Source organism: Lathyrus oleraceus, chromosome 5 (assembly GCF_024323335.1).
Source record: "Lathyrus oleraceus cultivar Zhongwan6 chromosome 5, CAAS_Psat_ZW6_1.0, whole genome shotgun sequence".
Classification (NCBI taxonomy): Eukaryota; Viridiplantae; Streptophyta; class Magnoliopsida; order Fabales; family Fabaceae; genus Lathyrus; species Lathyrus oleraceus.
In genome coordinates, this window is record NC_066583.1 from 631,342,616 (window position 1) to 631,414,704 (window position 72,089).

Sequence of the window (72,089 nt, forward strand, 5' to 3'; positions counted from 1 at the left end):
TTTTGGCGAAGGCGATTTCTCGTCTCTTTTATCTTTATTTCTTCCCTCTTTCACAATCCCTTCTAACTCCTCATTTCTTTCTACTTTTTATTCTTCTACTTTCTTCTGCTACTGAGTTGTTGATGTCATGGATGTATGCGAATGTAGGAGAAAATGTTTGTAAAGCTTCATGACGATGAATGATGTAATGAAATTTCTTAACATCCTCTTTTGGTTTCTTTTTCACGTGTGATTCAAACCATATGGCTATGGTGCATGATCTATGTAATTGTATAACGAATGAATGAAACTTCTATTCCTTTTGTGACTTTTTTGTCTTATGTAAAAAATGAACAAATGATATATGGTAGCATGTATGCATGGTGGAATGATATAAAATGAAAGTTACTTTAGTTCTTTTGTACTTTCTTTTTTGACTTATTATTAGCAATATAAAAATGCAAAAATGAGATAAGATGATGCATATGATAACGAAAAATGAAAAATTCTTTTTATATTTTTTTTTTGAATTTTCATAAACAAAATGCTTATAATGAAAATATAAAAACAAACATGTGATATTTTAAATAAAAAATGAAAAGGTTCAAAAATAAAAATAAGGAGGTTATTTTTGTACTAATGCGAAAATGAGATGAATTGTCCTAGGTGGACACTAGATGCAAACGTGGTTAATGCTCAGATGAGATGAAAAAAGTCCAGACAAAATTCGGGTATGACAGTAGGTGCTCCATGATTTCCTTAAGTGAACTATGCAGGTTATGCTCTGGATCCGTGACATAGTTGTGGGATAGGTGAGAAAGTTCTGCCCTGATGCCATAATTTCGGAAGAGGCATTAAATTCATTTCAGTCTATTATCGGGGTGACTTAAAAGGGTGATCTTAGTACTTTGACTCCAGGAGCTTTGACTTGATTTTATTTTTCCTTGTATTATTTATTTTGTTTTCTTGTAAGGCTTCCCAAGTTTTGTGCCTAGTTATAACAATTATCAACATTTATGAAAATGTTTTACTTCAATGATTTGAATATTGTTAAGGTTGGACCTTTCCATTTAGCTTCATTTTATTGATATTGATATGCAACATTTTTTGTTATTTTTTATCCTATATAGTAAAGCTTGTTTGCTTAGGTAGGATCGTCGATGTCTATTGGCTGCGAAAGTATACTTGTTTTGGGTGTGAGAACCCCGACTGCTTGCTTTACGAGGGAATCGTGCGTTTTATTGAAATAAAGTTGTAAATATGCCTCTTGAATTTTTATACTTTTGTAATTTGAGACTTAAAGTGTTGAATGATGTTAATTATCATTTTTGGTTGTGACGTTTGTTCATTGTTTGCCTCGATAGTATACTTATTTGTGTAGCATTCCTTAGATGAGAAGTCACGTGAGGGATGCGTCTAAGTCGTAACATAATCATAGAAAGGCGTTAAGTCTATATCGGATACACATTCAGGCACGAATTACATTTGAGTCGTATCAAAATTGCAGAAATGTGTTAAGTCTGTATCGGATACGCAATCATGCAAGGAATTTGTTGAAGTCATATCATAATTGCATAAATACGTTAAGTGTGTATCAAATACACAATCATGCAAGGAATGCACTTAAGTTATATCAAAATCACAAAAATGCTTTAAGTCTATATTGAATACGCAATTAGGCATGGAATGCGTTTAAACCATATCAGAATCATAGAAATGTATTAATCATGTATCAAATACGCACCCATGCATTTCATCCTCATTATCCATGTCCTGAGAATTCTAGAAGAAAGAGAGACAAAGAAGAAAACAACAGAGTAAGAATGGTAATATGTATATAAATTTATATTAATAATGAATTAAATTCGTTACAAAAAAGAAATGAAATGATTATATAGATAGATCTTCAAAAATGACTCTATTATGAACGGACGTCATCTTGAGTCTTTGGTCATTTTCCTTCCCCAGGGCCACAAAGGGGGTGCCTATATCTTATTTAAGGCATCTCATATGGTTGGACAAGGCGTCAAAGTACCCCGCTTTATATCTAATCGTTAGCGTGTCATTGAGTGGTCAGTTTCACCGAGTTTTTAGCTTAAGGACGACTATTGAAGCCTTAGGACCCCGAATTTGTTTTTATTGAATGCTCTAGTGGAATGATCCTTGATCATCGGGATAGATTCCATCGGCTCTTTCTTTGCTCCCAAGTGGACCTCAAGTGGTCGGTAGGTGGATGACAATCTGCTTATGGGCGATCCGACCTTGTGGTTGGCTTCCACGAACCCGGGAAGAAGTTCAAATGGGTACGATGTTCCTTGAGAGACTTGTTTCCTCAATATCTAGTTAAGGCTCATAAAGATATTCTTGTATAGTCTTTCCTTTGGAACGACAAAGATATGTATCTAGGATCCTTTCTTCTTATTCTTCTTCTTCTTTCAGCAATCTGGCGAATGATCTCTGAAATGATAAACACCGGGATCAAATGCGACAGATCTCCATATTTGGTTTTGAATGCACTCGATTCGATAACTTGAGGAGGTTACAGACTGATAAATTGGATATTGGAATCTGAAATCGTAAGAATTTAGATCTAGAAGTTTTTTGTCCACATGATGAAATTGGAAAATAAATGTGAATTCATAGAAATCGTAGGAATTATAAGTCGCTTCCTGTAGGCATTGCTACTATTTCGTTTAGGAACCATAAATGGATGTAATTGGATAACTGATGATCATGAACGGTGATTCAGATATCCTTTATGGTGGTGTGGGATAAACATGCATGGTTAGCACTTAAAGTTAGTTCAAGATTCAAGATGAGTGTAGTGAAAGTGGAGATCAGAGAATATACCTTCCTCTTCTTGTGTGAACTGTTTTTATACTTTGGATCAAATGTAGTGGATTTGAGATGAATTGAGCCTTAATTATTTGAGACTTTGGCCGGTCTAGAATATATTCTTAAAACACAACATTATTAAAAGTAAAGATATTTCTAGCATGTAAATAAAAAAGGAAAATAGATACTTTGGCGGCTAACTTGTATCTTAGAAAAATCATTTTCAAATCCTAGGATCATGTTTGGCTCTACCATTAGTTAAGGTAGAAAGGCAACAAACATCTTTAAACACTTTGAGATCATGAAAAGTATGTGATTGTTTGTATACCATTTTAAAAGAGTTTTTATGGTGTAAAATAAAAGTGTAAATTCTATTAATAAGGAAAATAACATGTTGTATGACATATAAAAAAAACATTTTGGTATATGGGAATGAAAAAGTAAGACCCTAATTACACTGGATAAGTGTATATACTTCCTATCAACCATATAATTTTTTATAAGTGTTTTTACACAAAATGTTTGATGGATGAATTCTAATAATTTGTAAAAGAAAGTAACGAGGAATTCAACTATGTTGTCACTTCTAATAAATTTTATTGGAGTGGAGAATTGTGTAAATACATAAGTGATAAACTTATGAATGATCACTCTAGTTTCAAATTTGTTTTTCATGAGGAAAATCCAAACACACATATATATATATATATATATATATATATATATATATATATATATATATATATTGAAACAATTTTTCTAAATTCTAACTAGAAAGACCTAAAAATGAAAATTGCAAACCCATTATAGAAAAGAAGAACTAAGAACGCAAAGTGCAAACCCATTGCCCTAAAACACTGCAAATCATATTTAAAAAATTCATGCAGCTATATAACAAAGATGAAGTGCAACCAATGCATGTTATGGTTGCTTGCTTGATAGTTTCTACGTGGTTATCTATCATCACAGATGACTACAACAATACTCTTTGATGCCACATGTTATGCATACTTGCTTGCAATGCAATTATTGAGTTGAATATACTAGCATATGGATTTGGTTTGTGAACAAAATCTCATATTGTTTTGTTTGCAAATAAAATGATTCTTTATAAATTTTAGGAACACATGGGCTATTGTATTCTTGTATATTGGACCAGTGTTAAAAGAAAATGGGATCAAGGCCCAATATAATTGTTTTAAGTTTTTTAATTAATTAATCTCTTAAAAAATTCAATAAAAGTTGTTCATAATTAATTAATTTCTAAAAATGAATTAAAAATATTAATTTTGTTCTATAAAAATATTAAATAATAAATTATCCAGACATCAATTACATGTCATTAAAAATAATTTTTTATTTTAATCACTAGTGTCACATATGCAAAAGTGGAGGGATACCAATAAAATCCAAAGTGAAGTAAAGTTGAGGGATCAAAAAGAAGCATTTTGTAATAGGTGAATCAAAAAGTTAAAAACACTTAAATATGAATGTGAGAAAAACACAAGAAGGTGGTTGAATTGTGTTGAATTTTTCTCCTTTAAGTTTTTTCTTTTTTTACTTTTGGTTTATCTTAATTAGATTCTAAACACTTAGTTCAGAGTTTGAATCAGAGTCACCCAGAGTCTGAACTCTTGAATATCTTTATCAAATTCTACAACGAAATCTGACTTAGAGGTAAACAAATGATATATAGCAGCAGAATATAGTTCAGAAGCAAGTAAAGTAAAGCAAGAGACATGAGCAGTTATCCTGGTTCCTCTCACAACTTAAGAGTAGTTCAGTCCCCTTGTACTTCTAAAGGACTTCCAATATAACCAAACTGATTACAAATACTCAAGCACACAAGCAAGAGACTTTCTTTGCTCAAACATACAAGTAAGACTCTTCCAATTCTCAAGCACACAAGCAAGAGACTTCCTTTGCTCAAATACACAAGTAAAAGACTTTCAATGCTCAAGCACAGAAGCAAGAGACTTCAAATGCTTAAGCATTAAAGCAAGAGACTTATGACTCTATAATAAAATTTTAAAAGATTTGGGTAACAACTACACTTGATATACAATTATATGTATGGACAAAATACAACTTAGAAAGATTCTAAGACTTAAGAACTTTTAAAATATACAAGTGTTAAGAGATTTTAAGCCTAGCAAATTTGACAGAGTAACTTCTCTTTGAATGTCAATGTTGAGAGTCTTGTAATGCAGTGTATTATTCTTGTTTTTCCGATCTTCAACTCCGTATATATAGAGGGAGAAAAGAGACACTGAAGACTTTCACCAAAAGGTTGGTTAACCTTTGTACTTGATTAGACACATCAAGAAATCACCTTTCTGCAAGAGAAATTATCCGTTGAAGCTCAGACAACCAAGAAGTGATTTTTCATTAAGTCTTCATGTGATCAAAAGGTCTTTGAGTCTGTCAGAGCTGCCTCGATTAAAGAGACTCTGCTTCAGATGTTGTCTTTCTTCAGACTTCACTCTTCAAAGGCCGATCCTTTTAAAGTTTGCTCATTGGCTTATGAAGCTTTAGAGTCTGAGTCACTTGAGGCTGGATTTCTTTAGAGTTGACTTCTACATAATCTGGATCTTCCATCAAAGCCAAAGTCTTCAGAAGTGATTTTCAGAGCCAGAGTCTGATCTTTAGATGGATAATCCTCAAGTTTCTCTTCATATGTTCTCAATCATATAATCCTGCATACTTGAACAAATGTTAGAATAACCATTTTGTGTTTTAAATAATTTGTTATCATCAAACATCCAAGGGATATAGTATTAACAAATTTTGTTCCAATAATTTCTCCCTTTTTGATAATGACAAACATAAATATTTAGGAACAATGGTTGCTAATTAATTAACATGTTAACTTCAGGGTCTGAGGTTTGTAAGCTTCCAATGAGTCTGATAGTCTAAAGGGTGAGGTTTGTAAGCCCCCCTAAGTCCTATCCGGGTTAATTAAATTCCTTTAAAGAAGCATAATATCATTAAACTTCAAAACTTAAGCAGCAAAATAATAATCATCAAATTTAGGTGCTTAAATACTTTTTATCTCTACCCCTTTTGTCATCAATAAAAAGATAAATAAAAGGACAAAAAAGACACTGAAGAAAAGTTTCCATTAAACTATAAAAAAACATAGCATAAGTTCAGAAAAGATAAAATAAGGGGTGGCTAAGGTTTCTGCTTTAGAAGCTCCATAACTACTTTCAAATCAGGACCCATGACATCTTGTCTGGCATCCATAGCCTTCATCTGATCATTCATGTCCCTTTTCTTAGTATCCATAGCTTCCTGATTAGCAGCAACAAAAGCTAGCTTTCCTTCCAAAAAAAATTGCCTCTGACTGGAAGAAACAACAAACTTCGAGGAGATGTACTTAAGATTCTTAAGAATCGATACCATAGTGGTTGCGAGAGAATCCCATTTGGTAGCATAAGCTACCAGGTTAGAGGTTGATATTCTCTCAGCAACAAGATTATACAATCTATCAAAGAAAATAGTTTTGTATTCTTCCATTTGGGCTTGCAAATAGGGTGGAAGAGGTTGAATGTCTGTTTGTGGATTGTCAGTTGTTAAGGGAATGGATAAGATTGTTGTTCTGACACAATATTTGTTCTTTTTGGAGAGGAATGATAGTCAAATGGTTGGTTTTCTTGAAAATTTTGGTGAAGGTTGGTTTCAGGTGGAGGTTGGTCCAAAGAAACTTGTTCAGTTTCAATCTGAGGTTCATATGTAACTTGAACTTAAGATTGAGTCTGAATAGGACTAGGTTCTGGTTGAGGTGTAGATTTAGGTTAGGGTTGGGTTGTAGGTTTAGGTGAGGCTTGGGGTGTAGGTTGTGTTGCAGGTTAGGGTTTAGGTAAAGGTACATGTTTTGGTTGATCTTGGGTTATATGTTCAGCTTCAAATTGAACAGATAAGTTATTATATTCAGAAGTTGTCTCAGCAGAACATGCTTGGTCATTTTGTAGGGTGAAGATTTGAAGAGGGATAACTTGGATTGGTTTGATAAAAACAGGTTTGAGAGTACATATTTAAGACCAAGAGCAACAATAGGATCGGAATATGACTCTGAGTTATAACATGGTGAAGCTTTCCCATTATAAACATATATGAGAGGGTCCAAACATGGTGTTTAAAAGTGGAGGTTGTTCAGAGTCAGAAAAAGTATGTCAGTTGTTTCTGATCATCAATGGTTTCACCAGCACAATGTTCATAATCAACCAAATTCATAACATTCTCTAGAATATGTATGATATATGTTGGGTTAGGGGAATCCATCACAGATTGTGATTTTTGAATAGATGATTAAATGTGTTTTGGAGATGGTTTGAGTGATAGTTTGGGTAAGGGTGTTGGTCATATATGGTTTAATGTGGAATGATAAAAATAATCCTCAAAGATAGAGTTCATATTGCTACCTATCATATCAGTCTCCATAGCATCTGGAGAAACTTGCTCCTATTCACCAATAGCTTTAAAAGCAAGGTTGGTAGCAGTTTCTGATACAACTTCTTCTGGTACACCAGAAGCTTCAGCTTCAGAGGAACTCTCAGCAGACTTTAACCTAACTATAGCTTCAGCAGCTTGGACTTCAGCAGTCTTTAAAACCTCTTATCAGCAACAACTTCTCCAATTTGAGCTTCAAAAGTTGCAGGTAGTTCCTTTGCATGATCCAACAAAGCATAGACAATCAATTGCACTCCCTTCTGAATGGCTCATTCTACAACCTTATGAGCTCCAACATCTGTAACCTTTGTCCTCCTGATAAAATGTATCTCAGTTTCCTTTTCTTCCTTTTCCTCTTTAATTTCAGCAGGAAAAATCATCTTTCTTAACTTCCTCTTCTTCACAGGTGCATCAGATGTGACAGAAGATGAAGATGTCTTAACTTAATCTCATTCTTTATTAACTTCTTGTCTTAGTGGCCATTAAGATAGTGGAGAAGACTACCTCTTCAATCTCATTCTCAATCTCCTTTTGTTGTACAACCTTCTTTTTAGTAGGCTTCTGAATAATCTTTTGAGCATCAGAAACCACATATTTTCTCTTCTTAAAAGGTTTATATGCATCAATAGGTTCTTCTGGTAAGTATTCATATCCCAAAACCACACAAGTTCTTCTTTTTCCATCTCAATGTACATCCTAATTACCCTAGGATTGTCATGCTTGGTAATTACCTGATAATTCTTAAGATAGTCAATTTTTACACTTCTAACTCTGAGAGGATCTTTTGATAACACCACTTCATTCTTGTTCAGAAGCTTCATGTTGTCCGGAAATGAAGCAGAAAGAATGTTCCCATGAATCTCCTCCAGATCATCATGAGCAGAGGAAGATTTCAGATAGTCAATTAGACGGCCCTGATGAAACAATTCATATAGCTTCTAACATAGGGTACATTCTTCTTTTTAAGCTTCTTGATATCCTTGATATATTCACATAGATGATTGAAGATGTAACCAGGGAGATTGATGTTCTCTTCATTAACTAAATATCATATGAAATGTCTATGGTCCCGAGAAAATTGATCAGTGCTACCTTCTATAGGTATTAGACAGGCAACGAGGATCTTGAACACAAGCTTGTGAGTAGTCTTCATGTTCTTAACCTTTACAAAGTCTGAGGAGGATCATGTATCTTCAGAAAGCTCAAACAACCTTGTTTTGATAACATCAGCTTCATGACTGCTTTCCTTGGTGTTCATAATGAATCTTCATATATTTGACACACCAAGAAGCTTGTAAATAATCTTTTGTGTGATGGTGACATCAACTCCTATCATAGTTGAGCTAATCTCCACTTCATCAAACTTTTTCATACCCATTTCCTTTATACTCTTCCCTCTCAATGAGTTGTCTTTCAGCACCTTCTAATTTTCTTCCATAGAAGCAACAAACTCATCATATACTTTAGCTCTTACCTCTAAATCCTTGACCATATGGGGATAAGTTAGATCATTCAACATATCAAAGAATGAAGACCATTCTTGCTCTCTGAAGAAACTCTAGAGGGATTAACCATTCAGGTTGAAGGAATCAAAATCCACAATGAGCTTCAGATCTTCCTTCTTGATATCAATAGTTATGGGTTTTATATGCAGACTTCTACTAGATTTGACATTCATGGGTGCTTGTTGAGAAGATGATGATGCCATTGTAAAAGGGGCTTAGGGTTCTTAGGGTTTCTTTTGAAATGGGTAATTTTTCAAAGAAAGCTTGAGAATAAAAGTGAGGGAAGTGAGAGAGAGAGAGAGAAGTGTGTGAGTGTGATTAAGTAATGTGTTTTGAGTGAAAATGAATTTTTGATCAAAACAAAACTTAAATACAAAGGAGGCTATATGCACAGTTTCTAAGATAAATCATCATGATCTAAAGGGTTTTTACCCAACAGTTAAAATCCATGTGTCATAAGACGTTTCATATTCATGACACGTAAGTGGACAATTGTCAAATCTCTTTTTGTGAAGCTTATGATATGCTAATAAGATTATTCTTAATAAACCACTTTATTCCAACAATGCTCTTCTAATAACCATCACGAGCCTTCTTAGAGGCTATATTAGTTGGATGATATTCAAATATTGGTTCAGAATCTGAAGCATCAGCTCCTGATTAACCAACTTCAGTCTTCCTAGTACCAGTTATCTCTCCTTGCTGGTTTCTTCCAAATTCCACATTCTCTTCCTCCTTCTGAGTTGGGATTTGGAACACAGGCTTTCCTTTTGTTATAAGTCGTAAGCAACCATTGTCATGGAACTAAGATTGTTGGCTTGTTCTTCCTTTTCATCATACATGCAGCAAAGATAGACTCGTTATTTGGTACCCATACTCTTATGGGTCCTTTGAGGTTAGTTTTAATGGGATTCCTCTTATTTTGATCCTTAGATTTGTAATAAGGTTTTGGATTATTCAAGACTTTAGATTTAAAAGGTTATTGTCTTGAATGAATCTTATCCTTAGGTTTTGGACCTTTCATAACCTTGTAACTTCTTCAGAACCTTTGACTTTGAGGTCTCAGGTTCTGATTCTTTTATAACCTTTGACTTAAGAATAATTGGTTTTGATTTCTTTAGATCTTTTGACCCTGAGGTCCCAGGTTCTAATTTCTTCAAAACCTATGACTCCATAGTTACAAGTTCTGATTGTTTTAGAACCTTAGCATTAGTAGCAGGCACAAACTGAGAGTACAACCCTTTTTGAGCAGAGGTTGAAGAAGAAGGATCTCATGGTTTAATTAAGGTTTCAGTCCTTTTATTAAAAGTTTTTTTGATGATAACCAATACATTCTCCTTTGCTTCTACGTACACCATAGATCATGGATGCAAGTTTGGTTATGTTAAAGCTAGTTATGACAAACTCTTGAAGACCCAAATCATACTCATTAAGAGGTTTTCCAGACATATATTTTACTAAAGCAATCTGATCTCTTTCTAGTTTTTTAATCTTATTTTTGAGATATTTAATTCATCTTTCATAAGACCATATTGATTTTGTATGATTTTCCTATGTTTAGATTTCTCCTGACATCTATTTTTAAGATCTTGACATAAAGTAATTAAATCAAATTTAGAAATTTTAGAGAATACCTCATATGCATCCTCTTAATCTGAGTCAGAACCAACTTCTGATTCTGAGTATGAGAATATTCAAGCCACCAAAGCTAGATTATATTCTTATTCATTCTTGTTAACTTATTTTTCATCATCAACTTCATCCCATGTTTCCATGACACTTTTCTTGAACTTTCTCCTGAAGTTGTTCTCCTAGAATCTTCCCTTTCCGAAGTTTTAAAAAACCGCAATGAAATGATCAGGCTTCTGACAGTTGAAACAACCTTTTTGATCATCTTTGTTATCTCTGGATCTTGTTCCTCTGAAGCCAAATCTTCTGCCAGAGAACCTCATGTTCTTGTTAGAAAGATACTGAAATCTTTTTATGATGAAATCCATTTCATCATCATCTGAATCTTCATCATATGCTTCAATATGAGTGGCTTCTTTTTCCTCCCAAGTCTGAAAATATTTACTCAGAACTCCCAAAAGATTTCAAAGCTATAGAATTTGATTTCTTGATTGGTTCTTCATCTCCATTGAGTTCTAATTCATGGATTTGGATATTATTGATTAGACTTTCAAGACTAATATTGTTCAGATCTTTAACTTCATGAATAGCTGCCACCTTTAGTTTGTATCTGACAGGACGACTCCTAAGAATCTTCTTGACATGATAACATGTGGTGTAACTCTTGTTCAAGACTTGAAGTCTAGATACAAGAACTTTAAACCTTGAGAACATGGTTTCAATGTTTTCATTTTCTTTCATTATGAACAACTCATATTGTTAAACCAGAAGATTTGCTTTGGCTTCTTTAACTTGTTGGTTTCCTTCATAAGTAGCACATAAAGATTCAAAAATGGTTTTGGTAGTAGACTTGTCAATGATCTTTATGTACTAAAAATGAGTAAAATCATCTACCAGAATGCCTCTCACTCTGTGGTGTTTTATGTAAATCTTCTTTAAAGCATGTGTGAGAGTTTTTCTATCAGTTACCATTCCTATTCCATTCACAGGAATATCAATGTCATATTTAAGAATGTCCTACAATTCATCATCAAGACCTATGATATGAGTGTACATCTTATTTTTCCACCATTCAAATTCAGTAGAATCTCCATTGAATGTTGGAAGTCTAGCGATATAATTGTTCTTTTCAGATGTATTATAACATGATTAACATTACCAGGAGGAATAGGTTGTGGGCTAGGACCACCATCACCAGAGTGATATGATTTAGTTTCAGAATCACTCATGATAAAACAAAAGTTTTATTCTCAGAATCTTTTATGTGTCGTTGTTAAGTGTTCATCGCATAATTAGAAGTGGGATTGAATTGTGTTGGATTTTTCTCCTTTAAGATTTTTCTTCTTCAACTTCTGATTAATCTTAATCAAATTCTAAACACTCAGTTTAGAGTCTGAATTAGAGTTACTCAGAGTTTGAACTCTTGAACATCTTTATCAGATTCTACAACAAAATTTGACTCAGAGGTGAACAAATGATAACAGCAAAATATAGTTCAGAAGAAAGTAAAGTAAAGCAAGAGACACAAGCAGTTATCTCGGTTCCTCTCACAAATTGAGATTAGTTAAGTCCCCTTTTACTTCCAAGGGATTTCTAATATAACTAAATTGATTACAAATGCTCAAGCATACAAGCAATAGACTTCATTTGCTCAAACACACAAGTAAGAGGCTTCCAATGCTCAAGCACACAAGCAAGATACTTCAAGTGCTCAAGCACTAAAGTAAAATACTTATGACTCTAAAATAAACTATTAAGAGATTTGGGTAACAACTATATTTGATATATAATCATATGTGTATATAAAATACAACTTAAAAAGACTCTAAGACTTAAGAACTTCTAAAATATACAAGTGTTAAGAGGTTCTAAGTCTAAATTTTTTGACAGAGTAGCTTCTATTTGAAATGACAATATTGAGAGTCTTGTGATGTCGTGTATCGGTCTCCTTCTTCTGATCTTCAACTCCTTATATAGAAAGGGAGAAAAGAGACGTTGAAGACTTTCACCAAAAGGTTGGTTAACCTTTTTACTTGATTAGACACATAAAGAAATCACATTTCTTCAAGAGGAATTATCTGTTGAAGCTCTTAAAACCAAGAAGAGATTTTTCCTTAAGTCTTCATGTGATCAAAAGGTCTCTAAGTTTTTCAGAGTTGCCACAATTGAAGAGACTTTGCTTCAGAGGTTAACTTTCTTTAGACATCACTTTTCAGAGGCTGATCCATTTAGAGTATGCTTTTTAGCTTCTGAAGCTTTAAAGTATGAGTCACCAGAGGATGACTTTCTTCAGAGTTGACTTCTTCAGAGTCCGGATCTTCGATCAGAGTCAGAGTCTTCAGAAGTGATCATCAGAGTCAGAGTTTGATCTTCAGATACAACATCCTTAAGCTTCTCTTCATTTGTTCTCAATCTTATAATCCTGCATACTTGAACATATGTTAGAATATCCAATTGTTCTTTAAATACTTTGTTATCATCAAAACCCAAGGGATATGATATTAACCAATTTTATTCCAACAAAATAGGGGAACCAAAAGAAGGGTGTTAAAACACATAAATAGAGGGATCAAAAGGCTGATGAGTACAAATTTGAAAAGAAAAAGAAGGGAGTTGAAATATCAACAAACTTAAAAAGAAGAAGAATAAATAATAACAATGTAGTGAAAGAAAAGTTGAAAATCAACTAGAAAAGAAATAAGTAACGACAAAGTAAAAAAAAGTTGGAAAAATTCAATGAAGCCAAAGAGAACTCAGTTGAAAGAAATATCCCACACAAATTTTAATTAGACGTTGTCAATGAGAATAATACTACTTACTCAAAGTTTTAACCTAATATCAAAATATATCCTACCAGAACCCTAGCCCCATTACAACCTCAAAGACCTTTAAAAAGTATGGGTATCATTGCATCTTATTGTATGATTACAATTTATTCAAGTATACTACTCTAACCTGATCTATAAATAAAAAAGACAAATTTGACGCTTATTATGAAACATAGTTAAATGCATTTAATTTTCTTGATTTCATGCAAGAGAAATAATACAATTATTAGTATACACTCAATTAAATTGTCATCCACTAATAATAAAGTAATTAATGCATGGATAATTTTGGAATAAAGACATTAAATGCACATAGATTTGTTGACATTTGTTTATATTTAAGGCCAACAAATTTAAAAGACTTTTGCTTATAAATAGGGTTGAAGGGAGTATGGTATAATATTGCACACTATGAATTTAGAGTGAATAAATACATAAGAGTTTGAGAGATTTTGTGAGGATGCATAGAGAGATGCCAGGTGAACCAGTACCATCATGTGAGAACGTGGAAGATCAGCCGACCTTGGTAAACATGTGAAGCTCAAGGTAATAGTAAGAAAAGATCACAAAGGATCCAAGAGGTATAATACTTTTAACTATTGACTTTATTTGAGTTGGTATGCTAAAAAAATTGTTTCAAAAATTTGCTTGAGGACAAGAACCAAACTAAGTTTAGGGTTGTGATTAGTCATTATTTTACTATATTTTTATCATTGTTTAAGTAGTAGATTTGATGCTCTGTTAGTGCTTGCATATCAAATTTAGATGATTTTATAGACTTTATATATGATAAGATGATTTCAATGTTTAAGAATGTTTCGTTCGTCATATGATCTTTTGTGAAAGGATTAACATGTTTTATAGGTTGGAGAAACTCAAAGAAATTGCCAGAAAAGGAACATGACAAATTTTCAGAAGGATTCATGAAGTCTATTTTCAGCACGTTTTACATCATGATATAAGTTTGGTATTTTATCATATCAAAAGCTCTGTAACTCATATTGGCGTGGGACCAATAGAAAATGAAATCTAACACCAAGGGCTACAACTCTTATGATGATACCAAAGGTTAATTCAATGTTTTTACCCTCTAGCAATATGCGTCCTAGATGTCCATACCTACCCTAAAAAGTCCAAAATATGAATTTAAATGGAGGAAACCTACTTTTCTTGATCTATCTTGCATTTGGATGGAAAAAGATCATCTGGAGCAAGACAAACACGATAGGAACAACGAGAAGCACCAAATTCAATAGATTCCTTTATTGAAGTTTCCTTCTTTGTGACCATCGTGTAATGTTTATCACTCTTATTATGTATTTTATTATTGTTATTATGGGTAGCTAAATCCCTTAATGTTAGGAATGAGTCACTGTTATTAATTGAGCTTGATTTTATAAATTGAACTTTGTAATGACTGATATTTTATTTCTACGTGATTTATTTCTTTTCGTGCTTAATGCTTCCTCTTTCTGAAAAATTAAGAATGATTTATGGTTAGCTTTTAGGAAGGACTTTCAATAGTAACACTTGATTGAAATATTTTATATTAGATATCACCTAGGACTAGGGATACCATATAGAAACTATTATGTTCTTGATAATTACATGATTTAATTCATCTATAATTGACTATGGCCATATGAATTGATTTGAATACTCAAAGGTTTACTCACCAAGAACTTATGAATAAATACCCTCAAGAACCAGTAATCTGTAGGGATAAAATAAGTTGTTACAAGGTCAATTTAGGATATCAAATGAGATAAAGTTCAAACTCTCCTTCCTAGCATATTTTCTCATTTTACTTTCTACTCTATTAAATTTGCTTTAATTTTACCATTTTCAACAAAACAAACTCAAAACCCCTAAATACTTTTTTGATTAACTAAAATCCAAATTGAACTCTACAATATAATGCAGTCCTTGAGACCAATAATCTAGTAACTACCAGAATTACTACTTTGGCATATTAGTACACTTGCTAATTTACCGATCAACGTGTCCCACTATAATAAATTGAAAGAGGGAGTTAATGAGGATAACCACCTTATCTATAATCCCAGGAAGGGCAAGTCAATTACTCTTCACGTCTATGGTAACGAAATTGAGATAACCGCTCTCTAGCCCAACCCCAATGAGCCTCTATAAATACCCCAGTCTTAGAACTGAGGGGGATCTCAAATTTTCCCCCAAAACACAGACACATAGCTTCTCGCCACTCTATATGAGCTAGTCTTAAACACTTTCTAAACACGCTAAACAACACTGACAACCATACTAACACAGGGCTACCCCTTAATTGTACTTTTTAGCAAGTACAATTGGCTCCTAATGTGGGGCCCTATAAAACTAACCTAAGCCACAATCATAACCAACAACCACTTGGAAACCCTCTTGAAACATCATTTCCAATGGTTTGATTAGGTGAACCACCACTTCAGTTGACATTAGCTTCGATGACAACCATGAAGCCATAGTAGAAATGTGCATTACTATAAAAGACTCACGTCGTCACAATCATGCTTCAGAAGATAACACCCACTTCATCCAATAGCTAATAGGAGGTTGAGCCCATAAAGGAGACATAAATCTTGGATCTTTAACCTTTCTCTAGTGAGATTTAGGGAGTCCTCGTACCAGAGAACTTCAAATTGCCATTGCTCACAAAGTTCGATGGTAGGAGTGACCCATATGTGTATGTAGCTTCTATCAACTCACAAATGACAATCATCAGAGCTTTAGATTATTTGAAATGTAAACTTCTCTCAAGCACTTTCAAGGACACCATCTTAAGATGGTATATGAACCTATCACATATGTCAATAACTAGCTATTAAGATCTCGTGAAGAATCTAGTCAATCAATTCTTGGCAAGCAAGCACATGAAGATGTGCACCCCCAGTATGTTCAACGTTCGCCAAGGGTCATTAATCTCTTTAAGGGAATACCTCATTTGTTTTAATTAGGCGAGTATTAAAGTTATCCACCCGAACCAAGAGATGTTCGTGGTACCATGACTCTCATTTTTGATCCAAGAATTTCCATCTCAAGTCAAGAAAAATCTGAATGATTAAACCCCAGATACAACCAAAGGTTTATAGTATCCCTACAATCACGAACATAATGAATGAATGACTCCTCTTCTAGGCCACATGTCAAGCATATAGCCAAGGGGATCATGTTGTGATGATGAATTAAAGAGAGAGTAAGAACAAAGTTGTGACTGACAAGCCAAAAGAGGAACTTGATCTTTTACAGAAGGCGGATTTTCCAAATCGAATCCATGGTTGAGGTTCTGAACTATGATCATGTAAATCTTATTTATTACAAATGATCCAAGTGTGACCACTTTAAGTAGTGTAGGTTCCACTTATGTGATTAGATCAAACGAAGACATATGATGTATTGAAATTGAAGCTAAGAGTTTTGATGGTTATCTCAATGATGATATTCAGAGGAAGATGATTATACAAGTGATGAATGTAGAATGATATCGTAGAGTATAAATGTTTAACTGATAAATTAATGTCATAGATGTGAACATACTTAATAAGAGTAACCGATGAACCAAGAGAAGTATAATGGCTATACTAGAAAGACTAAGAGTCTGACCCATGTATCTAGTCAAAACCAACTTTTAGCACATTCTTCATTTTGGCAATAAAGTTTTAGGTTGAGAAACCTGTTGAAAATAAGAGTAATTAGACACCATATGAATACTTTTGAGATATGAGACGTATATACTGGCATACCCCAAAATTTTCCCTCCCATTTTCATTTTTCATCTAACTTATGACTTAAGATTCATTTGTACTCATTCATGCCTCATTCATATGCATCATTCACTCATGATAATACTTGCTAATAAGCATCATAGACTCAAAGTCGGTGGATAATAAAAACTAGGATTTTGCTTGAGGATTATGATATTGCTCATCATATAAGGGAAACCCTAATTTCATGCCCTCTTGGATCTTGATTCAAGGTCACAACATAATATTCATCTGTGCATTCATAACCCTAACTCTTGACTTTGCCAATCATTAACCTCATGAGCTTTCATCTATGCATCTAAACCCTAATTGTAGGCCCATGTGTTGGTAGATTAACTGTGGAGCTTCATGCTTAGTTTGAAGACCTTAGGTGGGGGATGTGCATCATGAAACCCTAATAAAGGATTCCTCATCTTGTGTTCCATTTTAAGTTGAATTTTGACCATGGGATTGACTAAAACCTTAGCTCATTGGTAAGAGACTCTTGACCATCTTGTCATGCATCATCAACCATTAAACTTGCTTTGTGCATAAAATTCATTCATCTAACCTACATGTCCACTTGTTTGGGATTGCATTTGGTTCAAGGTTTATTCATTCATCCATTCATATGGTGATTTCAAGACCTTAAGTTTTGATTCATGATTATTGCATCCATTCAAATGGTGTTTTCAAGATCAAGCTCATAAGTTTTGATCATTAGTCCTTGGTCATTGGTCCTTGGATTCATGCTTGTATCAGTGCATTGGTCTTTTGGGTCATTGACTTGTTTTTGATTCATTGAGATTCTTAAGGAATTATAGGTCACTCAGTAGTAGTTCATCTAAGCATTTTAGTCCATTTGATCAGACTCATTCATATTGCCTAGTGTTTGAACATAAATCATTGTTTCTGTCAACCCTAAAATTTACCCTCCTCTTTTCACCTTTTTTCACTCAACCCTTGACTTGAGATTCATCTGCACACATTCATATTTCATTCACGTGCATCATTCATTTATTGATACTTGATAGTTGATCACTATAGATTCAATGTTCTATAACTTGCAAATCTAGGGTTTGTGTGTTGGTCAAACCTTTAAGGTATGACTTGGTTATTCATTTGATCATAAGGGAAGTGAAACCCTAATTGCTTGGTCTTTGAGGCATGGATTCAAGAAAACCATATCATGACACTCCTCAGGGCATTCAAACCCTAATTTCTTAATGATATGGTTATGGGGCCTTGTGGATACTCTTTGGTACTGTATTGGCTACCTAAACCGTAATTGAGGGCTCATACATTGGAGATTTTCTTGTGAAGCATCTTGATTGATGCAAAGACCTTGATTGAATTGTATGCCTCATGGAAACCCTAATTAGGGGAGATGTGGTCCTAATGCCCTTTATGTGACCTCTTAACGCTAATTTCATATGATTTTCCTTCTTTCCATTGGTGATTGATTATGTTGCTTGGTTGGAGTTCATTCAATAAACTTTTGTGCATGGCCATTCATGTTGGTCTCTTGGTTTTGATCCCATTGATTTCATGCTCCCATATGCGCATCTTGTGTTTGTCAATGTCCATTGGTTTGAAGTCAAGGTTTTGGTCCTACCATCTTTATCAGCTTCTATTCATGGCCTTTCATCTAGGTCATCCTCATACCTAGTGTCTAGTTCATAGCTTGCAGGCCCATTTCATCTGGTCAATGCAACTTCATGCCATTGTCATTGCTGGGTGTTTAGTCATGGCCCATTTTTTGTCCTTGTTAAGGCCCAATTGGATTCATTCAAGTGTCCTTGTGTCATTCTTTCATGTTTCATTTGTGAGGTATTTGGTTTACTTTTGTCCAAGTCGTGATCATGGTCAATTCAATTCATGATTAGGGGTTCATTCAAGTCATACATGTTCAAGTTCTAGTTCATTCCCAATCATTGTCTATTTGGTCCATGTTAATACAATCCATTTTAAACATGGTTCATTCAAGGTCATTTGCGATATTATACAATCTTTTCCATACCATGGCTTGATCATTTAATTCAAAGTTTATTCAAGTTTTGATTCATCCATATTTCAATTCAAACATTAATCAAAATAGCAATCTTATTGTCAAAAACATCAATTTCCATTCGTAAATCAGAGTGTCCATTACATGAATATAATACGAAAATTTGGGAATACTGACAAAATGTTGACTTTGGTCAACAATTGACTTTTTGGTCAACTTTGACCAAAGTTAACCCAATTCCCCAAAACCCTCATTTTCCTAACCCTAATCCTATTTCCATCCATAATCTCCATTCTTTGATCATTGACCCTTGAATGCTTGCATTCTGTACATGATAGTCCAAGATCCAATCTTGATGGTACATTATCCAAATGACTTGCATGAGCCAAAGTCAGAACATGGCATGCATGAACCTGAGAAAAATGGAACTCCCTGCAATGCAATGTCAGCATGAGTACATAGGCTGCAGAACCCTGCCAAAACTGACTTGCAACAACAGTATACAATGACGCATCATGCTGCAAACAAAACCAAGGCAATGCATAAACAAAGTCAGACTTGAATGACAAAGAAAATTAGCAAACATGAATCTTGATCACTTGCTGTAGAGAGAACATAGTTAGATTTAAAACATCAATGCCAAGCTTACATCATACCTAGCACAACAATGGATAATGTCATGCCAAAGGGCTATACAGTTACAAATCAGAATCACTTCACAAAATACATAAACCGTGAAATATCAAGAATAATTCCAGTTAGAATTGAACCATGAAGTTATGCTATAGTATGCCTGCATCCAAAATGAAACCAAGTATCACATAATAAAATTCAATTCGAGGTAATTTCCAAGTATAGCATGACAATCCACTAACCCTTTTCTAACTCAGTTCAGTTAACAACAATAAACCTAACATTCCATCCTAAACATAACTCCTTATTTCTAACTATTAACCTAACTCTAGCTATCTTCATAGCATGCTTCAGTTATACTCACAAGGATAGCATTTCAAGCAAGGCATGGCAAGTTTAACCTTCGGCTATTCTACAACATGATGGTCAGTGCAGATTACCATACTTCAATAGCAGGCACCACAATTTAACATGAGTTGCTAACCTAGCATTAGGTTCTGCAATAGTTAGGTGGATGAGCAAGCCTTGATGACATACAACTTCTTGCTCCGACTTCTTGCTCCAGATTCGGCTGTGACAGGAAACAAAACATTCAAATGCACATGGATGCATATCATCTTCACAACCTAGCAAAAACCAATCAAGCATACCATACATTTCTAATAGCACATGACCTAGCACATGACATTACATAACAGAAACAACATCCCAATTATAGTTTACTTAGCATCATAGGCATACTACTAACAAGCATCCATCAATTACACGGGCATGATTTATCAGCATATGCATAGCAAAATTCAGTTCGCATAGCAACATATCACTAACAGAAATTGAGTTTCATTTCACCAACTGAACATATAACAAAATTTTATCAAAGCCTATCATTCATAAACCAGCTAACTCAGAGGTTCCAATTAACTGATTCATTAACTAACTCACTCGAGTTTCACAGCTAACTAACTCACTATTTAACTGCAACTAACTGGGATAACTAACTAACTGGATCCAAACGAAAAAGCTAACAGGAAATTTGTTTCGAATTGTAACCGAATTTTTACTAACTAACAGAAGTTCAGTTCACTAAAACTTCATTTCTTTTACACTTTATTTCAATTTGAAAATTCAACTAACTATTTCATTTATAACTAACTACTGATTTTGAGTGATTTTGAGGGCAATTGCATGAGCATTTCGTAACTGAATTCGAGCTCTATAAATTAAACATCACACACACACATCCAAAGATTCTTCATTCAATTCATCATAACACACAAAATCTCAGAGCTCTCAAAAGTCTCTCTGATTCCTAATTTGATCCTATCTCTCTCTGAACTCACCTTCACTACACGCTCATTTCCATAACTATAGAGCTTCAACGTTGGAAGCTCTCATAGTTGAGCTCGTCCTCCTCCTCATCCCTAATCATAATCACTATCATACGTATTTCGAGCTTGCACACTGGAATATGGCAACCACAGAGAAAGAAGAAAGAAGAATAAGCAGAGGAAAGAAGGGAAGAAAAAGTCAAGTCTTTACTTGAAGATTTCATCGTCAACGCTCGCACATCTGCTCCGATCTCCAATCTTAGTCTCCGGTAGGTAAGTGATGTTTTCTTCACCAGTTGGCATAATTATAGTTACCATAACGAAGAGTAGAAATCAAGGAATCAAATCCCTAACCTTAGGGACTTTTATTCCTCCAATCCAGCATTTAATTTCAAAATCTGTGGCTAGGGTTCTTGCATTGATAAGCTCGATTTGTATGATTTGTTAGGAATCTGAGAAAACTGAGATTGGATATGTGTAGAGGACTTTGAGAGGGAGGGATTCATGATTGAATTTCGGATTTATGGAAAATCTTTACAGCCGAGGGAGCCTCTGGCGCGGTGGAGACAACGACTGGCTGAGGGATAGTGAGAACATGATGGCTTTTCATTTGTTATGTTTCTCTTTATTATATTCTCCATTCACACGTTTTGATGTTGAGCCATTAATCCCCATAACTATTATTCCATGTGCATTTAAAAGTCCCATCCAATTGTATTGACTAACCATTCCCATGCACTTGTTTGAATGCTAGTGATTCATGTTGACTCTCACATTGCCTAACCTTAGCCTTATCTGTTCCATGTGCATTTCTGATGTTGTTTTCCATTTTTGGGCCTTCTCGTGGGCCTTATGCCAATTTGATGAACAACTACCTGCGTTTGGCCAGAATACCCCCCATTATGCACTGATTTCGTTTGGGCCTTTGAGCCAGGGCCCATACGCATTTCCTGCTTAGACACCCTAGGCTTAGGGTCACACCCCTTGCTTAAGCCCATTATTTTCATTTGTTTTTGTTCATTTTTTTAGTTAATTGTTTTAATTTTCTTAATTGTTTGTTAATTAGATTGATTAGAAATTTAATTAGGATTAATTGGAGTAACATGTTAGATTCTTTAGAATTTAATTAGGATTAGGATATTAATTTTTAATTAGAACTAATTGTTCTAATTATAAATATTTAGAATAATTATTTTTTATTATATTTTAATTCTAATTTTAATTCCCTAATGGTTCTCCTAGGTGATTTGACCGTTTTAACCCTATGGTTTAAGTTTAGATTTCATGCTCCCTTAGGTTAGGGTTTGATTTAGGACAAGTGATCATTTTAATGGATTATTCATGTGATATTAAATAGATTGTTAATGTCATCTTAATGTTGCATGATCCATTAGTTAGGATGGGCACATTATTGACCTTTAGATTAGGTTGTACATAATTTTTCAATTTAATTCAATCCCTTTGATTCAAGTTGATCAAAATAAATTTTGATTAACTAAATCCTTTGATTCATGTATAATCCCACAGTCTATTTAAGTGATCAAAAGTCCCTTGATCATTTGATAAGACTATTTATGCAAAGATGTGGATCTCAAGGCCTTAAGTTCAGACATTCATGCAAGGCATCCCAGACAAACCAAATAGTGGATTATACAAGACATATCAAAGGTGTTTCTTCAAGAGCTTGTCAATCAAGATTAAAATTGTGTGACATGAGCCTTAAGAAATAGGGAATGAATGAGAGTGGAGAATTCCATTAACTCGTTCTGAATATCTTTGGGTACAGGACAAATGACTCAGTTGCTCATCGTACTCACCCTTATTCATAAACTTTAACACAATTCAAATCATATGATTTCCAAGTCTCTCTTCACAAAGCAATAGTGCAACAAGGATGTTTCTTCTTTAACACTTATTAGTCATGATAAATATCACATGCCATGACCCTTAAATAATGAAGAATGGTAAAATGAAGTTTCTCCCATCCTTGTCTAGAGTGACTTCGTGTACGGGGCGTAAGCTCTAGCTACTCAAAGCATTCACCTTCATAGACTTTAATGTGATTTATATCAAATGACTGCCAAGTCTTCTTCATATTCTATTATCATATATCATTTCTCTTGCCTCAGTCTCTTGTTGTCTTTGTTCTGGTCCTAGCAGGCTGAACTACAAAATCTCTGACTTTCTCATTGCACTGTGAGAATATGTAGGCACAGGGATTCAGATTCACTGTGAGCTATCTTATTTATTAATTTATCCATTCATAAATCAATACCATCTTTTTTAGATCAAATACATTTTCCTTGGATTCAATGCACATCCTTTTAGGACGAAATAGTCAGAGTCCACCTTGTGAACCAAGAGATGTTTGCCTTGATGTCAAACACTTTATTCTTTATTTTTGGCCAATATGCCTTTTTACTCTTTCGTTCAGAGTATATTCCTTCATGGATCCAATATACCATTCTTCTTTGCTTTCAAATAGTTTGTTCCTTATAGTGATATATTATGCCTTATACCAAACAACATTTTTCTTTGGGCACATACATATCCTTTTAGGACAAAAATAGTCGGAGTCCATTTTATGATTCAAGAGATGTTTGCCTTGATGTCAAACACTTTATTCCTTCTTTTTTGGCCAATATGTTTGTTTACTCTTCGGTTCAAAGTTCATTTGCCTTTATGGGTTCCCATGCTACCATTTTCTTTTGATACCGGTTCTATTGTTCATCACTGTGGTCAACCCTTGAAGTTGTGTTTGTCTTGTCAGTCCTAGTTGCTTAAGCAAACACCTATTCATTTCTTCAGTTTGTTTTCGTGGTTCTACGAACTACGGATGCTCTCACTTTCTCATTATACGATGAGAATCGTAGGCACACGACTTTGAACCCTTGACAAGCACAATACTAATTATTTCTTCCACCTTAGGGCACCATCCATGTCTTTAATGACCCATCATCTACCTTCAAACATAAACCATTTACCCCAGTGACATATTGCCCTTCTTTGGAACCAAACATCATATTTCTTTGGAATTCCATATCTACCATTTTAGGAAACTTGTCCACCTTTGTGCCACAAGATGTTTGATATGGAACCAAATACCTAATTCCTTGTTTTTAGTCATGACAATAAAGTGGTGATACCTCTGACCCCCCACATCTTAGTCTATACCACCTTTACTCTTAGGTTGCAAATATCATTTCTCTTGTGGATTCCAATAACACCCTTACCTTTGGTTCCGAACCATACCCTCCAGTCACTTTTACCAAATCCTTAATTTCTTTGACTTTGGTTACTTTCTCTATCACTTCATTCATCTCCATGGACCATTAATAACTGCATTCATTCAAACCTATTGCCTTCATTCACTTCACATGGTATACTCTTGCTTTGAGCCAAATAAACTATCTCATTGAGCTCGATCTTGTGTCTGCTTGTGAACCAATATATGTTTGTTATAGAACCAAACACTTAATTCTCTTTGTTTTTGGTCGTACCATATAGTGGCGAATTCTTCAGGCTACCTTTACTCTTGGGTTCAGATTTCATCCCTTTTCAGAGTCAAACCATATTATCCTTTGGTTCAGACCATACTTGTTATCATAACTTCTTTTCACCTCCTACCACTAGTTATATGAACTATGAAGCTTTGAATTCTTTATTGAACTATAAGGATACGTAGGCACAAGGGCCCTAATCCTCTCTGAGCACTCTATCTATTTCTTTCCTTTCCTTCATTCTTCCGCGAGTAATCTTTAGATACAACACCCATTAAAGTAAAGAACAATAAAAATGGTTCCCGTTGAGTACAACAGATGTTAAGGGTGCTAATACATTCCCCTTGCATAACCGAATTCCTTACCCAGTATTATCTTTCCCCCGAGTTTTATCAAAGTTTTCCCTTTCCTTTAGGAATAAATAAAGTTTGATGGCGACTCTGTTGTATGTTCGAGCGTGCGATGCGTTCGGGTATATTTTTGTTAGCTTCAGTTGCATGTCATATTCATACAATACCTTACTTACATTATAAGTCTATTACACAAATTCATTTTACATTTGCAAACCATAGTTTAAAATCTACAGTTGACTTTGTGCAGCTGTTTACTTTTTGGTCAACTAGTTGACCAAAGTCAACTGTTGGTTCTAAGTGTTGGCAACAATTTTGGTAAAACAAAGAGTGTTCACAAGATGTTGCATGTGATGTCTTAACTTAAGATATTTATGTACCTGCTGGAGTTTTAAAACATAATTATGCAGGATTGTTTCAGGATGTTATACACGATGTCATAACATCTGATATTATGTACCTGCTGGAAATTATAAATGGAATTATGCAGGATTGTTCCAGGATGTCAGACCCGATGTCATGACATCTTGTACACAGAACATTCAGAGTGAATGTTATGTGTTTTATGATTGCGCATTTAATGGAAATCTATGTATGATTGAAGATCTGATTTGCAAGCGCACTCAATCTTTAATTACAACCTGATTTACTTATTTTCCAAGGAGATCTAACCAGCTATCATGAGAAGATTTAATTGGAAAATAGTTTTAGGGTTTTCAAGATGTCCAAGCCCAGCTGAATGCTTCTATAAATAGGACATAGAAAACCTGATTTGTTACACAACCAATACTGAGCGAAATATTGAGAGAATATAAGGGTTTGTGTCTTGTTTAGTCGTGAGACTTATAAGTCATTCAATTCATCCATAGATGATTGAATTGGTCTGATTTGTGAGTTGTAATTTGTCACTCTAAGCTTTTAAGCATGAGTGTGTGTCTACTTGATTGAAGTTGTTAAGTAAGATCAAGTGTATGTCTACTTGGTTGAAGATCAAGTGTGTGTCTACTTGGTTGAAGACCAAGTGTGTGTCTACTTGATTGAAGATCAAGTGTGTGTAATTGAAGAGTGTCTTCTTTTCAGAGTAATTGTTATTTAAAATCACAGGTGTGATTGAGAGGGAGTGAGTGGGTTCTCATCACTACGCCAAAAAGGTTTTTTAACAGCGCATCTTAGACATCGCTTTTAAAAGAAAGCGCTGTCTAAGGTTAAAATAAAAATAAAACACGGAAAATGTTCTAAAAAAATAATGAAAGCGCTGTCTAAGGGGGGGTCTTAGACAGCGCTTTTAGAAAGCGTTGTCTAAGACCCCCCCTTAGACAGCGCTTTTAGAAAGCGCTTTTAAATATAGACCTTAGTCAGCGCTTTTGAGAAAGCGCTGTTTAAAGTCTTTCAATTAAAAAAAAAATTAAAACCAAAAGCGCTGTCTAAGGTGGGGGTTTAGAAAGCGCTTTTGGAAAGCGCTGTCTAAGGCATATCTTAGAAAGCGCTTTCCACAAAAGCGCTGTCTAAGGTCTAATTAAAATTAAATATTAGAGTATTGCAATATTTTTAAAAATAAACAACATTTTTTCTCTACACAATTTCTTTTCTTTTGAAAAAAGACAATTAATATAAAAAATTATTTTACTTCTTACCTTCTCTCTTTAAAAATTGAATAGGTTACACTACATATCGCTGGTAAGTAGCAGTGGCAGTCGGAAAATGGCGTACTCCAATGCCAGACGCACGTTAGCCTCCACTCTCTCACGAGCTCTTTCTTCATCATCATCTGGAATCGCTTCTCGCAGCCGCACACGTTTCGCTTTTGCGTTATCTTCTCCCAAACAAACCCTACCCGTCCCTCACTCGTTCCCTGTTCGGTTGAAATCATCGGGTTCGGGTTATTCTCCGTTGAACGATCCATCCCCAAATTGGAGCAACCGTCCTCCAAAGGAAACGATTCTTCTTGATGGCTGTGACTACGAGCACTGGCTCATTGTTATGGAGTTTCCTGATAATCCTAAACCCTCTGAAGATGAAATGGTTAATAGCTATGTCAAAACCCTAGCTCAAGTTCTCGGAAGGTTTCGTTGGTTTCACTTTTTCTCATACTTTGTTAGCACTTTTTTTAAATCTGGTTTCTAATTTTTATTGTTTGGATTTTTTTGTAGTAGTGAGGAAGAGGCTAAGAAGAAGATATACTCTGTTTCTACTACTACTTATACAGGTTTTGGTGCTCTTGTTTCGGAAGAGCTTTCTTATAAACTCAAAGGTGATTGTTTTCTTGTTCCTTTTTAGCTGATTCACCAATCTCAATTTAGCTTATGAGTTTTGTAATTAGTGTTTTGTTGTGAATGCTGTTGTGCTAATGTTTGTTTGATTGGAAATTTTATATTGCTTAAAAAAATCTATTAATTAAAAAACAGAAAATGAATAAAGAATAAAAGAACAATTTATATTTTATTTATATTTTTGTAATTTTTTCACTCATTCGCTGTCTCCTTTTTCAAAAGAAGAAACTGAATCCTTCACTCTGTTGAGACTTGGAAGCTTAGTGTAAGTAGCTAGCGAGCGCGTGAAATCAATTTCTAATTCTTTGATTGAGTTTCTCATATAACATTGGATCTGATTTCTATTTCTATCTGCACCATTAACGTCAGAATACAAAATCGCATGCCATGGACGCTTTCAGGAAACAAGCTAGCAAGCTAAGAGACCAAGTTGCCAAACAGCAACAGGTTCGGGTTTACGTTTGCCTTGCTGAAATTGACAATGAATTTTTTTTCATTGCGATTCATTTTTCTGACACGCATTTGAAATTGGTGCTGTATGAGTTGGATTTAGGTCCATCAAGATGCGGTGTTTTGTTTTCTTGAACTGAATTATTGTTTCTTTGTTGCTGTAGAGCTTGATGTTTAGATTCAGTTTGTGATCTAAGTTTATTTACTTGTTTTACCAGGCTGTAATTAAACAGTTCAGCGGTAGCGGTTACGAGAGCTCAGATGTTGTGGTCATTGATGAGGTTGAATTGCAGAGACATCAACATATGGAGAAGTTGTACAGAGCTACCCGTGCCGGCAGGGTATACGTTTTCTGTTCTTTTCTAGATTATTCATTAGCTTGCTATAGGTTATACTAGTAACTTATAAGCATATTGACATGCTCAAAACTATCATCTGATCCAGGATTTCCAAAAAGAAATTGTTAAAGCAGCAGAAACATTTACGGCTATAGCTTATAAGCATATTGAAACAGGTGAAAGTTAGATTTTGTTTGTTTTTCCTGCAAATTCAGTTTACTCTGATGAGTCGTGATGGCATGTGTTGGAATTAGAATCACTGTACAATTTTGTTTATTCACTAGTGGTTTGTGAGTAAATCCTCATTAACAATAGTTTTGGTAGACAAGAACAAAACTTTCTGAGGAGTGCTGTAGATACGGAGCAGAGAACAACAGTGACAACATATTGGCTAAAGCAGCATCAGTTTATGGCGATGCTCGCAAGCATGTAAAAAAGGAGCACGAAGAATTGAACCGGCTTTTATCTTCCCAGGTCAACTTTTAATATGTTGTCTTGGTGTATAAGTTTTAATGGAAGTTCAACATGTGATCTTTTAGAATTGTCAAATTGCTTTTGCAAAAAAGATTTTTATGTCAGGTTAAATTATACCAACATCTGTTAAGCTTTTGAAATATCGTAGTGACCTCTTACTTTGAAAACCTATATGGTCCCCTGTTTTTAATTCTTATCGAACATACATAATTACATACCTTTCTCGACACTCTTCTGCACATGTTCAAATATATATCGTGGATATTGATTTGTTTGATACCATAAGAGGCCTTTTTTATATTTGAAATCCTTGAGGGAGGTAATCTACTACTCACATTATTGTAAAATTAGAGGAGAGAAGCATGAATCAAATGGTTTCAATTTCCAGGTTTTGGATCCTTTGAGACAAATGATCATCGGCCCACCTTTGGAGGATGCTCGTCATCTTGCTCAGCGGTATAGTCGGATGAGACAAGAAGCAGAGACACAAGTAAGTCATTGTTTGGAATGAATTTGCAATCTCTATCTTAAGTCAAGCCGTAACTTGATACAATTTGATTCCGTAACTCATGTATGGAACAAACAGTGAAAGTTTGAATTCATATTAACTTTGTTGCATTTTAAAACTGGAAAAACTGAAACAAATATCTTTTTCTAAAAGGAGATAGGGCCCAACGAGATATCCAAACCTCAAGGAGGGGCGTCAACTCCATTACATGGATTAAAGTGGCGGTATATTTTTAATTACCACATTTTTTATTATATTAGTGATGACACTTGATAAAACTTAGGATTTATAATCCATATTTTTTTTTCATATGTAGTGTCCTCAACAACGTAATCAAATAGATTGCGGGTATTTCATGTTGAGGTTTATGCGAGATACTCTTGCTTTGGGCCGATTAAAGATTCCCACCGATGTATGTATTTCTAACTTATGAGTTATTTTTATATTTACACATATCTCATATAATTAAATAGTTGGAATTAATTCAAAATATGTTATATTATTATGTAGTACTTTGATGAATTAAAGTGTGCATTTTATACAAAGGATCAAGTGGACGAAATCAAAGAGGAGTGGTGTCAATTCATGATAAAGCTCAATGTTTGTTCATAAATTTGTGTAATTAATGTGTACATTTGTAGTATATGTTATGACTTGTAAATGTGTACATAAATTTGTATATATTTTGATACATTTAAGGCAAAATTGGTTTGAATTGGTATATATATATATTTGTTAGCCAAAAATTGGTAGAAAAAAGGCCAAAATGGCATATATAAAATGTGATAATTGTCTGTCAAAATCTGGTTGAAAACAGGTAGAAATTCTGGTTTATAAACCTGGAAAAAATGTGGTTTAAAACAAAAGCTTCAAAAATTTTCGTATACCTTAGACAGCGCTTTTGTAAAAAGCGCTGTCTAAGGGGGAGATTAGAAAGCGCTTTAGGCAAAAGCGCTGTCTAAGGGGGGGGGGGGGGGGCTTAGACAGCGCTTTTTGAAAAGCGTTGTCTAAGATATACCTAAAAAAATTAAAATAGGAGGGTCTTAGAAAGCGCTTTTGGCCAAAGCGCTGTCTAAGGGGGTGGGGCTTAGACAGCGCTTTTCAAAAGCGCTGTCTAAGGTATACCTAAAAAATTTAAAATAAGAGGGTCTTATAAAGCGCTTTTGGCCAAAGCGCTGTCTAGGGGGGGGGCTTAGACAGCGCTTTTAAGATTTAAAAAAGCGCTGTCTAAACCTTTAGCAGCGGAGGTTTAGACAGCGCTTTAAAGCGCTGTCTAAGGCTAAAAAAAGCGCTGTCTAAGGTCTTGTTTGTTGTAGTGCATATCTAAGAGTGCTTAGGTAGAAGTCGCACGGGTAGAGATTAGGTGAGAAAGACTGTAACTTGTTGAAGTGTACGGAGAGTCTTTGAACTGATTCTATTTAGTGGATTTCCTTCCTGGCTTGGTAGCCCCCAGATGTAGGTGAGTTGGACCGAACTGGGTTAACAATTGCTTGTGTCTCTTGCATTACTATTCTTTATCTTTATCCTATTTGCATTACTCAGATATTAGTGTCGTGACATTGCCTTCAACATCTCATATCTGATACCAGAATTTCAATTGGTATCAGAGCAGGCATCCTGCTCTAGTTCTGGGTGAGATCTAGGGACAATACTTTCTGGTACTATGGAGAGAGATGGAGGATTTGTTCACAGGCCACCAATTTTGGATGGATCTAACTATGACTATTGGAAACCTCGAATGATAGCTTTCCTAAAATCTATGGATAATAAGGCTTGGAAGGTTGTGTTAACAGGCTGGGTACATCCAGTAATTACTAAGGAAGGAGAAGCCACAACTGACAAGAAGCCTGAAGAACAATGGTCCAAGGAGGAGGAGGATCTAGCCCTTGGAAATTCTAAAACATTGAATGCCATATTCAATGGAGTAGACAAGAATATCTTCAGGTTGGTAAATAACTGTGAGGTGGCTAAAGATGCTTGGGACATTCTCAAGACCACTCATGAAGGCACCTCTAGAGTGAAGATGTCTAGACTACAACTGCTCACCTCCAAGTTTGAAAATTTAAGGATGAAAGAAGATGAAAATATTCATGAATTTCGCATAAGTATCCTTGAAATTGCTAATGCCTCAGGAGCCTTGGGAGAGAAGATGTCAGATGAAAAATTAGTAAGAAAGATACTCAGGTCACTCCCTAAGAGATTTGCTATGAATGTGACATCCATAGAAGAGTCTCACGACATCTCCAACATGAGAGTTGATGAGATAATTGGTTCCCTCCAAACATTTGAGATGGGAATGAATGATGGATCTGAAAGGAAAACCAAAAGCATAACCTTCATATCAAACACAGAGGAGGAAAATAGTCAAGATGTTGATGAGGATCTGGAAAATGATATATCAATGTTGGGATGACAGTTTAACAGACTATTGAAAAAGATGGATGTAAGATCTAAGGCTAATGTCAAGAACATCTCATATGACATCAACAATGCTGGAAGAAGAACAAGGTTAGATGATAAGCCCAAAGAAGGAAAAGAAGTACAATGCTATGAATGTGATGGGTATGGACACATTAGAACTAAATGTGGAACCTACCTCAAGAAGCAGAAGATGAGTCTTGCTGCCACTTGGTTTGATGAGAGTGAAACAGAAGAGTCTGCAAATTTGGTGACTGCCTTGACTGGAAGATGGGGTTCTGATGAAGACTCAAGTGATGATGAAGTAACCTTTGAAGAGTTGGCCACTACCTACAAAAAGTTGTGCACAAAAGTGCAGAGGTGTGTAGACAGGTTGAAAGCCAGAAGAAGGTAATAACTCAACTTGAGAATGAGAAGGTAGAACACTTGGAAACCATCTCCAAATTAAAAACAGAAGAAGTGGTTCTAAATGCCAAGCTAGATAAAAGTCAAAGCCAGAAGAAAGTGATAGTACAGCTAGAGAATGAGAATGCAGAGCATGTGAAACCCATCTCCAAGTTAAAAACTGAAGCTATGTTCTTGAATTCTAAACTAAAAGAGATGACCAAGTATGTAAGAATGTTAAACAATGGATCTGACTCCTTAGACAAGATTCTCCAAACTGGACAAATAATAGGAGACAAATCTGGCATTGGGTATAATGGATCTAAGCATGAGTGCAGTTACACTGGTTGCAAACCTAAATCCAAACCTAAGTGCATACATATTAAAAGCAAACCTGAGATATCATATCATATGTCACAACATCAGAAGGAAAGACAATAGAAAGGGAAACACCAAAGATGGAGATGCCATTACTGTGGAAAATTTGGCCACCTGAAGCCCTTCTTCTATAAGTTGTATGGTTATCCTAGCCATGTTCATCATCAGACTCACTATCAACCAAGACCCAAACAGCACAGGCCTTTCAACAAGAAGCAATGGGTTCTTAAGACTAATGTTACAAGTCTAATAGCTCACACTCCCCTCAGAGTCTCAGCCAAAGGAGATTGGTATTTTGACAGTGGGTGCTCCAGACACATGACCGGAAACAAAGACCTGCTAATTGGCCTTCATCCTCATGCCATAAGATATGTAACCTTTGGTGATGGAGCAAAGGGTGAAATCAAGGGGATACGTAAGCTTGATTGCCCTGGAGTTCCTGAACTTGACAAGGTCCTACTTGTTAAGGGCTTGACTGCAAATCTAATAAGCATCAGTCAACTATGTGATTAAGGTCTAAATGTTAACTTCACTAAAACTGAATGTCTGATTACTAACAAATAAAGTGAAGTGATCATGAAAGGAGTCAGGACCAAAGACAACTGTTACATATGGAGTTCTCAAATTGGTTATCCCTCAAAGTGTACCTTAGTTAAAGAAAAAGGGATGAATATGATTAGATATACTAGAGGAACTCCCAAGATTGATGAAAGACAAGTCTGTGAGAAATGTCAGACAAGGATGTCACACTAGAAACTCAGACTTGACATCACTTCCAAAGGAGAAAAGCTCATGATGGCTCAAATGGATAAGAGGTTGGATCAGATGGTTAAACATGTAGCTAGTCATATGCAGTCTGAAGTTGGAAAGAGCTTTGTTGGACTTGGGATACAAGTCAAGCAGATAGAAGGGCCTGTGTGTCTATCTCAAAGCAAAAGTGCCAAGATCAATGTTGAGAAGATTGGGATGGAAAGTGAAAGGACACCTGCTCCTACACATTTGAAAGATGAAAATGGTGTTTATGTTGAATATATAGCAGCTGGAAGTAGCTGTTCTTAATAGGGTTGGTTGAAACTACTGATGATTGCATACAATGTCACACACGATGTCATGACATTGTACTATGACAACCTGAATGCTACAACTATGTCCAAAAATCCTATTCGCCACAGTTGGACCAAGCACATTAATTTTTGTCATCACTCCATTAGAAAATTTGTGGAAGATAAATTCATAGCTCTAAAGCATGAAATGCAATTAGCTGAAAAATTTGCAAGGGTTTTGGATGATAATCAGTTTGAATATTTAAGAGGGAAATTGAGGATTTGGATTCTTGTGCAGTTATGGCAATTAAAGTGGAGTGGAAAAGGTAATAAAAATATTGTCTGCCCACTTAAAAGAAAGAGCCACATTAATGATAAATCATTAACTAGTATTGGAACTAGTATCTATGCCATTTCCACACGCTACCTAAACACAACCATTTCCATCTTCATCCAACTTCTCAGAAAACCTCTGCTAGGGCAAAGATATTTTTTTCAAAAGTTCAACAAAATGTCTCAACATCCCTCATCCTCTGGTTCAAAACCCACTCATCAAGAAAGGACTCCCTCCATGGAGTTTCTAGATGAAGATGTGTTGGACGTTACTCCTCTTTGTGTGATTCCAGGCGACGCCCCTGGTCCTTCTTCCATGGCTGGAAGTAATCAAGGTAACATTCCTGATAAACCTCCTCATAAGGATGACATGCACTTTACTGATCGAACCATTAGGAACCTAGTAACTAGGATTCTAAACGAAGGGCATGCAGTCAAGGGTGTTTCTACCCCTCTGCCTAAAAGGGACCCCTCACCTGAGGTGGAACCCCAGACTGAAAAAGATGACGATTCATCTAGATCAGAGAAAGAAGTGGCTGCTGAAGGATTATGCTCTCTAGGTAAAACCTTGCCTAGTAAGAAACCAGCAGATGTGTCTCATGAAACTGCTGAGAATGTTATTGACCTGGAGGAAGAAAGTTCTGAGGAAGAAGATGACACCTTGGTCCATCATGTGAAACCAAGTGTAGCAAATAAACTGAGGACCAGAAAAGGGAAGATTGTGGCTGAAATGATGACAGCAAGAAGGAAAAAGCTTGTTGGTGTAGGACCCTCCAAATCATGGAGTAAAGTTGAGGTTAGGAAGAGGAAGGTCAGAGAGAGTTTTGACTCTGATGATGATGTCGAAGACGATGTCCCAGACATCTCTCCTGCTAAAAGGAAGACTGTAAAAAAATCTCCAGGCAAAGTTGCAGTTGTGCATTTAGACAACATCTCTTTTCATCTAGAAGATGGTGTTGCCAAATGGAAGTTTGTCATTCAAAGGAGGGTAACTGTTGAAAGGGAACTGGGAAAGGAGGCTGTAGAAGTGAAGCAAGTGATGGATTTGATCAAGAATGCTGGTCTGATGAAAACTGTTGTTGGTTTTCCCCAATGTTTTGAAGGGTTAGTAAAAGAGTTTGTTGTGAATATCCTAGAGGATATTTCTGAAAAGAGTAGCAAGGAATTCTGCAGGGTGTTTGTAAGAGGTAGATGTGTGAGGTTCTCCCCAACCATAATCAACAAGTTCCTAGGGAGAGGAACTGAAGGAGGTGTGGATTTAGAGGCTACAGACAATGAAGTCTGTATGACTATTACTGCTGGCTAAGTTAAGGAATGGCCTAGTAAGAAGCATCTATCAGCTGGCAAGCTAACTGTCAAATATGCCATCTTGCATAAGATTGGTTCAGCCAACTGGGTGCCTACTAATCATATCTCAACCATCTCTATTGGTCTTGGAAGAATCATTTATGTTATTGGAACCAGGATAAACTTTGACTTTGGAAGGTTTATGTTTGATCAAATTGTCAGACATGCCTCCATTAATGTAGTAAAGTTGCCCATTGCCTTTCCATCTATCATCTGTGGAATTATCTTGAGCCAGCAACCAGGAATTCTTAACACAAGTGATATTCCCAGCAGAAGAAAGCCTCCATTATCCATTCACTACAAGTTGTTTGAAGGAAGCCATGTCAATGATGTTATCATGACATCTGCAAGGAAGGAGCCTGCCTCTCAAGGTAGCTTGATTGATCAATTGAAGGAAACTTGTAAGGAGCTGGATACTGGTATTAGGGTTTCCAAGGCAAGAAAAGAGGCTTTGGAGGTTCTTATTAGTAGTTTAGAGAAGGAAGAGATGGAGAAGGCTGGTAAGACCAAGGATTCAGATGCCAATACCTCAAGTGAGAGGTCCAATGCTCAATCTAGTGGTAACTCTGATTCTGAAGGTGAAAATGGTGCTACTTCCTCAGATTAAGTGGTAATAGTTCTCCCTGATATGAAGGCTGTGTGTGCTGTGTGAAGACTGGTCCCCCTGCTGTTTTGACTACTTTGGATGCTGAAGAATTTGTTTTTTTTTGTTGAAATGTGTGTAATTTGTGGCAGTCCTTACTGATGCCTTTATGTAATATTTGGGCTCTTAATGAGTTCCATGAATTTCTAATTATCTCAGCTATCATAGCTGTGTATAATTATGGTGTGTATCTCCTAACATTTATGTTTTAACATTTTAAATGTTATAACATCTCTTGTGTCATTCTCTGCTAGGCTGATTGACATTTATTTTGTCTAATTGGTCACCTTTAGTCAATTTTGACTAAAAAGGGGGAGAAGTGATGATGTGGAGCAATTAAATATGTGGAGTTGTGTGGAGTTGTATGTGTTGGTATAGCTGAACAGATGAACAACTATTGTTGAAGGAGATATGTTTGATGTAAAATAGAATATTGTTCTGTTCTGTGATGTTGGGGGAGATGTTTCAGGTTATGTGCAGCTGATGTTGGAGGAGATGTCTGATGTGGTGCACAGGTGATGCTGAAGCAGATGTCAGAGGGTGATTCTGACTGTTACAGGTGTTGTGGTTACAGATGCTGTTTTTATTAAAGGAGATGTTTGTGTTGCACAACCTTAGGGGGATAAGAAGTACCCTTGTGCATTTGTGTGTTTTACTAGTTGCTTCTATAACTAGTAATTCTGTTTGCTTTTGCTGCTGCTTTAACTGTTGTTTAAGTGCTGATAGTTTTTCTTGTAAACAAAAAGGACAGATATATGTTTTAGCCAAAATTTGCCAAAGAGGGAGTTTGTTGGTTCTAAGTGTTTGCAACAATTTTGGTAAAACAAAGAGTGTTCACAAGATGTTGCATGTGATGTCTTAACTTAAGATATCTATGTACCTGCCGGAGTTTAAAAACATAATTATGCAGGATTGTTTCAGGATGTTATACATGATGTCATAACATCTGATTTTATGTACCTGCTGGAATATATAAATGGAATTATGCAGGATTGTTCCAGGATGTCAGACCCGATGTCATGACATCTTGTACACAAAACATTCAGAGTGAATGTTATGTGTTTTGTGATTGCGCATTTAATGGAAATCTATTTATGGTTGAAGATCTGATTTGCAGGCGCATTCAATCATTAATTACAACTTGATTTACTTATTTTCCAAGGAGATCTAACCAGCTGTCATGAGAAGATTTAATTGGAAAATAGTGTTAGGGTTTTTAAGATGTCCAAGCCCAGCTGAATGCTTCTATAAATAGAACATAGAAAATTTGATTTGTTACACAACTAATACTGAGCGAAATATTGAGAGAATATAAGGGTTTGTGTCTTGTTTAGTCGTGAGACTTGTAAGCCATTCAATTCATCCATAGATGATTGAATTGGTCTAATTTGTGAGTTGTAATTTGTCACTCTAAGCTTTTAAGCATGAGTGTGTGTCTACTTGATTAAAGCTGTTAAGTAAGATCAAATGTGTGTCTACTTGGTTGAAGATCAAGTGTCTGTCTACTTGGTTGAAGATCAAGTGTGTGTCTACTTGATTGAAGATCAAGTGTGTGTAATTGAAGAGTGTCTTCTTTTCAGAGTAATTGTTGTTTAAAATCACAGGTGTGATTGAGGGGGAGTGAGTGGGTTCTCATATCTAAGAGTGCTTAGGTAGAAGTCGCACGGGTAGAGATTAGGTGAGAAAGACTGTAACTTGTTGAAGTGTACGGAGAGTCTTTGAACTGATTCTATTTAGTGGATTTCCTTCCTGGCTTGGTATCCTCTAGATGTAGGTGAGTTGGACCGAAATGGGTTAACAATTGCTTGTGTCTCTTGCATTACTATTCTTTATCTTTATCATGTTTGCATTACTCAGATATTAGTGTCGTGACATTACCTTCGACATCTCATATCTGATACCAGAATTTCATCAACCATCTTCCATAAGTCAGTTTCAAGTCCATGTCTTGATATCATTGATCATGTCCATGCCATTTGGTTCAATTCACATCATTTTTAACAAGTCAATTCATTTCATTTTTGTTACTAACTTTTTGAACATGAACTTGTGTTTATTCTTCATTTCAACTTATAATCCATAACATATCATTCTAAACCATTCTCTTTAGTTCCATGAGACCAATTCCATATAGCTTTCTACACTCAAATTAACATTCATAGATTTCCATACCAATTCAATTCAACAAACACACATTCAAATTAAACTTTCCATAGTTATCTAATATCATTCATTCAACCATTCATTCAAATTAAGCATTTCCATTCAATACACATTCAAGCCATTTCCATAAATAACTTTCCATACAAAATCAAACTCAATAACATTCATTTAATACAAAACTCATTACATAATCTCATTCACAAATTAGCAAAGTCCTACATTTAAATTTCAACCCCATTTCCCAATCTAATCCAACACAATCCAGAATCCCAACTTCCATTTTGATTCCAAATAAGTCCTTAACCAAACAGCTCAAGCAAAAGTAACACATATCAATGAATTCAATGTTCACCCTGTAATTTTTAAAAAAGGATAACACATAAATGAAGCTCCTGCATAACTCAGCAAAATGCATTCAACCTGTAAAACATTGTTTACATAGAACCACCAAGTCCAAGCTCGTTCACACACCAAGCCCTACACACACCAAGTGGGAACTAGGCCAAACGTAAAACCTTGCACCTGTAATTCATTCAAATCAGACTCCTCCATCATAATATTTCCATATGCATAATCAACAGATTAAATATTCCCTACAAATCCATTCAACAAAACACCAAGTCAAGTTCATAATACAAATCATCATGCAGAAATTCGTTTGGCATGAAATGTTTAATTCGATTTTCGCATGAAATTCAGAGTTGTTTCTTGGCTTTCATTTTAAAGCTTCCTTGAGAATGGGATAACGAGTGTTAAAGTGAGGATCAAACACTGATGAAGGTTTGTGAGCATTTTGTGTAGGGCTCGATTTCATTTGGATGAGACTATTGGAAGATTGGATTTGTTTGAGCCTAAGGCCCAAACCTGCTATTCGCACCTCCTTCAAAGCCTGCATACCCCTGCCTCCATATAATTTAAATCCATTTTTTCAATTTTTTATTCATTATTTTTAATTAATTTTGATTAATTCTTTATCTCTGGTTTTTATACTTTTGTTGCATAATTTTTTTTGATAATTTTAGAATTAGGTTAATTAAGTTTAGCTTAATTTTTTCCATCATGTAATATCATATTAAAATTAATTAGGATTAGTTAGTTTTAATTAATTTTGATTAAATCTTGATTGTTAATTCTATATTAACCAATTTTTGCATAATGACAATTTTACCCTTATGGTTTAGGACATTCTTGAGATGTATACTCCATTAGCTTAGGACTTGTGTAGATTTCAAATGGTATAGTTTGACTAATTCATCCATTAGGTTGTAAATGATTCAAATTATATATTTCTTCAATCCCACAGATTATGTTGATCAAAGTTTACTTTGATCAACCAAATCCTTTGCAATATGCTCAATTTTGCAAGTCTATTCAAGGGATCAAACTGGATCTCTGCAGCTCAAGACCTCAAGATTCAAATTTAAGTTTAAGACTTCAAAGTTAGTACAAGGCATTCACATTGCAGACTAACTGTACTATAATTCAAGTACAACAAAGGTATATCAACACTTGTCAATCATGATTTAAGTTGTGTGCCATGAGTCTTAGGCTATAGAAAAAGGGTGAGAGGGATAATTCCTATTCTCATTCTGAATATCTTTGGGTACGGGACGAATGACCTAGTTGCTCAAAGTATTAACCTATATTCATAGACTTTAGTATAATTTGAATCAAATGATTGTCAAGTCTCTTCCCACAACAAGCAACATTGCGTCATCAGGATCAATAATCAAAATTTCCTATGAGCAAATTGTCAATCATGATGAGAGTTACACGCCACGAGCCTTAAGTAACGAAGAATGATGAGAGGGAGCATTCTTATCCTTGTCTAGGGTATCCTTAGGTATGGGGCATATGCCTTAGCTACTCAAGATATCCTCCTTTTCTCATAAGCTTTAGTGCAATTCAAATCAGGTAAATTGACAAGATCTTCTTTAGGTAAGCACATCAATCACTCAGCTCTTCTACACTACAACACTATGACACTCCCCTCTTTGGATCCACTGTCATACTCTTCACCTTGGTGTCCATACATCTTTTGGGATCATTACCTCAGGGTCACACACCTATATCCTCTCTTCATTGCTCCATGCACTGCCTACAGTTATAGACTTTGGCATCCTTTTATTATTGTTTCATGCATTGCCTACAGTTATAGACTTTGGCATCCTCCTTTCATTGCCCATACAGTTACAAACTTTGGTATTCTTTTCCTTGCCGTATAAAGTTTCAAACTTTGGAAAGATCTCTCTTTCCCTATGGAATTACAAACTTTGGCAACCTTGCTTTTTGAATACACAGTTACAGACTTCGACAAAGCTCCATTCCTCTCTGCTTATAAAGTTACAGACTTTGACATTCATTCTTTATGCTTATATGGTTACAAACTCTGGCTACCTCTTTCAGTGCCTATACAATTACAGAATGTGACATCATTTCTCATTTCCCTTATAGAGTTCCAGACTTTGGCATCCATTTATAGACTGTAACCAACTGTGACACCACTGTTGGTTAATGTCACACTATTGCCATTCAAGTAATTTGCTTCACCTTTTGGCAACCCAATCAAAACTCTTTCTTTCTTTGTTCCGCTTTAGTTTCCTGAACTATAGAGCTTTGGCTTTCTCATTGCATGGTGAGAATACATAGGCACGAGGATTCAAATCCTCTGCAGGCACATTTATTTATTCATTCCCTTTCTCAAATCAGTCACCTATCATCATTCACTATTTACTACCTACACTCAATACCTTCTACCAATCATTCACCATGTGATATATTGTTCGCTTCGAACCAAATATATTATTCCTTTAGGTTCCATACATGCTTTTGGGCAAATAACCAATGTCTGCCTCTGAACCAAGAGCCTTTTTTTTGTCTCGTAGACAAACTATCCCTTTTGTTTCACTTTTTTTGTAAGTCCTTATATTGGCAAAACCCTTTATTTTTTTTGCGTGATGCCAGTTTTTCTCATTGGTTCAGATATACCTACCTTGTTGCTTAAAATAACATTATCCTTTGGTTTAAACCATACCTTTCATCATAACTTCTTTCATCTCCCATCATTAGTTCTATGAACTACAAAGTTCTAAATTCCTTATTGCACTATAAGGACATGTAGGCATGAGGGTCCTAATCCTCATCGAGGACTTTGTTTATTCCATTCTTTTTCCTTTTACTCTTTCGCGAGTAACCTTTAGATATAACACTCATCCGAGTAAAGAATAATCAAAATGGTTCTTGTTGAGTACAACAGATATGAGGGGTGTTAGTACATTCATATTGCATAATCGACTTCCTTACCCATTTTCTTTTCCCCTGGGTTTTGTCGATGTTTTCCCTTTTCTTATGGAATAATAAAGTTCGATGTTGACTCTATTATATCTTCGAGCGTGTGATTCGCTCGAATATTTTTCGTGTAGCTTCAGTTGACGACTCTACCAGGGAGTCCTTGCTTTTGCAATTAGGAGTCGAGCCTAGTTTTGTTTGCTTTTTGCTTGATTGGGTGTTTATCTTTACACTTTATTCGCTTTATCATTATATTCATATTATGTATATTCTGGATATTCGTGTTATACTCTCTGTTGGGTCAAGGCTATGTTTCATGAGAGAAAAGCTTTGTACCTGAGCTTCAGCATAAACATATTATAATAATATAACTATAGTCATGTTTGACCTACTTGGAGTTAGTCCTCGATCATGGTTAACACAAGATGTCACACCTAAAGTATATCCTTTTGGGAGCATCATTGTTTGACGAGTCAGTCGTCTAAGACAATAATATCTCGAAATGGGTCCTTGACTCTATGAACCTTTTTAGGTTTGCCTTTGAAGGATAGTACATACCTGTGAGGGGGATATGGGTTTTTCTGCAGGAAACCAAGACCCTACATACCTTTGTTCTCGCGTAACGTCAGACCTTTGAACCCACGTCGAGAAGTTTGGACAGATTATCCGGAGTATCATGAAGATTTTACAGTTTGCCTTTTCAATTTGTTAGGGCATTTATCTTTATTGATTTGTATCATTTATTGCATTCTTATTGCTTTACATATTCGATATCTGTTATATATTCCATTGTGGGATGGGCTTTATGATTTGAGAGAAGCTCTACACCCGAGCTTGAGTATATATACATAATGGACTCATGGATAGTCATGTTGACCTGCGTTTTGCGCGTTGGGTTGGCATGAGAACCACACCCATACTAGATTCACTTGGAAGTACTTTTATCCTGCAAGAATTCACTACGAAAGGATATTTTCATGTTGGATCAATGACTCTAGGAACCTTTTAGGACCACCTTCTTGAAGACTAGAACCTACGTATGAGGGGATATGTGGTCTTTCTTTTACAGGAAACCATAGACTCTACATTCCTCAAAAATCATGATTGCACCGAATCTTTGATCCTTCATCGGGCAGTATACGCAGATTATCTGGAATAGGTTGTGTTGTTAACATACATTATTGCATATCATTATTACATTGTTGTATATATTCCAGAGATTTGAACCTGAGTTATTAGACTAGTAAGGATTTGAATATATGGATGATGCATACTTATTTGTATTCCATCCAATACATGTGCATTAATTCATTTGCATCTCATGCCTGTCAACCAGGAAAAAAACTCACCTTGTCCTTTCCTCAGCCAGAAAGACGGTGACTCTTCGACACCAGTACTTCACAAGAGCAAATAAATAAAAGATTACAGCAAATATGGAATAGTAGAATGATATATACAAGGAAACCTTAGCTCAGTTCCAAGGAAAGATGGATCTTTTCCAAGGTAACATGAATGTTATAATGGAATACCTTAAAGCTCAGAGAGTTACTACTTCTGCCAATACTGCTATTGCTGATGTTACTGATGCTATTGTTGTTGTCACTACTATTGCTGATACTATTATTAATATTGTGATCCAACCTGTGGTGAGCCATCCAGTCTACCATTCTGGTCCAAGTAGGCATGTTGTTGTCTATCCTTGGGGGTTGCCTCCAAATTGTACTCCCTAATTTGCCAATGGGAATGCTTTTGTACTATATCAACCTTTTGTTGTGCCTCCTGCCAATGGGAACTTTGTTGCCTATCCTTGGGGAATACCTATTCACTCTCCTCAAGTGTTTGATACCGACAACCATGGTATTCCCTAAGGTGAAACTCATAATTTTATGTCAATTGTTGTTGAAACTCCTGGTGATAACAAAGCTGAATACAAAGGTCCTCGCCTTCATTTTCATGTTCCTCCCCAGGATGCTCAACCTACTATTCAGAATTTGAATCAAGGTGTTCAGATACCTCCTCCTTATTCTGGGACATCTTCTTTTGTTGCACCTCTACTTGTTTATCAAGGGGCACCCTATGCTCCATATAGGGGTCAATATGGTCAGACTGTTCTTCAGATGGTTAATCCTGAAATGGTATATCCTCCTCAGATGTATCCCTAGTTTTCTTCTCCATCAATCCCTGCTCAGGCAACTTCTCAGGGTGTTCAACTCCCGAATCATCAAACTAATCTTCAGCTTGCCAATCAAATTTCTTTTGGTATAAATCATAACAAACTGACAAACCATCAAATGTTGGACGAAAGGATAAGAGCAATAGAAGGTTTCTCAGCTTACGGTATGGACGCCAAAGATTTGTGCTTGGTTCCTAATGTGGTAATTCCCTAGAGTTCAAAGTGACAGATTTACCGAAGTACAAGGGTTTGAGTTATCCCCAAAGCCATTTTATTATGTATTGTAGGAAGATGGCATCCTAAATTGATAATGATGAGCTTCTTATCTATTGCTTCCATGCCAGTCTGTCTGGGGCATCCTTGGATTAGTAAATGAGTTTGGAATACAGCAAAACCAGATCTTGGAAAGACTTGCCTGAAGCCTTTCTAAAGCAATACAAGTATAACTTGGACATGGCTCCCACCAGGTTACAACTGCAAAATCAAGCCCGCAAGAGCAACAAAACATTCAAAGAATTCGCTTAGAGGTGGCGTGAAATGGATTCACGAGTTAGACTTACACTGACATACACTAAATTGGTTGATGTATTCATGATCACTCTCCAAGGTATGTATTATGAGAAGATGGTTAGTAGTTCATCGTCTAACTTTGCTAATATAGTAACCATTGAAGAACAAATTGAGAATAGGTTGAAAACAGGGAAGATTGCTAACATTGATAATCAAATAGTGGCCAAGAAATCTCATGGTGTTATGATAGCCAGTGTCTACCCTCAAGTCCAAGCTCCTATGGATTATGTGTCATACTACCCTTATCCGTACATCGTCGTTGCCCAATATCAGCAACCACTGTACCAACCTCAGTATCAGTAACCTCCATAGGTTCAAGTTTCTCAGAATCAGCAACCTCTGTAAGACAACAAAAACCGTAGTTAGGGTCAGAGTAGACGTTATGACATAAAGTGTCCTCAGTGTGACCAAATCCCTGTATCATATGCTCAATTTCTACCATATCTTGTCAAACAAGGGGAAATTATGCCAAAGGAAATTCTTCCTGCTGCTTCTCCCTACCATCAGAAAAACAACCCTAATGTGTCTTGCGTGTTCCATGTCGAATACATAGGACACACTATAGAGGATTGTTTGGTTTTCAAGGCCAAGGTGCAAGGGTTTATCGATCAGAAGATCTTGTCCTTCTTTGAGGAAGGGATCAATGTAAGGACTAACCAGTTGCATAATCATAATGGACAAGTGGTGAATGCGGTTATTGGTGGAGAATTCTCATAATTTGTTAACTCTATGGATGAATATCAAGGCTAGCCACACCAACAACATCATTTTATTCAATCATGTCTCATTTGTAATCTTTTCTTATTTGTTAATTGTTGTTCATTTGTAAAACTTCTATGGTTTTCAGATGATAATAAAAATGAAATAAACGTGCATGTTTTGAATAAATCCGTTCATGTTCACCATATTTTATATATCAATATCAAACTTTTGTTCAAGCAAAATCAAAAAGAGAATGATGAAATAAAATGTGCGATATCATTGTCTGTAGGCTTTTGAATAAAACCTTGTTGATGATGTAAGGTATTGTTTCAAATCCCTAAACACCAGAGGTATAAGGAATATAATCCTTAGTCAACCCCTTTGGACTTTGGAGTAGGAGTTTTTTTTTATACATAAAACCCTCAATTTTAACCAGAGGCAATGTACTTCTTGTAACACCCTTCTAAAATACCCCAATAATTTAATTAAATATCAAAATATAACATTGAAGGTGAGAAAAACAAGAAAGGGGGGGTTTGAATTGTTTGAAAAATAAGCGCTTTTGCAAAATGAAATCACACAATGATTTTATACTGGTTCGCTTATAACACAAAGCTACTCCAGTCCACCCGGCCAAGGTGATTTCGCCTTCAACAAGGACTTAATCCACTAATCTTGAAAGATTACAAGCAACCCCTAAGAGAGAAGAAAATCTCTTAGTCCTCTCAAGTCTACAGACTGCAAAGAGTCACTTGAGGAAATCAAATAAAAATTAGATACAAGATGTGTAATCTAGAGTGCTTCTAAGAAAGCAAATATTACAAACTTAAGAACAAATTTTTCACTTGATAAGCAAAAGCTTAGTGAAAATCTTTGAAGAACAAAGATGTTTTTCTTGAGCGTGATATAATTTCAGTATAGTTTTGGCTAGTTGATTTCTTGCTTACTGAATGAGATTTCTTCTCTATTTATAGGAGTTGAAGTAGAGTTGAAGTAGCGTTGAATCTGTTGGATATTGAGATGTAGTTACGCCATTCCATTAATAGCTTCTGCAGTAGACTTTTTCTCTTAGAAGTGACTACTTACCACAATTAGTATCTTCTCTCTTGGAAGTGGAGATTAACGTCTCTTTCTAATTGAGGAAATCCATTTGCAGAACTTTAACTTGGCTTAAATGTTACTTCATCATGATTAACAATTCTGATTAGAGTCTTCGTGTATCTGGAGAATCTTGCTTCTGATGTTATTTCTTGAAAGTTCAGATGGCGCTGATAACTTCCAGAGTTTACAGAGGGCATTAGTTCAGAGTCAGAGCTTCTAGACTTTACTTCATGTTCAGATGCTTCTGATACTTTGTAGTTTTGTCCAGAGTCAGAGCTTCTTGAATGAGATTCCTCTTTAGATGCTTCTGATACTTGAGATTTTGCATCTGATCTTGTTTTGCATCTGATGACATCATCAGATTTATTTCTTCTTTCTATAGAACCCTGCACACTTAGAAACTTTTCGTTAGGGTGCCATTTTTGGTTTCATCCTTTGTTATCATCAAAATCATGGAATCTGTTGTAGAACAATTTTTGTTCTTACAATCTCCCCCTTTTTGATGATGACAAAACAAATAAAATTATCAGATGAAACATGAAAAATATTAGATCAGATAGACAAAAGCTCCCCCTGAGTTAGTACTAGGGAGTTCAGAAGTTCTTACCAGAGCTTTCCAAGCAATGAGATTTCTGAAAACTTTCTGCAATTTCTTAATTTTAATGTTAGAGTTATTTAATCAGAGCTATTATTTAATCAGAGCTATTTATATCAGAACTATTTCTATAATTGTTGCAGAATGCTTAAGGTTTTAGACATAATTTTCATCAGAGCTATTTAATAATTTCTCCCCCTTTTTGGCATAATCAAAAAGGCATAAAAATAAAAAGAATAATAAAGAGAAAAACACTTCATTAAAAAGCACAAAGGCAAACAACAGTCAAAAACATCAGATTCAAGGACGAATATCAGAGCTAAAAAGAAGTCAGAAGCAAAAACACTAGGCAAGCAAACAAAATAAATCCTAAGTGCCTAAGGGTTCGGAGGTTGAGGAAGTCTCTGAAGCAACATGGCAAACATGTTCTGGATGTTTTCATTCAGAGCATCTTGCTTGTCCATCCTGGCACGAAGCTCATTCTGATCTTTCTTGATCTCTTGCTGATCTTGCTTTATCTCTTTCAGAGTGTTAAGAATCAGAGGGATCGCAGAGGAAGACTCCCCCTGAATCAGAGCCTGCTGAGCTTCAGCATCAGCAGCAGCTTGGGCTTCTGCATCTGCCTTAGCCTTGGCTTCAGCTTCCTTAATCCTTAGAAGTTCTGCTTCCTTAGCAATTCTTTCTTCTTCTAACCTCTTAGCTTCTTCTTCAGCTTCCCTAGCCAATCTTTCCTCCTCTAATCTTTTGGCCTCAGCTTCTCTGGCCAATCTCTCTTGGAGCCGTTCCTCAGCATCTCTGATGTAGCCATTTCTGACTTGTTCAGAGATACCCTTCAGCCTATAAGACTCAGAGGTCATCCAACTAATGACTCTGTTCCAGTGTGTCCTAACAGATTTAGGATCATCACTAACTTCAGAGTTTTTAGCCAGAGACTTGATCTTCTGGACTGAAGCTTCTGCAACCTGTAAAATGGCCTCCTCAAGGGTAGGTATGGTAAGTTCAGGTTCAGGTTCAGGTGAATGAGGTGGAGAGTGTTTGAGGTTTGGGGATTAGAACTGGCTTCCATTTGTTGGGAGAAGTTAAAAACTTCTTGCTCTTGAGGATTCATGAAGAAAATTGATGAAGAAGATGAAGAACTGAAGGAGTTGCAGAGAAAACTTCGAGAGAGGGTTTAGGGTTTAAGAGTGAGTGAAAGTGATAAGTGTGTGAAATGTGAGAAAAGTGTTTATATACCTAAGTAAAAACGCATGCAAAACGACACCTCAGAAAGCGTTAGACACAAAACTCAAAATGGCACGCTTGGGGGGAAAAATGATTACAGCTCATAAATGAATGTCTAATCCCACAGTTTGCACACTGCTCGAGGAAAACTCAAACGTCTGCCTTTTGAATTTCTTGACAGCTGTCTAGAAGTTCTAAAGTTTGACGCTTCAGAGTTCCACGCGTTGATGTATCTGATCTTCAGGAATACCAAGAGATTGGTTCTGAAGATTTCTAACTCAGATATCTTCTTAACTTGTAGAAGTATCAGAGTCAGAGGCATAAGTGTATTTGTTTTTATCAGAGTCTCATTTTACATGTTCAGAGCCAAATTTTATTCAGGGCAATTTTTAATGTTCAGATTTTCTAAGATAAAAAGAAATCTATCTTCAGCTAGAGGCTTAGTAAAGATATCTGCCCATTGATGTTCTGTATCAATGAACTTCAGCGTTACTATTCCTTTCTGAACATAGTCTCTAATAAAATGATGTTTAATTTCTATGTGTTTGGCTCTGGAATGTAAAATAGGATTCTTACTCAAACAAATAGCAGCAGTATTATCACAAAGGATAGGAATGTTACTCTCAAATATCTGAAGATCTTCTAGCTGATGCTTCATCCATAGCATCTGAGTTGTGCACAGTGATGCTGAGATATATTCTGCTTCTGCAGTTGATAGAGCGATAGTTGATTGTCTTTTGCTAGCCCAGGAGATCAAATTGTTTCCCAGAAGCTGGCAATTTCCAGATGTGCTTTTTCGTTCTATTCTATCTCCTGCGTAATCTGCATCACAATAACCAGAAAGCCTATACTCTGATGTTTTCTCATACATCAGGCCCAGGTTAGGAGTTCCTTTCAGATACTTAAGAATTCTCTTAACAGCTGTTAAATGAGATTCTCTAGGATCTGATTGGAATCTGGCACAAAGACAGACACTAAAGAGAATATCAGGACGAGTAGCAGTCAGATAGAGAAGAGAGCCTATCATACCTCGATAGAGCTTCTGACAAACCTTGTTGCTTACCTCTTCCTTCTCCAGAATGCAAGTTGGATGCATGGGAGTCTTTGCAGACTTGCATTCAGTCATGTCAAACTTCTTCAGAACGTCTTTAATGTACTTGCTTTGATAAATGTACGTGACTTCTGGGGTTTGATTGATTTGAATTCCCAGAAAGAACTTTAGTTCTTGCATTAAACTCATTTCAAATTCTGCCTGCATTAACTTAGAAAATTCTTGGCAAACAGAGATATTAGCAGAACCAAAAATAATATCATCAACATAAATTTGGCATATCATGAGATCATTATTAAGGTTTTTACAGAAGAGTGTAGAATCAACTTTCCCTCTGATAAAATTTTGTTCCAGAAGAAAATTGCTCAGACGTTCATACCAAGCTCTGGGAGCTTGTTTAAGTCCATATAAAGATTTCTTAAGTTTGAAAACATGTTCTGGAAAGTTTGAATTTTCAAAGCCTGGAGGTTGATTAACATACACTTCTTCTGAAATATAACCATTAAGAAATGCACTCTTGACATCCATTTGGTATAATTTGATAGAATGATTAATAGCAAAAGATACAAGAAGACAAATAGATTCTAACCTCGCGACTGGAGCAAAAGTTTCATTATAATCAATACCTTCTTGTTGACTATAACCTTGAGCTATCAGTCGTGCTTTGTTTCTGACAACTTCTCCTTTCTCGTTCAGTTTGTTTCTGAAAACCCATCTGGTTCCAATGACATGAGTGCCTCTGGGTTTTGGAACGAGATCCCAGACATCATTCTTGGAGAATTGATCTAACTCTTCTTGCATAGCTGCCACCCAATCGTTATCTTGAAGAGCTTCATCACAGGACGTAGGCTCAATCAGAGACACTAGTCCCAGAGGAATATCTTCAGAAGTTCTGAAGGTAGATCTGGTTCTAACAGGTTCATCTTTGTTTCCCAAGATCAAATCTTCAGATACGTTAATGCGACTTTTAACTTTCCTTGGAATTTCTGGAGATTTAATTTCTTCAGAGTCTGGAGTGACAGTTGCTTCTGGAGTTTTCTCAGATTCTACGAGAGTGATTTCCAAATCTGCAAACTTTTCAACTAGCTTTGACTTTTCAGGGTCAAGCTTATCATCAAATCTAACATGAATTGATTCCTCCACAATTTTGGTTTCTGTGTTGTATACTCTATAGCCTTTAGAGCGTTCTGAGTATCCTAACATGATTCCTTTCTGTGCTTTGGAATCAAACTTGTTCAGATGTTCTTTAGTATTTAATATAAAGCAAATGCATCCAAAAGGATGAAAATATGAGATGTTGGGTTTTCTTCCCTTACACAGTTCATAGGGAGTCTTATCCAGAATAGGTCTAACAGAGATTCTATTCTGAATGTAACACGCTGTATTTACAGCTTCTGCCCAAAAGTGCTTTGCAACATTTGTTTCATTGATCATGGTTCTGGCCATTTCTTGGAGTGTCCTATTCTTCCTCTCTACAACTCCATTTTGTTGTGGAGTTCTAGGGCAGGAGAAATCATGGGATATTCCATTAGAATCAAATAATTCTTCAAAATCTTTATTTTCAAATTCTCCACCATGATCACTTCTGACTTTAATAATTTTAGAGTCAAATTCTTTTTGCACTTTAGAACAGAAACTGGTGAATACAGAGTGAGACTCACTCTTGTGCTTTAGGAACTTTACCCATGTCCAGCGGCTGTAATCATCAACGATTACTAGTCCATACTTCTTTCCATTGACTGATGCTGTTTTCACAGGACCAAATAAGTCAATGTGAAGAAGCTCCAGAGGCTTAGAGGTAGAAACAACATTTTTCTTTTTAAAATATGTTTTTGAAAACTTTCCTTTCTGACAAGCTTCACACAGAGCATCTGAAGAAAACTTCAGTTTAGGTAGGCCTCTGACTAACTCAAGTTTAGTTAGCTGAGAAAGTTTCCTCATGCTAATGTGGCCTAAGCGTCTATGCCATACCCATTGCTCTTCGTGAACTGACATTAAACATTTAACATTTTGATCTTTTAAATCAGAAAGATTTATTTTATAAATGTTGTTTTTCCTCTTGCCTGTGAAAAGGACAGAGCCATCGTTCTGACTAATGGCTTTACACGTTTTTTGATTAAAGATTACATCATAACCGTTATCACTTAATTGACTTATGGATAACAAGTTATGCATTAATCCTTCTACATAAAGAACATCAGATATAGAGGGAAGAGTACCATTACCAATAGTTCCGGAGCCTCTGATCCTTCCTTTCTGATCTCCTCCGAAGCCTACAAATCCAGCGTCTTTAAGTTCCAGGCTTTGGAACATAGACTTTCTTCCCGTCATATGTCGCGAGCATCCAGAGTCCAGGTACCATGACTGGTGTCTGAACTTTGCTGCATAGGATATCTGCAACATAGATAATCTTATCTTTCGGTACCCAGAATCTCTTGGGTCCTTTTAGATTAGTCTTCCCAGAGTTTTTTATAACTTTGGGTCTTCTAGCATTCTTAAATTTTTGTTCTTGTGTGTGTGTGTAATGGATATGAAAAAGGAGATTTAAGCTGGTTACTGGTAGAAGTTTTATCAGAATCAGAATCATACCCAATTCCCCTTTTATTATTCTGACTTACTCCATAAATCATGGATGCCATAATACTCCTTTCTATTCCACTCTTCAGAAACTTTTGAAAGGCTTCTTCATATTTATAAATAATTTCATTTGAAGTTTGTGGTGCTTGAGACAACATTTCTTCTAATTCTAAGCTTTTCGTTTTAGCTTCATCTCTTTCTAACGTTAAAGATATGATTGTATCATCTCTTGCTAGAATTGTTGTCTCAAGTTTACTACACTCTTCAGATTTTGCTTTAAGAAGGCCTTTGATGTTTTTAACTTTTTGTTTTAATTTCTGAAGAGAGGTAAGAGTTTCTGATAAACATGATTCTAAGTCAGATCTAGAAAGTTCAGAAAATACCTCTTCAGATTCTTCATCTGAGCTGCTGGATGTGGTAGCCATAAGAGCTACGTTGGCCTGTTCATCAGAGTCAGATTCTGATGATTCGGATTCACTATCGTCCCAGGTGGCCATTAATCCCTTCTTTGTTCTGAAGGTATTTTTCTTGAAGCTTTCTTTTTTAGAGTTGTCTTTCTTCAGCTTGGGGCATTCATTTCTGTAATGACCTGTTTCTTTACATTCAAAACAGGTAATATCTTTGTTAGGTTTACCTTTTGAAGTTGACTCTGATCGATCCCCTCTGGGTCTTGATCTTCTGAAGTTGTTGTTGTTCCTCTTTCTCCAGAGTTGCTTAACTCTTCTGGTTAGTAGGGACAGCTCTTCTTCATCATCAGAGTCTTCAGGTTCAGAGTCATCAGTGTCTGCCGTTTCTGCTTGAAGAGCCTTGGTTCTGTCTGACTTCCGTCTTTCAGGTCTGGACTTCAGCGCCACTGACTTGTTCCTTTTCTGAGGCTCATCCTCCTCCAGTTCTATCTCATGGCTTCTGAGAGAACTAACAAGTTCTTCAAGGCTGATGTTGTTCAGATCCTTTGATAACTTCAGAGCAGTAACCATTGGTCTCCATTTCTTTGGCAGACTTCTGACAATCTTCTTAACATGATCTGCAGTCGTGTATCCCTTGTCTAGCACTTTAAGACCTGCAATAAGAGTTTGGAATCTGGAAAACATAGCTTCTATAGCTTCGTCATCTTCCATCTTGAAGGCTTCATATTTCTGGATCAACGCCAGAGCCTTCGTCTCCTTGACTTGGGAGTTTCCTTCATGGGTCATCCTCAGAGAGTCAAGTATATCTTTAGCCGTCTCTCTGTTGGTGATCTTTTCGTATTCGTTGTATGATATAGCATTTAGAAGTATTGTTCTGGCCTTGTGGTGATTTTTGAAAACACGTTTCTGATCTTCTGACATTTTGCTTCTGGGAACTTCAGCTCCATTTAAGACTGGAGGTTTGTATCCATCTGTGACAATGTCCCAGAGGTCAGCATCATAACCCAGAAAGAAACTTTCGATTCTATCTTTCCAGTAATCAAACTTTTCTCCATCAAAAACAGGAGGCTTGGCATTGTAAGAATCTTTCTCATTTGAGTGGGCCATTTGTTTTTCTCGCACTGGATCTCTCTACACGGTTAAGTGTTTGATTTGAAAATCAATAACAGAGCCGGAGCTCTGATACCAATTGAAGGTGAGAAAAACAAGAAAGGGGGGGTTTGAATTGTTTGAAAAATAAGCGCTTTTGCAAAATGAAATCACACAATGATTTTATACTGGTTCGCTTATAACACAAAGCTACTCCAGTCCACCCGGCCAAGGTGATTTCGCCTTCAACAAGGACTTAATCCACTAATCTTGAAAGATTACAAGCAACCCCTAAGAGAGAAGAAAATCTCTTAGTCCTCTCAAGTCTACAGACTGCAAAGAGTCACTTGAGGAAATCAAATAAAAATTAGATACAAGATGTGTAATCTAGAGTGCTTCTAAGAAAGCAAATATTACAAACTTAAGAACAAATTTTTCACTTGATAAGCAAAAGCTTAGTGAAAATCTTTGAAGAACAAAGATGTTTTTCTTGAGCGTGATATAATTTCAGTATAGTTTTGGCTAGTTGATTTCTTGCTTACTGAATGAGATTTCTTCTCTATTTATAGGAGTTGAAGTAGAGTTGAAGTAGCGTTGAATCTGTTGGATATTGAGATGTAGTTACGCCATTCCATTAATAGCTTCTGCAGTAGACTTTTTCTCTTAGAAGTGACTACTTACCACAATTAGTATCTTCTCTCTTGGAAGTGGAGATTAACGTCTCTTTCTAATTGAGGAAATCCATTTGCAGAACTTTAACTTGGCTTAAACGTTACTTCATCATGATTAACAATTCTGATTAGAGTCTTCGTGTATCTGGAGAATCTTGCTTCTGATGTTATTTCTTGAAAGTTCAGATGGCGCTGATAACTTCCAGAGTTTACAGAGGGCATTAGTTCAGAGTCAGAGCTTCTAGACTTTACTTCATGTTCAGATGCTTCTGATACTTTGTAGTTTTGTCCAGAGTCAGAGCTTCTTGAATGAGATTCCTCTTTAGATGCTTCTGATACTTGAGATTTTGCATCTGATCTTGTTTTGCATCTGATGACATCATCAGATTTATTTCTTCTTTCTATAGAACCCTGCACACTTAGAAACTTTTCGTTAGGGTGCCATTTTTGGTTTCATCCTTTGTTATCATCAAAATCATGGAATCTGTTGTAGAACAATTTTTGTTCTTACAAACATCAGAGTAATTATGCCCATTAAGGGTGTCACACAATCTTCCACACTTTTCAACAATATAACGGTCATGCTCTTTTATTAATTTCAAACTTAAACAATTGCATAAAACACAGCGGGTATAATTTCATCAATCATGTAAAACATTACATGGAAAATGGTTCTCAACCAACAATAAAACATTCGAAACAAGTTAAGACAACCCATCCCGATGTTACATCTATCAGAGCACGACCCACTACGGAGACTACACTAGACTCCAACAATTAGCTTCTACTCAACTCATTTCTCGTTACCTGAAAAATAGTTGTAAGGGTGAGTTCCTCAATCAATATAATGAGTATTATAAAATATCATGTTATATTAAGTGATTCAACACACTTCATCACCCTAATCAAAACACACATTCAGGAACGGCATATTAATTCAACATCATACTCAATAACAACACAACAATACCAACACAAATACACGTGTAATATTGGAATACATCCATTCATATTACACGCCATACATATATTATGCAATGAGACTCCATGCATGCGGTACCGACTATTTGTGAACATATAGTTCAACCTCACCGTCCAAATCCAGGCACGGCTACCAAGCTCACTAGTCCCACTCATTTGAGACATAGTGACTCACTCACTAATTCCTCACCATGGGAATTAGCTACCACCCCAAATGGGCCATGCTATGCACGCTAATCACCTAGCATGCAAACATCAATAACAATCAAAATGATTTACTCACTAATTCCTCACCATGGGAATTAGCTACCACCCCAAATGGGCCACCATATGCATGCTAATCACCTAGCAATGCAACAACAACAACAACTCAAGAATAGACGTATGCTCACACTCTAAGCCATAAAACAGTCTATTCACAAATGCATACATAATTGATACATTCACAGCATCATCAACACATTTTATCACAAGGCATATCATATCATACCTCATCATCAAACACAGTATTAGCACACTCTACTAATACCTATACTACTCAAAACAACGGGAAATAATCCCCACTACGTCATACATCAGCTAAGCTACAGCACTCAGCCTAAACAACTAAAAACTGCACAACAACTGTTCAGAAAAACCACAAGTCTGCCCATACGCGTATCGCCTATGCCCATACGCGTATGGCGCATTTCCTCGCCCATCCCATACGCGTATCGCCCACGCCCATACGCGTATGCTACGCGTACCACATCCTCATACGCGTACCAACAGAGACGTTTTCACGTTCAAAACATCATCTCTTTCACTCATACGCGTATAGCATACACCATACGCGTACCACTCCAGGGATACGCGTATCACACGCGTATGGCGCGTACCAGCGCCAAAACCCCCATTTTCAAGCCATCTCATACGCGTATTGCCTAGTGCCATACGCGTATGACCAGAATCCAGTTTTCCAGATCTGCTATGGGTTTTCTCTGCTACGAGATCCTTCAGATCCAACCTCTCATAGTCCAATTTTTCATACACGTTCGTTCGTTTTATCAATTACAACTCAGATACATTCAACTTCTCAAATCGCTAACCTTACTACATCTAATTCCTACAATTTCATCAATCATCATCCAATTCCGTTCATCAATATTTCACAAATTCATCACATATCATTTCAATCAGAGTCAAATTCAGAGGTTCATCACTACCCATTACATGCTATCCCATAAGACCCATCAAACGATGATAAACCCCCCTTACCTGAGTAAATTCGGCAGTCTCTGAGCTCCAAGCTTTCCCTTCCTTCAACCTTCGTTCTTTTGCTTTTTGCCCTTTCTGCCTCTTTTCCCTTTTCACGTGAAAAAATAACTTTTTACCAAAAAAATGGGATTTTTCTAACTTCCAACTTATATATTTTCCAAATTATATTATTATTCCAATAATAATAATAATTCAATAATCCCAAAATAATAATAATAAAATTTCCAATTATTTAATTAAATTAATAAATAAATTATTAACTCAATTTAAATAATTATGTTATTATTATCAGGGTGTTACAACTCTCTCCCACTAGAAGAGTTTTCGTCCTCGAAAACATACCTCAAGCGAACAACTCCGGATAAGACTCCTTCATCTGACTCTCAAGTTCCCAAGTCACATTGCCACCTGCTGGTCCTCCCCAAGCTACCTTCACCAAGGCAATCTCTTTACCCCGCAACTGCTTCAACTCTCGATCCTCGATCCTCATAGGTGATGTTTCAACAGTCAGGTTATCTCTCACCTGTACATCATCTACTTGGACTACATGCGACGGATCATGAATGTACCTCCTCAACTGAGACACATGAAAAACTTCATGCAAATTCGCAAGCGACAGCGGCAAAGCGATACGATAGGCTACCTCCCCTATCCTCTCCAAAATCTGATAAGGACCAATAAAACGAGGCGTCAACTTCTTCGACTTCAAAGCTCGACCAACTCCAGTTATCGGAGTAACACGAAGAAACACATGATCTCCCTCTTGGAACTCAAGTGACTTCCTCCTCTTATCATGATAACTCTTCTGACGACTCTGAGCAATTCTCATCTTCTCCTGAATCATCTTAATCTTTTCTGTAGTCTGTTGAACAATCTCCGGTCCAACCACAGCACCCTCACCGGACTCATACCAACATAACGGTGTCCGACATCTCCTACCATACAAAGCTTCAAATGGTGCCATACCAATGCTCGAATGAAAACTATTGTTGTAGGTAAACTCAATCAAAGGTAAATAACAATCCCAAGTACCTCCTTTTTCCAAAACACAAGCTCTCAAAAGATCCTCTAGTGACTGAATCGTCCTCTCAGTCTGACCATCCGTCTGCGGATGATATGCAGAACTTAATCTCAGCTTAGTTCCCAAAGCCCTCTGCAAACCTTCCCAGAACTTCGATGTAAATCTAGGATCTCTGTCTGAAACAATACTCGACGGAATACCATGCAAACTTACAATCTTCTCAATATACAACTCGGCTAATCTCTCTAACGGATAATCCATTCTGATCGGAATGAAATGAGCCGATTTCGTCAATCTATCAACAATCACCCAAATAGCTTCAAAATTCTTAAATGTCCTCGGTAAACCAGAAACAAAATCCATACTGATACTATCCCACTTCCACTCTGGAATAGCCAACGGTTGCATTAACCCAGACGGCTTCTGATGCTCAATCTTCGACTTCTAACAAGTCAAACAGGAATAAACAAAACTCGCAATTTCTCTTTTCATCCCCGGCCACCAAAATAACTTTTTCAAATCATGATACATCTTCGTAGCTCCAGGATGAATACTCAAGCCACTACGATGTCCTTCCTCCAGAATACTCTTCTTAAGTTCGGTAACATCCGGAATACACACCCGATTACCAAATTTCAAAATATCATTCTCATCAACTCTGAATTCACCACCTTGACCTTGATTCACTAAAGTCAACTTATCAACCAAAAGCATATCGGATTTCTGGCCCTTCCTAATTTCATCCAAAATACTGCTTGTTAACTTCAACATTCCCAATTTAACACTATTGTGAGTACTCTCACACACCAAACTCAAATCTCTAAACTGCTCAATTAAATCCAATTCTTTAACCATCAACATAGACATATGCAATGATTTCCGACTCAATGCATCAGCCACTACGTTTGCCTTACCCGGATGGTAATTCAAACCAAAGTCATAATCCTTCAGAAATTCTAACCATCTCCTCTGTCTCATATTCAGCTCTTTCTGATCAAACAAATACTTTAAACTTTTATGGTCACTGAAAACCTCAAATCTCGATCCGTACAAATAATGCCTCCATAGCTTCAGAACAAATACTACAGCTGCCAACTCTAAATCATGTGTCGGATAGTTCCTTTCATGAACCCTCAGCTGTCTCGAAGCATAAGCTATAACCTGCTTATTCTGCATCAACACACCACCCAAACCCAACAATGAAGCATCACAATAAACCTCAAATAGTTCCGACGGACTCGGTAATATCAGAATAGGAGCAGTAGTTAACCTTCTCTTTAACTCTTGGAAACCTTCTTCACATTTCGAGTCCCAAACAAACGCTTGCCCCTTTCTAGTTAACATCGTCAACGGTAACGCCAACCTAGAAAATCCCTCAATGAACTTCCTATAATAACCGGCCAAACCAAGAAAACTTCGAATCTCAGCAACAGACTTCGGAGCTTCCCACTTAGATACCGCTTCTATCTTAGAAGGATCAACAACAACACCACCTCTTGAAATCACATGACCAAGAAAACTAACCTCTTCTAACCAAAATTCACACTTAGACAGTTTAGCAAATAACTTCTTTTCTCGGAGAACTTCTAAAACCACTCTCAAATGCTCAACATGTTCTTCTTCAGATTTCGAATACACCAAAATGTCATCAATAAACACCACCACAAACTGATCTAGATACGGATGGAAAATCCTATTCATATACTCCATAAATACACCAGGCGCATTAGTCACACCAAAAGGCATCACAGAATACTCATAATGTCCATACCTTGTTCTGAAAGCAGTCTTCTGAATATCCTCAGTTTTCACACGTATCTGATGATACCCAGATCTCAAATCTATCTTGCTGAACACACTCGCACCAACCAACTGATCCATCAAATCATCAATCCTCGGCAAAGGATACCGATTCTTGATCGTCACTTTATTCAGTTGCCTGTAGTCCACACACAACCTCATAGTACCTTCTTTCTTCTTAACCAATAACACTGGTGCACCCCACGGTGACACACTCGGACGAATAAATTTCTTATCCAACAGATCTTCCAGCTGACTCTTCAATTCAGCTAACTCAACAGCAGACATACGATATGGAGCCATCGATATCGGTCTAGTACCAGGTACCAAATCAATCGAGAACTCAACTTCACGCTCTGGCGGCAATTCATTCACCTCTTCCGGAAACACATCAGGAAAATCACACACCACAGCTAGATCACCAATCACCAGTTTATCTTTAGCTTCCATAGTCGCTAACAGCATAAACAACTCTGCCCCATCTACTACTGTCTCATTCACCTGCCTTGCAGATAGGAACAAATTCTTTTCTTCCTCAATCTCAGGAAAAATCACAGTCTTATCAAAACAGTTGATATAGACTCGGTTAAACACCAACCAGTTCATACCCAGGATAACATCAACCTGTACTAGTGGAAGACACACAAGGTCCATTCCAAAGTCTCTACCAAAAATACTCAAAGGACAATTCAAACAAACCGAAGTAGTAGTCACTGAACCCTTCGCAGGAGTATCAATTACCATACCTCCAAGCATCTCAGATATCTCTAACTTAAGTTTCACAGCACAATCCAAAGATATAAAGGAATGAGTAGCACCTGTGTCAATAATAGCCACAAGGGGAAAGCCATTAATATAACACGTACCTCGGATCAAACGATCATCTGCAGAAGTCTCAGAACCCGATAAAGCAAAGACCTTGCCTCCCGACTGATTCTCCTTCTTCGGCTTAGGACACTGTGGACTGATATGACCCAACTCTCCACAGTTGAAACAAGTCACAGTCTTCAACCGGCAATCTGCAGCCAAGTGACCACCTTTTCCACACTTGAAACACTTCTTCTCATTACTGGTACACTCATGGATACGATGTCCAGCCTGACCACATCTGTAACACTTAGCAGGAGCACTAGAGTCTCCCCCACTAGGCCTCTTCATCCCACTCTGTCTCTGAAAACCTTTGCCAGCTGCATACGGTTTTCCACGATCATTCTGATTCTTGCCTTTCCTATCAACCCTTTGCTGATAGCTCTCTGCTCTGGCTTTGGAATCCTGTTCGAAAATCCTGCAACAGTCAACCAAGTCAGAAAACACTCTGATCCGCTGATATCCAATAGCCTGTTTGATCTCGGGACGCAGCCCGTTCTCAAACTTCACACACTTCGAAAATTCTCCAGCAGCCTCACTATAGGGAGTGTAATACTTCGACAGCTCTGTGAACTTAGCAGCATATTCTGTAACAGACTTGTTACCCTGCTTCAATTCCAAGAACTCTATCTCTTTCTTCCCTCTAACATCCTCTGGAAAATACTTCCTCAGGAATCTCTCTCTGAACACAGCCCAAGTGATTTCAGCATTCCCAGCAGTTTCCAACTCAGTGCGGGTAGCAACCCACCAATCATCAGCTTCTTCTGACAGCATATGCGTACCGAACCTGACCTTCTGGTTTTCGGCGCACTCAGTCACTCGGAAGATCCTCTCAATCTCCTTCAACCACTTCTGAGCACCATCTGGATCGTATGCTCCCTTGAACATTGGAGGATTGTTCTTCTGGAACTCACTCAGTTGACGAGCAGCTCCCATTCCCACAACATTCGGATTTCCTCCAAGTACTCCAGCTAGCATACCCAGAGCCTCAGCAATCGCAGCATCATCTCTACCTCTTCCAGCCATCTCTATTCTGAAACCCAAACAACTAAAACAATGAGTACCGATAGGTTACACAACACCTATACCGTACAGGGGAAACAGAATAATTACGACTCGACCGACTATGCTCTGATACCACTAATGTAACACCCTTCTAAAATACCCCAATAATTTAATTAAATATCAAAATATAACATCAGAGTAATTATGCCCATTAAGGGTGTCACACAATCTTCCACACTTTTCAACAATATAACGGTCATGCTCTTTTATTAATTTCAAACTTAAACAATTGCATAAAACACAGCGGGTATAATTTCATCAATCATGTAAAACATTACATGGAAAATGGTTCTCAACCAACAATAAAACATTCGAAACAAGTTAAGACAACCCATCCCGATGTTACATCTATCAGAGCACGACCCACTACGGAGACTACACTAGACTCCAACAATTAGCTTCTACTCAACTCATTTCTCGTTACCTGAAAAATAGTTGTAAGGGTGAGTTCCTCAATCAATATAATGAGTATTATAAAATATCATGTTATATTAAGTGATTCAACACACTTCATCACCCTAATCAAAACACACATTCAGGAACGGCATATTAATTCAACATCATACTCAATAACAACACAACAATACCAACACAAATACACGTGTAATATTGGAATACATCCATTCATATTACACGCCATACATATATTATGCAATGAGACTCCATGCATGCGGTACCGACTATTTGTGAACATATAGTTCAACCTCACCGTCCAAATCCAGGCACGGCTACCAAGCTCACTAGTCCCACTCATTTGAGACATAGTGACTCACTCACTAATTCCTCACCATGGGAATTAGCTACCACCCCAAATGGGCCATGCTATGCACGCTAATCACCTAGCATGCAAACATCAATAACAATCAAAATGATTTACTCACTAATTCCTCACCATGGGAATTAGCTACCACCCCAAATGGGCCACCATATGCATGCTAATCACCTAGCAATGCAACAACAACAACAACTCAAGAATAGACGTATGCTCACACTCTAAGCCATAAAACAGTCTATTCACAAATGCATACATAACTGATACATTCACAGCATCATCAACACATTTTATCACAAGGCATATCATATCATACCTCATCATCAAACACAGTATTAGCACACTCTACTAATACCTATACTACTCAAAACAACGGGAAATAATCCCCACTACGTCATACATCAGCTAAGTTACAGCACTCAGCCTAAACAACTAAAAACTGCACAACAACTGTTCAGAAAAACCACAAGTCTGCCCATACGCGTATCGCCTATGCCCATACGCGTATGGCGCATTTCCTCGCCCATCCCATACGCGTATCGCCCACGCCCATACGCGTATGCTACGCGTACCACATCCTCATACGCGTACCAACAGAGACGTTTTCACGTTCAAAACATCATCTCTTTCACTCATACGCGTATAGCATACACCATACGCGTACCACTCCAGGGATACGCGTATCACACGCGTATGGCGCGTACCAGCGCCAAAACCCCCATTTTCAAGCCATCCCATACGCGTATTGCCTAGTGCCATACGCGTATGACCAGAATCCAGTTTTCCAGATCTGCTATGGGTTTTCTCTGCTACGAGATCCTTCAGATCCAACCTCTCATAGTCCAATTTTTCATACACGTTCGTTCGTTTTATCAATTACAACTCAGATACATTCAACTTCTCAAATCGCTAACCTTACTACATCTAATTCCTACAATTTCATCAATCATCATCCAATTCCGTTCATCAATATTTCACAAATTCATCACATATCATTTCAATCAGAGTCAAATTCAGAGGTTCATCACTACCTATTACATGCTATCCCATAAGACCCATCAAACGATGATAAACCCCCCTTACCTGAGTAAATCCGGCAGTCTCTGAGCTCCAAGCTTTCCCTTCCTTCAACCTTCGTTCTTTTGCTTTTTGCCCTTTCTGCCTCTTTTCCCTTTTCACGTGAAAAAATAACTTTTTACCAAAAAAATGGGATTTTTCTAACTTCCAACTTATATATTTTCCAAATTATATTATTATTCCAATAATAATAATAATTCAATAATCCCAAAATAATAATAATAAAATTTCCAATTATTTAATTTAATTAATAAATAAATTATTAACTCAATTTAAATAATTATGTTATTATTATCGGGGTGTTACACTTCTCAGTTAGTTTGACCTTGCGTTCAACCTTCAAAAGGGAAGCATATTATTTGAGGATTAAACATATTTTATCCCTCTCAAGAGGATTGAATAACAAATTCACAATGGTTATCCCTTACCAATAAAAGGAGTGAGACAATCACGACCATTGCAACAGATCAAGCAAGCAAATGTCACAAGAATTGTTCCAATAAAAAAAATTGAGAAATGAAAAAATCAAAATCAAAAGAAAAGAATGCTAAGTCAAAAGCTTGAAAACGAGTGACTTAGGCAAACGTTAGGGCATCCCGATGCACTACAAACCTAAAGGATTAGTCCAGGCAAAAACCAGGGAAGGGAAAGAAAAACAAAACAAAGGATCAATAACAAAATCACTCAACAAGAGCAAATTTGTGTGGCTGCAAACAAAAGAAAAAGGTGAGTGATTGTCATTCCAAGCGGGTTCCATAACCATCATTGCTACATACACATTTTTTTTCCTGAAAGATGAAAGCTTGTGTCAAGCTAGTTGAATGTATGACTGGAGAACATCACAAATAATAAGTGGGTTATAATAGGTTTCAAGCCTTATGTCCTTTCTTTCTGAAACTGTGAGTCAGGCCATGTTACAACCCATAAAAGTCCTAATTTAAGCAGAGTTTATTTCAAAAGCATACTATCGTAAGATCACGTCAAAGTTGACTCCTAAAGATTTGCTTGTCATTTGTATTGATATTGATGGCATTCTGACTAGGGATTCATTCACTATATGTCATAATCTTAGTGAACATGTTTGAATTTCAAAACTTACATGAGCATGACATTACAATTATCATTTTCAAAATGAGCATTTTTACTTGTGAACAAGCACTTGACATCGAGAAAGCTTACACAATAGGAAGAATGAACATTTATTTTGATTCCCGAAGCATAGATCTCTTCATGATTTAGTCAATCTAGGGAAATCATGTCGAGATTCGAAAAATCTCTTTGAATCAGCCAAACAGGGGCAAAGTTACTTCAAGGCTCATATTAAGGCAAGTCACCTCAAGAGCACGAGAAATCAATCACTCCCAGAGATGGTTAATCAAGGGGATACAATTCTGAGACCCTGGGGCAAACCAATATGAGATATTCAGATGATAAGACTAATTCATAGCTTGTGATTGGGGAAATTCATGCAGATACCCAACAGACTAGGGCAGAGGTAAACTACGAAGGTATAAGCTCTCTCCATGTTTCAAATCAATTGCAGAGGTGTGACAACAACTGTGGAGCCTGAACTAGGTTCGGAGAATCACGCGCTTATGACCTTTATCCTAGCCCAAAGTTTCCATCCCCCTCTATATGAGCGTTTGATTTAACCATTGCATAAATCATCATCATGCATTAACCACGTCGCTCCACTCATGTATATCATTCATCTAGCATAACATGAAGCCATGTATGTAAACCAGAAAAGCCAAAGCCTGGAATTTGTTGGCATCTCCAAATCCCAAACATGCTTAGCATCTTTTAAAGCCTAGTCTTGTTTGGCACTTTCCTCAAAAACCAACTTGCTTGGCATCTTTTTAAGCCCAATCTGTTTGGTATTCTTAAAGTCCATCTTATTAAAGCCATGATTGTTTATCTTTTTTTCAACCTCCCTGGCTGATAACCATTTTCAACCTTCATGGTAAATAATCTCCTTGTTTCCAACCTTCATGGTTGATGCTCTTTTGCTTCCAATCTCCACAAATTGATAATCCTTTTGTTTCCGACCTTCATGGTGGCTGAATCTTTTTCAATTTTCACAGTTGATAATCCTTTGTTTCCAACCTTCATGGTTGATGAAACTTTTCTCAAACTTCATGGTTGATAATCTTTTGTTGTTTCCAATCTTCATGCTTGATGAATCTCTTTTCAACCTTAATAGTTGATAACCTCTGTTGTTTTCAATCTTCATGATTGACGATCCTTGCTTCCAACCTTCTTGGTTGACGCTCCTTGTTTCCAACCTTCATGGTTGATGAACCTTTTTCAAACCTTCATGGTTGATAATTTTTGCTATTTCCAACCTTCATGGTTGATAAGCATTAATCTTTTTCTAACCTTTATAGTTGACGATCTTTGCTTCCATCCTTCATGGTTAATAATCCTTTTTTCAAATCTCAATGGTTAACCTTGTTTCCAATCTTTGAATTGATGATTTATTTGAGATCCCTGTCAAAAAATATTCATTTGAAACCTCTTTATATGCATGGACATTCTGGAACCTTCATGTTTAAATTTATGGGCTTTGATTCCATTCACTACCAGATCCAGAGTCTGTCTCTAACCTTTGATACATAGAGTACATGGCTTCATGCATCATAAAAATGAATCATGCATTACATATAACATGCATATCATGTTTCCATTACAATTGATATGTTTTCCCCATTGAATATTTTCAATCAACCCCTAGCAGATGAAAGTCTACCCGTCGTTATGTATTCCATATACGTTTACCTGTATCATATTACAACCATTCTCAACGGGCAAATTTTTGGTATTTAATCTTCTTCTACCTCAAATACCCAAAAAACAATCACAATTCATACATTCAGGTTTAAAATGATTAAATAGGGGCAACTGTCATACCCCAAAACTTACCCTCCTCTTTTCATTTTTCATCTAACATATGACTTTATATTCATGTGTACTCATTCATGCCTCATTCATATGCATCATCCACTTATGATAATACTTGCTAATAAGAATCATAGACTCAAAGTTGATGGATAATAAGAACTAGGGTTTTGCTTGAGTATTATGATATTGCTCATCATATGAGGGGAAACCCTAATTTTATGCCCTATTGGATCTTGATTAAAGAAGATCACAACATGGTATTCATATGTGCATTAAAAACCCTAACTTTTAACTTTGTCATTCATTAACCTTATGAGCTTTCATCTGTGCATCTAAATCCTAATTGTATGCCCATGTGTTGGGAGATTGACTGGAGCTTCATGCTTAGTTTGAAGACATTGGTTAGGGAGTGTGCATCATGAAACCCTAATCAAAGATGCCTGATCTTGTGTGCCATTTTAAGTTGACTTTTGACCATGGGATTGACTGAAACCCTAACTCGCTGGGAAAAGACTCTTGACCATCTTGTCATGCATCATCAACCATTAAACTTGCTTTGTGCATAAAATTCATTCATCTAACCTATATGTCTACTTGTTTGGGATTGCATCTGGTTCAAGGTTTGGTCATTTCATCCATTCATATGGTGATTTCAAGACCTTAAGTTTTGATTCATAGTCATTGCATCTGTAACACCCCGATAATAATATGATCATTATTTAAATTAAGTTAATAATAGATTTATTAATTTAATTAGATAATTGGATTATTATTATTATTATTATTTTGGAACTATTGAATTATTATTATTGGAATAATAATATAATTTGGAAAATAAAATAAGTTGGAATAATAAAAGTCCCATTTTGGTAAAAAGGCTATATTTCACGTGAAAAGGGAAAAGAGGCAGAAAGGGCAAAAAGCCAGAGAACGAAGGTTGAAGGAAGGAAAAAGCTTGAAGCTGCAGAATTTGCCGGATTAACTCAGGTAAGGGGGGTTTATCATCAATTAACGGGTATTATGGGATGATATGTCATGGGTAGCGATAGACCATTATTTTACCTCTATTAGATGGTTGTATGCTGGAAATCTGTTGAATTTGTGAACTTTTGGGATGAACGAAATCGGGATTCTTAATCGAAGGAATTTGTAGAAATTATATGTAATGATATTAGGAATTGTGAAATCGAATAGGAGATGATTCGTATTAGATGATATGAGTAATTTTAGGTGAAAATTGGACTGTGGAAGGTGGGATTGGATAGATCTCGTAGCAGAGAAAGCCATTGCAGATCTGAGAGTTCTGGTCTCTGGTCATACGCGTATGGCACTAGGCAATACGCGTATGAGGTGTTGGTACGCGTATGGGGGGAAGCCTTACGCGTATGGGAGAGAAAGATGACATTTTGAACGTGAATTGGTCTCTGGTGGTACGCGTAATGGGATATTGTTACGCGTAGCATACGCGTATGAGACAGGTGATACGCGTATGAGTTGGGCGAGGAAATGCGCAATACGCGTATGAGAGTGGGCATTACGCGTATGGGATTGGCCAGTTTTGGGCAATACGCGTATGGAAGAGGCAATACGCGTATGGGCAGAATTGTGTTTTGCTGTGCTACTGTTGTGCAGTTTGTGGTTGTTTAGGCTGAGTGATGCGACTTAGCTGAGATATGATGTGATAGGGATCATTTCCCGTTGTTTTGAGTGGCATAGGTATTAGTAGAGTGTGCTAATGCTGTGTTTGCTTTTGTGGCATGACATGATATGCTTTTGTGATTAATTATGTTGATGATGCGTGATGGTATACGTGATGATGTGAATGTATACATTTGTGAATAGACTGTATTATGGCTTAGAGTGTGAGCATGTGTCTATTCTTGATTATTGTTGATGTTGCATTGCTAGGTGATTAGCATGCATATTGTGGCCTTCGGGTGGTAGCTAATTCCCATGGTGAGGAATTAGTGAGTTTAGTCATTTTTGGACTGTTGTTGATTGTTTGCATGCTAGGTGAGTAGCGTGCATTTCATGGCCCATTTGGGGTGGTAGCTAATTCCCATGGTGAGGAATTAGTGAGTGAGTCACTATGTCTCAAATGAGTGGGACTAGTGAGCTTGGTAGCCGTGCCTGGATTTGGACGGTGAGGTTGAACTATAAGTTCACGAATAGTCGGTACCGCATGCATAGAGTCTCATTGCATAATGAATGTGTGGCATATGATATGATTGGATGTATTCCAGTATCATATGTGTGTTGTGTGTTGTGTTGTTAATGATTGAATATGATGGAGAATTGTACTGTTGAGTATGATGTTTGAATGGATATTACTGTTGCTGAATGCGTAGTCTAATTAGGGTGAATTAATGTGTTAATTACTTGGCATTACATGTTGTTCTATAATGCTTATTATATTGATTGAGGAACTCACCCTTACGCCTATTTTTCAGGTAACGAGAAATGAGTTGAGTAGAAGCTTATGCTTGGAGTCTAGAGTAGTTTCTTATGGGTCATGCTCTGATAGATGTAACATCGGGGAGGGGATGTTTTAATTAAATTGATATTGGTTGTTGAATGATTTACATGTATTGTGTTACATGTTTTACATTGAGTTGAATTATTCCGCTGCGAATTATGCAAAAGAATCTTATTTTGATTTAAATAAATGAGCATGACAGGATATTTTGATAAATGAAGTGAAATGATTGTGTGACACCCTTCGGGGCATAATTACTCTGATGAATATATGTGTATTTTAATTATAATAATTTGGGGTATTTAGAAGGGTGTTACATTAGTGGTATCAGAGCATAGTCGGTCGTGTTGAGTCGTAGTTATTCTGTTCCCCTGTACGGGATAGGTGTTGTGTAACCCTATCAGTACTTATTTGTTTTAGTTGTTTGGGTTTTCAGAATAGAGATGGCTGGAAGGGGTAGAGATGATGCTGCGATTGCTGAGGCTCTGGGTATGCTAGCTGGAGTACTTGGAGGAAATCCGAATGTTATGGGAATGGGAGCTGCTCGTCAGTTGAGTGAGTTCCAGAAGAACAATCCTCCAATGTTCAAGGGAGCATACGATCCAGATGGTGCTCAGAAGTGGTTGAAGGAGATTGAGAGGATCTTCAGAGTAACTGAGTGTGCTGATAACCAGAAGGTCAGGTTCGGTACACATATGCTGTCAGAGGAAGCTGATGATTGGTGGGTTGCTACCCGCACTGAGTTGGAAACTGCTGGAGATGCTGAGATTTCTTGGGTTGTGTTCAGAGAGAGATTTCTGAGGAAGTATTTTCCCGAGGATGTCAGAGGGAAGAAGGAGATAGAGTTCTTGGAATTGAAGCAGGGTAACAGGTCCGTTACGGAGTATGCTGCTAAGTTCACAGAACTGTCGAAGTATTATACTCCCTATGCTGAGGCTGCTGGGGAATTTTCAAAGTGTGTGAAGTTTGAGAACGGGTTGCGTCCCGAGATCAAGCAGGCTATTGGATATCAAAGGATTAGAGTGTTTTCTGATTTGGTTGACTGTTGCAGGATTTTTGAACAGGATTCCAAAGCCAGAGCAGAGAGCTATCAGCAGAGGGTTGATAGGAAGGGTAAGAATCAGGTTGATCGTGGGAAACCGTACGCAGCTGGCAAAGGTTTCCAGAGGCAGAGTGGGATGAAGAGGCCTAGTGGGGGAGACTCTAGTGCTCCTGTTAAGTGTTACAGATGTGGTCAGGCTGGACATCGTATCCATGAGTGTACCAGTAATGAGAAGAAGTGTTTCAAATGTGGAAAAGGTGGTCATTTGGCTGCAGATTGCCGGTTGAAGACTGTGACTTGCTTCAACTGTGGAGAGGCGGGTCATATCAGTCCACAGTGCCCTAAGCCGAAGAAAGAGAATCAGTCAGGAGGCAAGGTTTTTGCTTTATCAGGTTCTGAGACTTTTGCAGATGATCGTTTGATCCGAGGTACGTGTTATATTAATGGCTTTCCTCTTGTAGCTATTATTGACACAGGTGCGACTCATTCTTTTATATCCTTGGATTGTGCTGTGAAACTTAAGTTAGAGATATCTGAGATGCTTGGTAGTATGGTGATTGATACTCCTGCGAAGGGTTCAGTGACTACTACTTCTGTTTGTCTAAGTTGTCCCTTGAGTATTTTTGGTAGAGACTTTGGGATAGACCTTGTGTGTCTTCCATTAGTGCAGATTGATGTTATTCTGGGTATGAACTGGTTGGTGTTTAACCGAGTTTCCATCAACTGTTTTGATAAGACTATGATATTTCCTGAGATTGAAGAAGGAAAGAGTTTGTTTTTATCAGCCAGGCAGGTGAATGAGGAAGTGGCAGATGGGGCAGAGTTGTTTATGCTGTTAGCGACTTTGGAAGCTAAAGATAAACTGGTGATTGGCGATCTAGCGGTAGTGTGTGATTTTCCTGATGTGTTTCCGGAGGAAGTGAATGAATTACCGCCAGAGCGTGAAGTTGAGTTCTCGATTGATTTGGTACCTGGTACTAGACCGATATCGATGGCTCCTTATCGTATGTCTGCTGCTGAGCTAGCTGAATTGAAGAGTCAGTTGGAAGATTTGTTGGATAAGAAATTTATTCGTCCGAGTGTGTCACCGTGGGGTGCACCAGTGTTGTTGGTTAAGAAGAAAGAAGGTACTATGAGGTTGTGTGTGGACTACAGGCAATTGAATAAAGTGACGATCAAGAATCGGTATCCTTTACCGAGGATTGATGATTTGATGGATCAGTTGGTTGGTGCAAGTGTGTTCAGCAAGATAGACTTGAGATCTGGGTATCATCAGATACGTGTGAAAACTGAGGATATTCAGAAGACTGCTTTCAGAACAAGGTATGGACATTATGAGTATTCTGTAATGCCTTTCGGTGTGACTAATGCACCTGGAGTATTTATGGAGTATATGAATAGGATTTTCCATCCGTACCTAGATAAGTTTGTTGTAGTGTTTATTGACGACATTTTGGTGTATTCGAAATCTGAAGAAGAGCATGCCGAGCATTTGAGAGTGGTTTTGGAAGTGCTACGGGAAAAGAAATTATTTGCTAAACTGTCGAAGTGTGAATTTTGGTTAGAAGAAGTGAGTTTTCTTGGTCATGTGATTTCAAGAGGTGGTGTTGCTGTTGATCCTTCTAAGATAGAAGCGGTATCTAAGTGGGAAGCTCCGAAGTCAGTTTCTGAGATAAGAAGTTTTCTTGGACTTGCAGGTTACTATAGGAAGTTTATTGAGGGATTCTCTAAGTTGGCGTTACCGTTGACAATGTTGACCAGAAAGGGGCAAGCGTTTGTTTGGGACTCAAAATGTGAAGAAGGTTTCCAAGAGTTAAAGAGAAGGTTGACTACTGCTCCTATTCTGATATTACCGAGTTCGTCGGAACCATTTGAGGTTTACTGTGATGCTTCATTGTTGGGTTTAGGTGGTGTGTTGATGCAGAATAAGCAGGTTATAGCTTATGCTTCGAGACAACTAAGGGTTCATGAGAGGAACTATCCGACGCATGATTTAGAGTTGGCAGCTGTGGTATTTGTTCTGAAGTTATGGAGGCATTACTTGTATGGGTCAAGATTTGAAGTTTTCAGTGACCATAAGAGTTTAAAGTATTTGTTTGATCAGAAAGAGCTGAATATGAGACAGAGGAGATGGTTAGAGTTTCTGAAGGATTATGATTTTGGTTTGAATTACCATCCGGGTAAAGCAAATGTAGTGGCTGATGCTCTGAGTCGGAAATCATTACATATGTCTATGTTAATGGTTAAGGAATTTGATTTGATTGAGCAGTTTAGAGACTTGAGTTTGGTGTGTGAGAGTACTCACAATAGTGTTAAATTGGGAATGTTGAAGTTAACAAGTGGTATTCTGGAGGAGATCAGAGAGGGTCAGAAATCTGATATGCTTTTGGTTGATAAGTTGACTTTAGTGAATCAAGGCCAAGGTGGTGAATTCAGAGTTGATGAGAATGATGTTTTGAAATTTGGTAGTCGGGTGTGTATTCCGGATGTTACTGAGCTTAAGAAGAGTATTCTTGAAGAAGGACATCGTAGTGGCTTGAGTATTCATCCTGGAGCTACGAAGATGTATCATGATTTGAAAAGGTTATTTTGGTGGCCGGGAATGAAAAGAGAAATTGCAAGTTTTGTGTATTCCTGTTTGACTTGTCAGAAGTCGAAGATTGAGCATCAGAAGCCGTCTGGGCTAATGCAACCGTTGGCTATTCCAGAGTGGAAGTGGGATAGTATCAGTATGGATTTTGTTTCTGGTTTGCCGAGGACAAGTAAGAATTTTGAGGCTATTTGGGTGATTGTTGATAGATTGACGAAGTCGGCTCATTTCATTCCGATCAGAATGGATTATCCGTTAGAGAGGCTAGCCGAGTTGTATATTGAGAAGATTGTAAGTTTGCATGGTATTCCGTTGAGTATTGTTTCGGACAGAGATCCTAGATTTACATCGAAGTTTTGGGAAGGTTTGCAGAAGGCTTTGGGAACTAAGCTGAGATTGAGTTCTGCATATCATCCGCAGACTGATGGTCAGACTGAGAGGACGATTCAGTCATTGGAGGATCTTTTGAGAGCTTGTGTTTTGGAGAAGAGAGGTGCTTGGGATTGTTATTTGCCTTTGATTGAGTTTACCTACAACAATAGTTTTCATTCGAGTATTGGTATGGCACCGTTTGAAGCTTTGTATGGTAGGAGATGTCGGACACCTTTATGTTGGCATGAGTCCGGTGAGAGTGCTGTGGTTGGACCGGAGATTGTTCAACAAACTACGGAAAAGATTAAGATGATTCAGGAGAAGATGAGGATTGCTCAGAGTCGTCAGAAGAGTTATCATGATAAGAGGAGGAAGTCACTTGAGTTCCAAGAGGGAGATCATGTGTTTCTTCGTGTTACTCCGGTAACTGGTGTTGGTCGAGCCTTGAAGTCGAAGAAGTTGACACCTCGATTTATTGGTCCTTATCAGATTTTAGAGAGGATAGGAGAAGTAGCCTACCGTATCGCTTTACCGCCGTCGCTTGCAAATTTGCATGATGTTTTCCATGTGTCTCAGTTAAGGAGATACATTCATGATCCGTCGCATGTTGTCCAATTAGATGATGTACAGGTGAGAGATAACCTGACTGTTGAAACATCACCCATGAGGATCGAGGATCGAGAGTTGAAGCAGTTGCGGGGTAAAGAGATTGCCTTAGTGAAGGTAGCTTGGGGAGGACCAGCAGGTGGCAATGTGACTTGGGAACTTGAGAGCCAGATGAAGGAGTCTTATCCGGAGTTGTTCGATTGAGGTATGTTTTCGAGGACGAAAACTCTTTTAGTGGGGGAGAGTTGTAACACCCCGATAATAAT

General features: G+C 36.8%; 3 protein-coding genes across 12 annotated transcripts; 2 read left to right on the plus strand and 1 right to left on the minus strand.

The window, feature by feature from the left end:
* Positions 1-19,086: 19,086 nt before the first annotated feature.
* LOC127087381 (uncharacterized) lies at positions 19,087-21,727 on the minus strand. Of its 10 annotated transcripts, XR_007789955.1 has the most exons (4): positions 21,164-21,712; positions 20,109-20,195; positions 19,648-19,784; positions 19,087-19,509 (listed from the first exon to the last, which is right to left on the minus strand). XR_007789955.1 is itself a non-coding variant. In XM_051028264.1 (3 exons), exons 1-3 carry the CDS (start codon positions 21,268-21,270, stop codon positions 19,204-19,206), a joined length of 414 nt encoding a protein of 137 aa, XP_050884221.1. In that variant the 5' UTR covers positions 21,271-21,712; the 3' UTR covers positions 19,087-19,203. The 10 variants fall into 10 exon arrangements, 1 of the variants encoding a protein (XP_050884221.1); XR_007789953.1 differs by having other exon boundaries at positions 20,109-21,716; XR_007789950.1 differs by having other exon boundaries at positions 19,087-19,784; positions 19,989-20,195; positions 21,164-21,711.
* A 4,755-nt stretch (positions 21,728-26,482) lies between these two features.
* On the plus strand, positions 26,483-27,108 carry LOC127087382 (multiple organellar RNA editing factor 3, mitochondrial). The gene is made up of 2 exons (XM_051028266.1): positions 26,483-26,865; positions 26,956-27,108. The coding sequence occupies exons 1-2, from the start codon at positions 26,504-26,506 to the stop codon at positions 27,077-27,079; spliced, it is 486 nt and encodes a 161-aa protein (XP_050884223.1). The 5' UTR covers positions 26,483-26,503; the 3' UTR covers positions 27,080-27,108.
* Positions 27,109-27,203: 95 nt separating this feature from the next.
* Positions 27,204-28,047, plus strand: LOC127082558 (SH3 domain-containing protein 3). The gene is made up of 4 exons (XM_051022793.1): positions 27,204-27,337; positions 27,442-27,519; positions 27,741-27,863; positions 27,967-28,047. Exons 2-4 carry the CDS (start codon positions 27,460-27,462, stop codon positions 28,045-28,047), a joined length of 264 nt encoding a protein of 87 aa, XP_050878750.1. The 5' UTR covers positions 27,204-27,337; positions 27,442-27,459.
* Positions 28,048-72,089: the final 44,042 nt, after the last annotated feature.

What these genes read in the sequence shown, in the direction of transcription:
- LOC127082558 (XM_051022793.1), top strand. Translation starts at nt 27,460, where the DNA reads ATGGACGCTTTCAGGAAACAAGCTAGCAAGCTAAGAGACCAAGTTGCC. An exon ending in AAGTTGCCAAACAGCAACAG is followed by an intron (nt 27,520 to 27,740) that starts GTTCGGGTTTAC and finishes TTGTTTTACCAG; the next exon opens with GCTGTAATTAAACAGTTCAG. An exon ending in GAGCTACCCGTGCCGGCAGG is followed by an intron (nt 27,864 to 27,966) that starts GTATACGTTTTC and finishes CATCTGATCCAG; the next exon opens with GATTTCCAAAAAGAAATTGT.
- LOC127087382 (XM_051028266.1), top strand. Translation starts at nt 26,504, where the DNA reads ATGGCGTACTCCAATGCCAGACGCACGTTAGCCTCCACTCTCTCACGA. An exon ending in CTAGCTCAAGTTCTCGGAAG is followed by an intron (nt 26,866 to 26,955) that starts GTTTCGTTGGTT and finishes TTTTTGTAGTAG; the next exon opens with TGAGGAAGAGGCTAAGAAGA.
- LOC127087381 (XM_051028264.1), bottom strand. Translation starts at nt 21,270, where the DNA reads ATGGTAACTATAATTATGCCAACTGGTGAAGAAAACATCACTTACCTA. An exon ending in GTTGACGATGAAATCTTCAA is followed by an intron (nt 20,196 to 21,163) that starts GTAAAGACTTGA and finishes TTCCTGTCACAG; the next exon opens with CCGAATCTGGAGCAAGAAGT. An exon ending in ATTGCAGAACCTAATGCTAG is followed by an intron (nt 19,424 to 20,108) that starts GTTAGCAACTCA and finishes ATTGCATTGCAG; the next exon opens with GGAGTTCCATTTTTCTCAGG.